General features: G+C 46.5%; 2 protein-coding genes and 1 pseudogene across 2 annotated transcripts; all 3 read right to left on the bottom strand.

Moving 5' to 3' along the window:
- Positions 1 to 15,384: 15,384 nt before the first annotated feature.
- Positions 15,385 to 26,732, bottom strand: LOC116995628 (annotated as a pseudogene).
- A 6,487-nt stretch (positions 26,733 to 33,219) lies between these two features.
- LOC116995629 (C-type lectin domain family 7 member A-like) lies at positions 33,220 to 43,973 on the bottom strand. The gene is made up of 9 exons (XM_033058485.1): positions 43,892 to 43,973; positions 42,373 to 42,480; positions 40,960 to 41,079; positions 39,309 to 39,402; positions 37,077 to 37,165; positions 35,644 to 35,775; positions 34,637 to 34,779; positions 33,891 to 34,000; positions 33,220 to 33,346 (listed from the first exon to the last, which is right to left on the bottom strand). The coding sequence occupies exons 1-9, from the start codon at positions 43,971 to 43,973 to the stop codon at positions 33,220 to 33,222; spliced, it is 1,005 nt and encodes a 334-aa protein (XP_032914376.1).
- Positions 43,974 to 61,380: 17,407 nt separating this feature from the next.
- On the bottom strand, positions 61,381 to 69,324 carry LOC116995521 (C-type lectin domain family 5 member A-like). The gene is made up of 7 exons (XM_033058315.1): positions 69,243 to 69,324; positions 67,440 to 67,514; positions 66,800 to 66,886; positions 64,329 to 64,389; positions 63,283 to 63,430; positions 62,537 to 62,646; positions 61,381 to 61,994 (listed from the first exon to the last, which is right to left on the bottom strand). The coding sequence occupies exons 1-7, from the start codon at positions 69,322 to 69,324 to the stop codon at positions 61,868 to 61,870; spliced, it is 690 nt and encodes a 229-aa protein (XP_032914206.1). The 3' UTR covers positions 61,381 to 61,867.
- Positions 69,325 to 71,041: the final 1,717 nt, after the last annotated feature.

The following is a 71,041-nucleotide window of genomic DNA, read 5'->3' on the forward strand; positions in this document are numbered from 1 at the left end:
TCTCTGGGAACATCAGTTTGCTGTCCTGAGCACACACCAGCAGAGTGGTTCAGGTTTGAATTCACCTTTTCACATCCCCAAGTCCAACTCCCTACTCAGGTGTTGGCCAGAGCAGGATGTGCAGGCCACAAAATAAGACATGGGATGTTCCATATTAATGTAACGCTCAAAACCATCCAGGTATCAAGCACTGAGCCCCTTGGTTCAATCTCCACAGAGAGAAAAGATTTTCTGTCAGTTTAAATGAATTCTGCTGGCTTGTGGAATTAACATCAGTGATGTTCAATTTGTGAACACTGCATTGGATTCACTGTCAAAGTAAAATAGAAAGTTAGAACAAGAATAGAGATGGTAAAGGGATGCCATGAGAAAAGAGAGGTCAGAGAGGCAATTGCAGGCACACAAATGCCTGTGTGCTCCTGCTCAGAATTGGCACCAGAGCACAGGGATCCCCCACAGGCTCTGCAGCTGATCCCAGCCCAAAATCACCAGGCAGGAGCCAGACAGGGAGCAGCACAGCAAACATGACCCAGCCTTTGCCATCCTTGCTCAGGCCAGACAGAGAAATGCTCAGGGCACAAAGCAGCTTCCCATTGCCAGAGTCTGCTTTGCCTGATGCACAATTGGGCAGCAGAGGTGCTGCTGAAAGCACCAACATTTGTGTGCATTGCCAGGCAGGGCAGCAGCAGGAGCAGAGAGGGGAGCAGGAAAGGGGGATGGCATTCAGGAGACAGGGCCTGCAGAAGACGCTTGGGGTGGGCATCCAGCAGCTCCTAAAAACCACATGGAATTGCACTGAGATCAAAGGCTGGCAATGGAGGGCCTTGGCAAAGCAGCACAGGCACATTGTCCATCTGCTCCCTGCAGGGCTGGCTACCAGAGGCATTGTTCCTCCTGTCCCTGCCCTGCCTCACACTGCTCTGCTCTGGCAGCACAGAGGCATCACTTTCTGCCCTGTGCAGCAGGAATGCAGAGCTGAGCCAGCCCTGCTTCCAAAGGAGGTGCAAATGCAAACCCTCCATGGGCTCCAGAGTTCTGACATGGCAGAGGGGTTGTTTGTTTTCCTTCTGAACAAAATCCTCACACAGTTCCTTTTCTGTCCCCTTAATAGTAAATCCCACAGGCTCCTGGCAACTCCCTTTGGAATGACAGAGGATTGCCTACTGGGCCTCTCCATGGCTGGGGGGTGACTTTGTTGAGTCCTCTTGGCTGGTGGGGGACAGTGGTGCTGAGACATTTTGGCTGGGGAGCTCAATGCTGTGGAGTCCTGTGGCTGCCTGCTGTTGGACCACCCAGAAATCAGAATACAGTTTGTACTTGCAAGGAATGACCCCTGTGGCACACAGTGTCAGAGCTCTGCTGCACCTCTTGGGCTCCCCCATCACCCAACACAAAATGCCAACTCCCCCTCTTTGCTCATTCCCTGCAAACAGCCCCCAGAGCTGCAGCACACACCAAGGTGTGGCCTTGGTTCCAAAGGGCCAAACTCTGGCACTGAGCCAGAACTGCTCCAGCCCTTCTCAGAGCAAAGTGGATGTGAGCACAGCACACACAGATCCACAGCAATGAGAGACAAATGACATCACTGCACATTTTGTGCTCTATTCAATGCAGCTAATTCCACCTCCTTAGGTTGTCCTATTTGTTTATTCTTTGTTTTTAATTTGCCCTTTCTCTGTATTGCCCATTTGACACACATCAGAGCACTATCAGATATGTTCCCTGTACTCTTTGCCTTGAAATACAAAAAGCAATTACCCCACCTAAGCCTGTGTTTTACACCAAACACATTAAAGGTTTTGACAATTGTCACCACTTCTGAGAAGCTGGGAGACTCTGGGATGTGAGTGGGGTTGGTTGTGGAAACCTTTCAGACTGACTCAATTGTCAAATATGGAATGAGACAACAAGCAATATCTGACATTTAAAACTTATCCCTTGACAACTTTCAACGAATATACACATGGCTCTAATATGTATAATGTTTTTCATGGAGATATAAATATTTTCTTTCTGTGGAATGAATGCATCTTTCTAGGTAGCTCAGATGTTGTTATGAGATCACTGATATCCATTCAGACACTGAGCACAAGGCCTTTTTTTCCGAAAGGAGACAAAACATCCTTTAAGGTGTAACTTGACATCTCTCTCAAATGAGCTTTTATTCAGAATTATTTTCAGAGTTTTGGTATCACACCTGGGTGCCATGATACAATATCATCAACTCAAAATATTCTCAAGGATTACAATCACAGTAAGGATAAGCATTATCTGATCTAGACTTGTTTCTTAAAACATTTCCATCGCCAATTCTGCAGTCTTTGAACATTGTCAGTTTTCAATTGGGTTTTGGATTTTTAGCTGATGGATTTTAAAACTTCAAACCACTTCCCTTTTTTTTTGTTTGTTGTTTTTTTTTCTCTTACAGCAATAGTTGGCTAAAAACTGCTGTCCTTTGCCTTCACACCAGACTTCCACTGCCCTGGCCTTGGATGTCCTGGCCTGCACCTCAGTCAGTGGCACAGACACACAAATTCCTGGCCAGGGTTACATTTTTAGCAGGACTTACCCCTGAGTGTCACATACAGGGCTATGACACTATGAGGATCATCACAGCCAGGACAGCAGCCAGTGCAGCAACTCTGGAACTCAGAGCTCTGGAGCAATGGCTTTTCCCTGGAGAGGAGCAGAAACACAGATCTGGGCAGCAGCTGCAATAAAGCCCCTTCCCTCTGCATCCCAAGGTGCCTTTTCAGGCTCCCACTGGCAATCTGGAGCCTTCCAGCTTTCCCTGCTGGAGCCAGGCTCAATGTCCTGCTGCTTCCCCACTGGCCCTGGAGCCCTGTGCTCAGGGAAACTGAACAGATCCCAGCCCAGCAATGGTTTGAGGAGAGGTGAAAAAGCAGGAGAGTCCTCCCAGCCTGGATTGCACAAGGACACACAGAGGGTGGGTGGGTGAGAGAGGGGATGCTGAAGGGGAGGGGGCTCAGTAAAGGGCAGCTGAAAAGGGCTGCTCTGAGAGATTGGCATCCAGGAAGGAAACCAGCTCTTTTCTGGAAGGTAGGGATAAGTATTGGATAAGATTTGTGCACAAAATAAGAAAGCAGCTGGCAGGCATTTCCTAGAAAGGCACAAGAGGAGATACATAAAAATGTTATTGAAACTGTGTAAAAACTTGAAATTATAAGGAAAGTGAACCTTTCAATCAGGTGACATCTACTGTGGTTCCCTGTCAAGTTAACTGTGAATTCACTTGTTGAAAGGGGTGATAAAACCCTGTTTCCTGGGGTGTTCATAACTCCACACGTCTGAAAAGCCATGCAGAGGGTTCAAATAAGAGCTGAAGACAATCACTGGATGGCAAGAAGTAATTTCTGTCTGAGTGAAAGGTGGAAAAGAAAGAAAGAAAAATGAGAATGAAATATAGGAACCCATTGTATGAAACCTGAATTTTTTGAGAAGCATTTTTATGAAGACATTGCAAAACAAGTGCAAACACACAATAATTTTAAACTCATTAAAAAAAATAAGTCCTCGGTTAGAATTTCACAAAGTGTTTGACCCTAAATCAGACTAAACCTGTCCATGAACCATTTCACACCTGTGCATTACACCAGCAGTTGGTACAGCCAGAGCAGCAGGAGGAGCCCTCAGGCAATGCCTGCTGTGCTCAGGGAGCAGGAACAGCTGTGCACCAGATGCTGCAAACTCCAGCAACAGCAGCCACTCCATCCTCAGCACTTTGCTGCAGGAATCTCAGTCTGCTGGGGGACACCAGGCCTGGGGCAGGAGCAATGGATGCTCAGCTCTGGAATAGTCTCCAAAATGGATAAAAACTGCTCCTCATATCACACCAGAGACACTGCCTCACACTTGCACCTTAGCAAGAGAAAAGTAGATCTGATAACAACTTGTCTTTGTAAATATAAACAACCCTATCTGGACACGGCACCTGCAGTTTTCCAGCACTGGCCCTCAAGCTTCCCTTGTGCTCCAAGGAACTCTCTCAACAGATGTGGGAGAGAGAAACTGGAGAATGCAAAGAAAGCTCAGTGCTCAGCACTGGACCTACCTTGGACATCAGGGACTGTCGGGATGCTGGGTCTGGTTGGTTCAGGCAAGTTCAAGTCAGAGTTCATGACATTTTCTGCCATTCTTGTTCCCCTCTGTTCTCCTCCTTCAGCTGTTCTGAGAGGGGTGCTCTGGGCTGGGTACAACTCAGAGCTCCCTCCCCTTCTCACCCTCAGCAGGAAGTTCTTGACCCTTCCGGTCATGCATAAACTTATAAAGAAAAGAGAAGTTTATTTCTACTTCATCCTTTGATGGCACAGGGTTTTATGTCACTAACATGAGAAAATACAATCTCCTGATCTCCCTGAAGTTTTGGGAAGTGGTTCTGGCATTGGAAGTGTCTTGAGTTCCCAAAGCTTCACACACCCCCACACAAGCACTGCTTTGTGTTTTGGAAAGAAAAGCTTTATTCCATGCAATGGAAAGGAGATGAACTGTACGGGGCCCAGCACTCAGCCCAGGCAGTTGAGTGGAGCTCTCTGGGGCACCCAGAGCACATCAATAGATCTGCCCTGTCCTGTGCTCAATCTCCAAGGAAAAGAGGGCAGAGCACGGTGTGGCCATTCCTGGGGGTCACTCTCACACTTCTCACCAGCTCCTTCACAGCTCACTGTGCCTTTCATTGTTCTGTTTTCTGTCCAGCTCAGCTTCTCTTGAGATTCAGTTCTTCAGGCCTTGCTGGCTCCTTTTTGGACATAAACCTCTGGTGTTTGGGGATTAATTCACCTGACAATATCATCCATTTCATCTGGTGGTTTGCACAGTAACTGCTGTACTTACAACAGATCCGGGCTGTGCTGTGTGTTCAAACAGCCTGAGGAGCACAGCCCTCTCCAAGTCATCATCTGGGCTCTGTGTGAGGCTGCTGAGGAATTCTGCACTGCTTTATCCACAATGAGCATCCTTCTGGACCTGGGCAGGAAACCTCAAACACAAAACCATGGGAATGGGGGTCACACTTTAAGCTTTCACTGCAGTCTCCAGTTGCCTTCATTGTCAAGGATTGTGAGCACTGGTGAGGTGCTGAAAATCATCTCCAGGTGTTATGGTTACAGCTTATAAAGAACCATGTAAACTTTATACTTCCATGAGTATAATTTGAATTGCAGTTGATTTTAGCCTTTGTCTGCTGCAGGAGTCATGTAAGCACTGAACTGGGAGAGATGGACTGGTAAAATTGCCAGGAAAGCACTGGGGAAGAAAATGAAAGATAATGGGATGAAGAAGAATCCCAAAGATATTTGTGACAAGGCTTAAGGCATGGTGGCTTCAGGGAGCTTAGGGAACTGAGGATCCCCAGGAGAGGGAAGAGGTGATGGCTCCAGAGAGCACAAGCTGGAGACTTTTCCAGAGGTTTGGCAAGCCATGAATCCAGAGGGGCAGAGGATGAGAGTGGGGTGTGGAATTAGGGCAGCAGGGAGGTTCAGTACCTGCTGCATATCGAGCATGTTGTACCTCCAAGGAGACAATGGAACATGGAGCTGTGCACAGCTGGCATTCTAGGAACAGCTCTTTCAGCATTTATTCACTTGAAGGAGTGGCTTGGGCTCCTGCCATTCAGTCCTGTCTGTCACTGAGCTCAAAAAGAGCACTGTGGCTTTTAACCACAGAGCATTCAGAAGGGAGTGCTCTCTTCATGCTCACCCACAAGTTCAGAAGGTAATTCTGAGAGCTGCAGGAGATTGTCCAGGCTGGCAAAAAGCCCTGAGAAATGCTGTCAACAATGCTGTGAATCATCTGATCCTCCAAACTACTGTTATTAACCCAGGTGCTTGGAACTGAGACACTCACCAGCACCTTCACATTCCTGATCAATTTGGCCAAGAAGACTCCAGAAAACTTCTAAAATGAAAGTTGATAAACAAGATAGGAATTTCTTCAAGGCTAAAGGCATAAATACCTTCCAAACTTTATCACTGGAAAATGACTTTAAAATATTACCATGCTACCATGATGAAAAATGCAAACATGTAAGAAAAAAGCCTGGCATTTCACAAGAGGGCTCTCATGGGACTGATTTGAAGAGGCAGAGTTGGATGCTGTCTGCTGCCTCCTGGCTGCAGCTACCCAAATGATCTTTGATTACCTTTTGTCACTCACTGATCATAGAATCATGGAATGGTTTGGACTGGAATGGACTTTATGTAATTCCAAACTCTCTGCCATGGGCAGGGACACCTTCCACTGTCCCAGGTTGCTCAGAGCCCCATCCAGCCTTGGACACTTGCAGGGATGGGGCAGCCCCAGCTTCTGTGGGAAACCTGTGCCAGGGTCTCACCAACCCTGAGTACAGAACTTTTTCCTAATATCTGCTCTAAATCTTTTCTGCTTCAAAACTGTTCACTCTTGTCCTGTCACTATCTGCTCATGTAAAAAGTCACTCCCTCTTTTTTTACAAGCTCCCTCCAGGCACTGGAAGGCCACAATGAGGGCACCCCAAAGCCTTCTCCTCTCCAGGCTGAACAATCCCAATTCCCTCAGCCTTTGCTCCCAGCAGAGCTGCTCCATCCTCTGATCCCTTGGTGTCCCTGCTCTGGCTCCAGCAGCTCCCTGTCCTTGCTGTGCTGGCCCAGGGCTGGGTGCAGCCCTGCAGGGGGGTCTCAGCAGAGCGGGGCAGAGGGCAGAATCCCCCCCCCCCTGCTGCCCTGGGGCTCTGGGTGCTGCCCAGCACAGGGGGGCTCTGGCTTGGGGCAGGGCCAGCTCTCACCCACAGCACCCCCAAGTCCTTCTGCCAGGGCTGCTCCCTCTGCTCATCCCCAGCCTGGATTGATGCCAGGGCTTGTCCTGACCCAGGGGCAGCACCAGCACCTGGTCCTGTTAAACCCCATGAGATTCCCATGGGCCACTTCCAAGAAAGAACAGAATTTCTTTACAGATAATTTGTGACTGACCACAGAGCAAACATCACACTCAGCACCTTGCAAAGTCACTCACCATTTGAAGCCTTTGCAGCAGCAAACCCAAACCAGCTCCAGAAAGTGCAGCCTGTGCTCAAAAGGAAACCAATCTGCCAGTGATGCTGGGAGCTCTGTAGCACTGTCAGTGCCACCTTTAAGGTGTTCTTTGTGTGTCCTGAGCCCTGCCTGCTGTTCTGACACCAAATCTGCAGTGGCAGTGCATCCTCCATGAAGTGCCCATTTGGCACTGAGGTCCTTTCCTTGCACTGGTACAATTCTCATTTAGAGTCAGATAAAATTATTTTCATGTGCAGTACAGCAGGTTCTTCTTTCCTTTAAATAAAATATCACTTGTGTCTGCAATGTCTATTCATGTCTGTCTCTGCTTGGTTACTTCTAGGCAAAAGCTTCTGGCTTTTTAATGGTTGCCTTCATTCATTGTTTTCTCCTGAAATAAAATCAAAATCCCTTGCTTGTGATTTTTGCCAAGATGCTCAGAGCATTTGTTCCACCAAGTGTATCCTGAATTCCACAGGTGGCTTGAGACACACTTGGGATACAGGTCCATAGAAACAGGACAAGCCCTGAGCATCAGCTCTTGGAGCTGTCCCTGTCACAGGTTCTCCTTGCTAAAGGTCACTGATGGAGCCAGTCCTGTGTCCAGGATGTGCCCTCTGGGGCTGCTGCTGCCAGCCTGGCCTGTCCCAGGCAGTGTCACTCATTGCCCAGCTGCAGCAAGAATTAAACCAGCCTGGCATTCTCTGAGGCACTGAGCACAGAAGCAGCGAGAGCTCAGGTTGGATTGCTAGGGATTGCCTGGCCTGGCATCAGCATTAGACCCTGACCCCATGTAAGGATCGGTCCGAAGATTGCCTGGTTCTGCCTCACAATAATCGTCACAGACTGAGAACTCGAGCCTTTGAGACCCCTGGACCCCACCTCTCACTCTGGGCAGGAGTTCTGCTCTGGCCAAGGTGGATGCTTGCCAAGGGACTGTGTAGAGGTGTGTGTGCTGTACTGTCTGGTACAATGGAATCGGGCAGGTACGGGGCTAGAACAGCCGAACTTTCTGCACCTGATTCTTGAATCCATGGTCCTCTGAACACAACAGTCCATAAATCTCCCCACCTTTTGGCCAGCAGCCCCTCGCCTTGAAATGGACTATAAAATTATTACTCTACGAAGAGATCATTGAGACTTCTTCTCCTCACGGATGGAAGAAATCGCTGGATGATCCGAGGACATCACATCTGTTGGTAGCTATTGTTCTCTATTCTGTCTCTCTGTCTTTCTGTCCCTCTGTCTCTCTCTCTCCCTCCCTCTCTTCATCGCCTTTTTATCTCTCTCCCTCTCCCCGTTACCCAAAACTGAATTGCTGGCCCTCAATAAATTGCTTTGCTGCTTGTTGCTGAACAAAACCTTAGTCTCTTGCTGCTGTCCTTTGCACCCGCGGTTGAATGAACCATCACGACCCCCACTCAGGTTGTGCGGACCGTGACATTAATTGGCGTAGTCAGACAGGATTTCTGACAGACAGAAGGGCTGCTGGCTGTGTGCAGTCTGTAACAGGGGAAGGACGTCTTGCTCCAGCCACACCTAGCTGGCCACCTCGAAAGGGGTGAGCCAACTAGAAAGCAAGGGGGGCATTTCAGATTTCCACAGACTGCACACACCTAGGTGAACAAAGCATCCCTACACTCGTTTGAGGGCTCTGTCTGCAGAAATTCACAAAAGACCTTGGTGCAAACGGCATGACTGTGTCATTCTCCCTCTCTGTTCTTGTTTGAATGTAATATTACCCCTCTTGCTAAATGTTAGTGGGGGAGTACTACGCAGGTTGTGTATGGATGTGTTTGTTTGTGTTGTCCATTGACCTTCCTTGAAGTCAGGAAGGTGCTGCACTAAACATTACACTCAGGGTGTTTGGTGGTGCCAGTTTTCAGATTTTGACCGTCCTTGAAGTCAGGAAGGGTGCTGTGCAGGCTATTCGACTCAGAGTGAGCATTTAGCTGTGTAAGACTTGTTTGTGTTGTCTTTTGACTGTTCCTGAAGTCAGGAAGGGTGCTGCACTAACTGTTCCACTCATGGTGAAGGTTTAAGTTGTGCAAATTTTTCCTGTTGTTATATGTGTTGTATTGACTTTGCTTGAAGAAAGTGTGCTTCCTGAGTAGCTTGTATGAGTGTGTAATTTCTGCTTCTTTCTTTTTCTCTGGGAATTAAGGGTCTAAACACAGTGAATGCTGTGTGTGTGATTTAAGTTACTAGTTTTCTATAGCAGTTCTACTTCTCTAACTCAAAAAAATGAGTGAAAATCATAGTACAGAAGATAAAGCTGCATTTTATGCTTTGCTAGCTAAATACAATTCCAAACCTTCTAAAGGCGGGGAAGAATGGGCACACGACAACTGGTTCAATTTCGAAAATGTGATGGATAGAATAAACTCTTTACAACATGATACAAAACTTAAACTGGGCAGGAATAAAAACCATCCTTTGCTCAGTTTTGGGGGCTTGTCTTACAGCTGCTGTTGAAACCCGCCTTAAGCAAAAAAGTCAGGAACAAACAGCTATTGACTCCTTACAAAATCTAGTGGAAATATTACAAAAACAATTAAATGAGGAGAGGAGCGAGAATCACATACTGAAGGATGAGATCCGTTCTCTAAAATCTGCTCTAAATAGGGAACACATCTGCACTATGAAACACAATGATTCACCTCAAGAAACAGAGGAGAAGGAAATCGTCCATATCAATCAAATCTATCCTCAAAGGAACTAACTTTTATGAAAAACTGTGGGGAATATTGCTGTCCTAGACTGAGACCTGTAATTAAAACACCCTACAATAATCTCAGCCATGACGACACTGACCCACCTATGCCCTCCAAATTAACCCTGTACACTGCCACTGAACTAGCTAAATTAAAAAAGGAGTACAGGCGACTCCCTCATGAGTCTGAGACTGAATACGTATTCCGAGTGTCTCTCTCAGGGGGAGATTATATTCAGCTATCAGAACAAGAAACCTGTGGGTACTGGGGTCATGGAGTTTCTTGACAACAGGAGATAAACGCTACCCATGGTCTTTAACTCAGCGTGCAGCCTATTGGGCAGGGGGACTTAGCCCCTTAGAAAGAGGAGACCCTATAGCCTTAACTGGCACCTCTGACCAACTTCTAGAAAATATCCAAAAAGCTGCCTGCTTGCAAATGATTCATGAAAGAAAATTAATGATTGGTTCTGAATCTCCTATGCAATTACCGGTAACATCTGGATTCATGCCCCTTAATCCGTGGTCTCCCCGAATCACTTAAACCCACAGCAATTCTTCTTCAAAAAATCATTGCAGCCATCTCCCGTGTTGAAAGACTTGAAATGTTTTTGAGTAATACAAGCGAACCACTCAGTTCTGTCGACTCTTCCCCATACAATATTTCTCCACAGCAGCTTCCTGGTTCACAATTGAATCTCCTAATAGTGAACGTTAGAGTGTGGACATGGAGTGAAGTTGCAGATGAACTACGGAATTATAGTAGAAAATATGGACCTGTAAAATTTCCTGAAGAGAAATTAGAAAAAATAAAGGGAGTCAGACTCTTTTCTCCTTCACACACTACATCAGAAAAAGTGAAACAACTCTCTTCCAGACAATATTGGTGAGGTGTGGAGATAAAGAAAGGGGTTCCCAAAGAAATCATGGATGGTTTAACTCTAGATAAACTTACGAAAATAGTTTCAAATTGGCCTTGCCCTAAGACTACTGTATCTGATCCAACTGTCCAGCCCAGTGCTCTCCCAGTTCTACAAAATTTTGCGGTGGAGCCTAAAAATTCTTTTCCACAGGTTCCAGGCGCTGAGCTAAAGCATTGTTCCCACAGATTGTGGGCAGGGAACCAAAGCATTCTTCACTTCAACCTGTGGGACTAGAGCCAAAACAACTCCCCAACCAGGGAAACTAAAATCTCCGTCTCTCTTAGGCGAGAGGGGCGGGGGTAATTGGTTGTTTCTAAGATCGCTCACCCAAAATCCTGAAAATGCAGATTTATTGATAACATCAATAGTTGGTCCTACGTGGGCACTTATTACTTTTGTAGTTGACACTGGAGCCCAAATTTCAGCATTAACAAATATTAATTCTTCTTTTGACTCTCCTATATGGCCAGTCCAAAAACCCAAACCTGACAACGTGGCTGTTTATCAATTTATTAATGGTTTTTCTGTGGGAGGAGGGGAAATAGAAGTAGTGGGGGATACTGAACAAAAAATAATCTCCCATTTGGAAAGCCTTAATTTGTGAATTTCCCCAGAGAAAACTCAAAAACCTTCTCAGAAACTGAAGGCATTGAAGACAACCACCACTGGGACCCTCTCCCCTGACAGGGTGGCCCAGAGCTCCTCAGTTAGGAAGTGGTATGACCTGATAGAGCATTGCTGTAACACCTTCTCAGGGACAGAAGGAGCTGTAAAAAATCTGACAATTCCAGAAACTGAGAGCTTGGCTAGCAGCCCAAACACACCTGCCTCAGTAATCACAATACCCTCTCCTTTTTCCCCCAAACAAACACCAAATTCGTGGTTTAAGAAAATAATGATAAGAGATGGGGAGCTAATAGTAGTTTGGAGTGTGCTGATTGCTGTTTGGGGTGTTTCCAACCTCTCTTGTTTGCATCTACACTGACTCTTGTGCTGTGTTTAAAGGGGGTACAGAGTGGCCTCACAGCCTCCAGAGAACAGAATTCCAGTCCACGTTACATTCTGAATAGTTCCATCATTTAACCCCTGCCTCTTTGTGGGATTTAACCCCCTCCTCTTTCACAGAACATGAAGATTAATTGCTGAATCCCTCATCGAACCTGTATACAGTTATGGCACAGGATCTCACAGTCGTGTTTTATATTGTGAAATCCAAAATCAGAGTTGTTAGTTAAACTTAACTGTTGTACAATTTTTCCCATAAAGTCATGTGCGGTAAAAATAATACAAAATACTGGGGATAACTTAATATTAATGTTGTAACACCTAACACCCAACCACCGGTTATGCTGAGCCTGAAAATTTTTGAAATTGGACCATATGTTATTAAAATTGTTTAATTTGGCATAGTTTTTAAAACAAGACAAATTGTCAATAATTCTTTCAAGAAATGAACAATAATAATAATAATAATAAGAGACATAACTGGTGTTTTGGGAACAAGATTGGGAATTTTGAATAGCAGTGATTCAGAAATACTGATGGATAAATTGGCTCTAACATTTCTTTAACTCTTAGTTGTGTCCAGGCTCAATTGTGGATGCAATCAGTTGCTGCCTGTATTATAAGAGAAGGCAAGGAAAGCCCTTTTCCTACTGAAATTTGGAGAATAATCTGGGATAGTGCCACTAACTTTGAAAGAGAATTCCAATCCTGGTGGAACCTGCTAAATTTTACCTACAACCCCAGCACAAACACAGCCACAGCCTTTGTACGGATGATACACAATGCTTCAGTGCATTCAATATTCCCTGTCATTGCTTTAGGGCTGAATCATGACGGAGCTGTTCTCTATCCTTTGAGCATAGAGAATGGGCCCGTCAAATTGGTGGGAAGTGGCAAACTGTTAATTTGGAAACTTGCATTGTCTGGGAACAATGAGAGTTTATCTGTGAAAGTAATGCAATCAGAGCTCAAGATTTGCTCAGACACAGAACAGAATGATTGTAACTTTGAAAATCATCCAAATGAAATTCCTTGAAACAGTACTGGTATATGTATTTAGGCAATAGGTGTGCATGCTTAAAAACTGCTTGTAATAGTTTTTTGTTCTTTGTTTTTCTTGTTTTAGTAGGGAGTACAGAAAATGATTTAAGTCTTTGTGTCTGTAAATTTACTAAAATTGCAAGGTGTGGTTTTGCTTTTGTAGAACCTGTTATTGATTAAAATTGCTTTTTTTGGTTTTGTTGCATTTTTGAATATTAATTAAAATTGATTATTGTTGATTTTCTTATATTTTTAATATTATTTAAAATTGCTTTGTTTCGTTGTATTATATTCTGAATATTGATTAAAATTGATTATTTTAGTTGCATTGTATTTTTTAATGAAATTGATTATTTTCTTTGTAATCTGAAATTAATTGTTTCAATGTAATGAAAAACAATTGAATAATTGAAAATTGATTATTTGTTTTGTTTTCACTTTTTTCTTTCCCTTACCTTTTCCTACTTTTCTATTCTGTCCATTTTTCTGTCTCTGTTTTTCCAGGATATGCTGCCAACTCGGACAAGTCCTGAAGACTTCGGACCAACACCCCGAAGGAGCGCTGCTGACAGTGATCGTGAGTCACGGGGTGGTGTAAGGGTCGGTCTGAAGATTGCCTGATCTGCCTCACAATCATTGTCAGAGACTGAGACCCTGAGACCCTTGAGACCCCTGGAGCCACCTCTCACTCTGGACAGGAGCTGCTGGGCCTGGCCAAGGTGGATGCTTGCCAAGGGACTGTGTTGGGTGTGTGCTGTGCTGTCAGGCTGCACTGCATTGGGGCAGGGACGGGCTGAAGGAACCGAAACTTCTGCACCTGAGCGATGGGCCTCACTCACAATGGTCCGTAAACCTCCCCACCTTTTGGCCACTGGCCCCTCACCTTGAAACAGACTGTAAAATTACTGTGTTCTGAAGAGACCTTTGAGACTTCTTTATCCCCACGGATGGAAGACATCGCCAGATGATCTGAGGACGTCCCATCTGTTGGTAGCTATTCCCCCATTTTCTTTCTGTCTCCCTGCCTCTCTGTCTTTCTGTCTCTCTGTTTCTGTCTTCCTCTCTCTCTCTCCCTCTCTTCACCACCTTTTCCTCTCTCCTTCTCACCATTTCCCAAAACTGAATTGTTGGCGCTCAATAAATTGCTTTGCTCCTTGTTGCTGAACAAAACCTTAGTCTCTTGCTGCTGTCCTTTGCACCCCGTGGTTGAACGAACCATCACGACCCTGCTAAGGTTACGCAGACCATGACACCCCACCACAGTGAAGAGGAAATGTTTCACCCTTCCCTGGCAGCAGGGATGCCAGAGGTAATCCAAGAATCACAAGCTCTAAAGGATAAGTTTATTGTAAAATGCAGATCACAAGATCAGAGAAGCGTGAACAAGAGCAGCACAGAGGCAGAGGAAACAAAGCACTTCCAATCAAACTTCTGCCCTTGCTAGGGATTTCCTTGCAAGCCAGAGCTGCTCCTAAGTCCTGAGACTTCCTGTGGCTTTCTGGGTTTGGTGGGGTTTGTGTAGTTCCACAGAGGCCCCAGGGTGGCTTCCCCTTCCCACCCCTCTGGTGCACAGCTGCTGCCTCTGCTGCCTGCTGAAGGCTCCCAGTGAGGGCCAGTGGCTCCCAGGGAAGAGGCTTTTCCCTGGCCCTGCCTTCAGGAGAGCCCACTTGAGCCCAGGGGGCACATTCCAGCAGCTGCAATATGAAAATAGAAGGGCAGAAATCTATAACACAACACAGAATGCTGTAACAACCTCTCCAGTAAAGTGATTGCAAGCAAAGAGCCCCTCCAGCTCAGCTTCCTTCTGGAATAACTCTGCACATCCTGGGCTCTGACACTGACATTGTTCTGCTACAGCTCCATTTTTCCTCTGCTCTTTGCAGATTGAAAGTCAGGGAAAGAAGTGCAAATCCATTTCCAAAGTATCTTGATGAGAGCAGTCAGTGAGGAGGAAGGCTGCTGTGAGGAACATCAAAAGGTGCTTTCAAGTCAGACAGAGACAGCTTTTCCTGTAGGATTCCATTTTCCCTTCCAATGGCCACAACATGCTGGGTAGAGATTGTTTGACAGAGCAAATGTTTTCCCAGTGGTAAACCAGGCCAGCAGTGTCACTTCCTCAAGGACTTCACAGAGCTTTCTCCATCCTGCAGCTGATGGAGAGAGCCATGAAAGGCACCAGTAAAGGAGGAATGATTCTGCCTCCAAGGACACACTAAGAAGGAAAATTCTTGGAGTCACAGAAGGCCCAGGCTCCCAAGAGCCACTGAAGCACATGGGGAGAGCATTGGTGACATTCCCTGTCTCCTGATCACAGCTCACTTTTCCTGGTGCTCCCTATTTCTGCTGTTGGCTTGAATTTTCTGAGCAGGAAAGCTCTCAGGAATCATTTCCTCCTGTGCTCAATCTCCAAGGAAAAGAGGGCAGAGCACGGTGTGGCCATTCCCTGGGGGTCACTCTCACACTTCTCACCAGCTCCTTCACAGCTCACTGTGCCTTTCATTGTTCTGTTTTCTGTCCAGCTCAGCTTCTCTTGGCACTCTGCTCTTCAGGCCTTCGTGGTCTCTGCTGCTCTCCATCCTGTGCCCTTTCCCAGCAGATCCCAAATCTGACACTCCTTCCCTTCCCCACACAGGACTGGGGCTGATTTTATGGCCAGAGCTGTGCTGTGGTAGGATCCTTTCCCTTCTGCTGATTCCCATTTCCCCCACAGGCTCTGGGATCCCATGTGCTCATGGAACAGTCTGGGACAGCAGAAGGTTTATCCACACCCACCCCTGACTTTGTCCTGTCCATCCTGGCAAGGACTGGCCTTGCCCTTCCCCACCAGATCCCAACCACAAATCTGTGCTGCCCTTCCCTTGTGGCTGCAGGCAAGGCCAGGCTGTGACCAGCTGGGGAAGGGTCTCCTTGGGCACAGGCAGGGCTGGGAACACTGGGCTGTGCATGGATGGGACTTGCAGAGCCAGGATCTGGTTGGGATCAGCCCTGGCCCCAGCCTGGACTCCTCTCCCCTGGCACTGCCTGCCTGCAGGTGCCACCTGTGGCATGAGACAGTCCCAGAGTGCTCCTGTGTGCCAGAGCCAGCTCTTCCAGAGGGGATCCAGCCAGGCTCACACAGCATCAGGGAAAGGCTGGGCTGAGCTTGGCCATGAGTCTGGAGGGGGCTGCAGGAGTCCCTGGGAGCAGAGATTGGGCAGGTGAAGAGAAATGAGACACATCCCATCCACGTTTCCTACGGGAAGCTGGGATAACATATCAGCCTGGAGCTCTTGTTTTTAGCTCTCCTTCTGATGCCTTTTTCAAATTGTTACAGTTTTTTCACACATGTTTTTGTTGTTTCGGGTTCCATACAAGGTGCAGTTGATACATTACCAATCCAATGACCGTGCAGTGATACCGCTAACAGGTCCGTGTACTGAATCTGTCGGGAAAAAAGTCAAATGTGATTCCATTCCTGACATGCAGTGAAAGGCAGAGTGGCACCTGCTCAGCTCAGTTACTCTCACTGCCATCAGGAACTGCCTTGCTGCAATCTCCCTCCCATTCCTCACTTTTGCCCCCACATCTCCACAAAAGTTTCTGGGCAATGCTTTCCCATGCAGAAACATTCCCCTGCTTTGCTCCCCTGCAGCCAATGGTGCTGCCATCACCCTCTCTCTTGTCCCTGCCTCCTGTCTCCTTCCTTTCCCCAGGGAACTGCATCCACTCCCATCCTTCCTTGCCCAGCACAACTACAGCTGTGTCCTCTCCTGCCATCCTGACAGGACAGCCCTGTGCTCCCTGGCACTGAAAGGCTCCCTGGCCTTGGCACAGCCATGTGCTCAAGCACCTGCATCTCCAGGAATCAGCTTCCCCCAAAGCACAGGCCCTGATCTCCCTTGGGCTCTCTGCTCTTTGCTCTGCCTTTGGCATTTTCCCTTCCCAGACACTGCATGGCAGGGACTTGCTGGAATGAGCTCACATGGCTGGGTCATGCTCCACGTTGTTGATCCACTTCCACTTCTGCTCCTCTGGAGAGTATCTGAGACCAAGTAAGTAGTACCCATATCGTGATTGTGTGAGAAGGTAACTCTGGAAAGGAAGCCAACAATGGGAATACAATGAAACAATGAAAATGACATTTTCTTCAGCAGAGGCACAGAAGTCTCAGTGCTAAACAGCCAGCACAGAGAGTGCAGTGTGCACCCAGCTACAGCCACTCTGCCCAAGGCTCCAGAGCATGCATTTCTCCATTTTAGCAGCCCCTTATGAGTATAAAAATGTAAAAATACACCTGTGCTGCCATTATAGCTGTATTTTTTTCAAGAGGTGTGACTCGATACCGGGGTACACTTTTCCCTTCTGATGAGGGTGGCAAAGCCTTCTCAGGTTTGTCACAGCCATGGCTCTCACAAGGAGTGTCTGTTCAACCTCCTTGGCCTGTGAGTAAATCCCTGTAGAACCCCAGCCAGCTGGGCAGGGAGTTTGCTCCTTCCCATGGCATCAGGCCTGGCCACAGAAGCTCCCAGGGCCAGCACTCCAAGGCCCAGGAGGCCTCTCCCTGGGCAGGGCTTGGCTCCCACTGCCAGCACTGGGGTGTCCATGGCTGGCAGCACGGCCCAGAGCCCAAGGACATGTGGCAGGAGCTGGCACAAGTGTCACTGCTCAGCCCTTGGCCAGGCAGCTCCAGCCCCTGAGCAGCTGCCCCAGCACTTGGATCTCACCAGCTCTTCCCTGCTCTCAATTGATCACCAGGTCTGAGCCCATGGCAGCGCATTCTGCACGGGAAGGAATTCCAGTCCTTCTTTCTCTGCTCTGTAGAAAAGAAGTAGCATTTTCTCCCATGTTTTTTCCATGGTGGGGAACAGCCTGCAGAAGGGAAGAAGAGGTGTGGAAAAATCCATGTTCACACTGACCAAAGGATTGCCATGACAAAAGAGAGGTCAGAGAGGCAATTGCAGCACACACAATACCTGTGTACTCCTGCTCAGAATTGGCACCAGAGCACCAGGGATCCCCCACAGGCTCTGCAGCTGATCCCAGCCCAAAATCACCAGGCAGGAGGCAGACAGGGAGCAGCACAGCAACACGATCCAGCCTTTGCCATCCTTGCTCAGGCCAGACAGAGAAATGCTCAGGGCACAAAAGCAGCTCTCCCATTGCCAGAGTCTGCTTTGCCTGATGCACAATTGGGCAGCAGAGGTGCTGCTGAAAAGCACCAACATTTGTGTGGCATTGCCAGGCAGGGCAGCAGCAGGAGCAGAGAGGGGGAGCAGGAAAGGGGGATTGGCATTCAGGGAGACAGGGCCTGCAGGAGACACTTGGGTTGGGCATCCAGCAGCTCCTAAAAACCACATGAATTGCACTGAGATCAAAGGCTGGCAATGGAGGGGCCTTGGCAAGCAGCACAGGCACATTGTCCATCCTGCTCCCTGCAGGGCTGGCTACCAGAGGCATTTGTTCCTCCTGTCCCTGCCCTGCCTCACACTGCTCTGCTCTGGCAGCACAGAGGCATCACTTCTGCCTGTGCAGCAGGAATGCAGAGCTGAGCCAGCCACTGCTTCCAAAGGAGGTGCAAATGCAAAACCCTCCATGGGCTCCAGAGCTTCTGACATGGCAGAGGGGTTGTTTGTTTTCCTTCTGAACAAAATCCTCACACAGTTCCTTTGCTGTTCCCCTTAACAAGTCAATCCAACAGGCTCCTGACAACTCCCTTTGGAATGACAGAGGATTGCCTACCTGGTGCCTCTCCCTGCCTGTGTGGTGACTTTGTTGAGCCCTCTTGTCTGGTGGGGGGTCATTTGTGTTGTGTCCTGTTTGCTGGTGGGGTACCACGTTGTTGATTCCTGTTGACTGTTTGCAACTGGACCATCTGGAAATAAGAACACAATTTCTACTTGCAAGGAATGACCACTATACCATGAACTATCAGAGCTCTGCTGGACCTCTCTGACCCCCCATCACCCAACACAGAATGTAAACTCTGCCTGTTTGCTCGTGATACTGCTATAAAAATTATAAAATAATCAGGTCAGGTTCCACTGAGAAAAGGTTCATTTATACAAGTTGTATCTCAATAATGATTTAGTTTCTCAAGTTCCATCTGCATGGAAGGTTCTTTGTCTATTTATATTTCTGGTCACCAAGGCCATACTGAACCCACAAAGGAACTGTAACTAAAGCCGGACCTGGATTCAAGTCTAAGGACTCCTCTCTCATGGTAAAGTTAAAGCTGCATTAAATGCTAATTAAACGTGGTTACTTTGTGCTGGTTTAGAAGCTGATTTTAATTTCTCCCATTCCCTGGTGTTTGACACTTTTTAATGTCAGGGTAATGTCACATATCAAACCTGAACACTTTGCCTTGAACAAGAACAATGAATTGCCTCCCCAGCCCTATTTCTAAAGTTCCAAGGGCCAAGGCTTTGCCATGTCTTCCCCATGTGCTTCTCTGAGCAGGGGATAAACTCTGGCACTTGAGAGTGATTGGTTGTGGAAGCTTCTTAAGTGTTCTCTGCTATCAAAGGAGGGAAAGAAGAAATGGCATCTGAAATTTAAAATTGGATGTCTTGAAAACATTCAGAGAAATTTTCAAATGAATTTTTTTTCTGGTGGCGATAAAAATAATTTTTCATCAAAATATTATTTAACGATTCATGAAACATAACAAGAGTAATGAACTCAATGCAGAGACTGAGGAGAAGGTTTTTACTAAAATAAGAAGCAAATAAATTCCTTTAAGTTCTGACTTTGATGCTTCCTTCAAGTGAGTTGTAATTCATAAATTTTGTAAGATTTTTGATGTCATATCTTGGCGCCATGAGACAACATCATCACCTTGAAAGATTCTCAAATATTGCAATCCACAAGACCAACAGGTATTATTTGATCTTGACTGGTTTCCTCAAAACAGTTGTACCATAATTCCTCAGTGTCTGCACATTGTCGTTTTCTCTTTTGACGCACCATTTATTCTTTTGGAATTTGAACATTCAAACCCATCGACTTTTCTGCAGATTTCCCCCTACAGCCATGGGCAGCTAAAAGCTGCTGTCCTTGACCTTCCCACCAGACTTCTGCTCCTCTGGCTTGGGATGTCATGGCCTGGCCACCAGGCAGTGGCAGAGAGACACAAATGAATGTCCAGGCTTCCATTTTCAGCAGGGCTTACCTGGGACTGTCCAAGACAGAGTGAGGGCCAGCACAGCCAGAACCAGGACAACAACCAGCACAGCAATGTGTGCTCTGGAACAAGGCCTTCTACCTGCAAGGGACAGAAAAAGAAAGGTGTGGGCAACAGCTGGACAGAAAGAACCTTCCCTCTGCATTCCAAGCTGCCCTTTTCAGGCTCACACTGGGACTCTGGAGATTTCCAGATTTCCATGCTGGAGCCAGGCTCAATGTCCTGGTGCTTCCCCACTGGCTCTGGAGCCCTGTGCTCAGGGAGCTGAACAGATCCCAACCTAACAATGGATTCAGGAGAGGTGAAAAGCTGGAGAGTCATCATTCAGGAAGGGGGATTGGTCCAGCCTGTTTCAGGAAGTACAGAAGGTTCTCCAGATGCAAAGATTTCAGTGGGATAGTTCAGGCTAAATAAGCCCTTGGCTTTGCAGGTTTGTCATTCCTGCAGGATTAAAGCTTTCCTAGAGCAGGACGGTGGCAGCTGTGAGGACATTGTGCTGGCAGTAACTGAGGGAGGACACATCCTATGTGTCAGCAGCAATTCCCAGCTGAAGATGGCAGATTCCTTTGGCTTTGGTTGCCCAGGGCAGATGGAATGTGGCAGGAGCAGTGCCATGCCCAGCCTGATGTGCTGGTGAGGCCCCAGACTCAGGGGAGCCAGCAGTGCCCTGGCAGCCCAGAGGGCAAAGCCTGTCCTGGCCATCAAACACAGCCTCAGCAGCCCCTGGGAGAGGGGATCATCCTGCTGTGCTCAGGATCCCCTCTATGGGATCTCCTGGAGCCCCAGGGGCACCTCTGGGCCTCTTGGCATTGGACACCAGCTGGGAAACAATCCCCATAAAGCCACTGGCTCCTGCCCCTGCATGGCAGAGAGCAGAAGGGAGATGGGCAAGGGGAAAAGTGGGAAAACTCCTGGGCTGGGATAAAGACAGTTTACTAGAAAAAGAGAAACCTGCATGCAAGCAAAGCAAAGCAGGGAATTCATTCCCCACTTCCCATGGGCAGGCAGGGTTCCAGGCAGGCCCAGGAGAGCAGGGCTCCAGCACAAGTGACAGTGACTTGGGAAGACTGAATTGACTGGAAAACTGCCAGGCTGTGTCACTGAGGTGACTCTGGCACTCAGTATTTTGTCTGGATGGGAGTAAGATGCACCATCCATCACAGCTGGGTGCTATTTAAAGAGCACTGGCTTGTGACCTGGAAGGCTCCTCTGGGATCCCTGATGCCAACACATTGCATTTTCATCCTATCTGGTGAAATTAAAGGGCACTAATTAGACTGAGTTTAAACAGTAAGGAAACATTTAGGACTCAAGAAAATTAATTCAAATTTAATTCTCAATTATTATTCATGCTCCAAACCTGTCTCCCAGATCCAAGGGAATTGGGTTGCTATTCTCTCCCAGTGAAGCTGCACTGAGAACATTTTCCTGGTCTCCCAAGATTCTTGGTGTCATTTGGTATCAGAAGTGTTTTCTGCAGAGTTTTTGTGTAAGGCCATTTGTGTCATTGAGTTTCTAAACTTAATTTGCATGATTTACTCAGAATCTGGGATTGATCATGGAAGGGTCTCAAGTTTGATCAAGTATCAAAGGATGGAAATTAACAAACACAATAATCTGAAATTTCAAAATGATTCCTTGAAAATTTTCAAAAGAAGTGCCACATTGCTTTGATTTTGATTTCTTTTATTCTTAATTTTTAAAATGCAGATGGTGATGTTTACTTTCTCTAAAATATTAGGTGTTGTTATAAAGTGAGTATGCATATAGAAATTGAGCACAAGGCTTTGATTTGAAGAAGGTGACAACAACTCCATTTAAAATGTCACCTTGAAATTTGCTGTCTTTATCAAGTTAGCTTTTATACTTAATTATTTTAGGATTGAAATATTCACCCATATCCCAATTAAAAGTGCAATAGGCATTATCTGATTTTGTTTCTTTCAAACATTTCCATAATAAATTCTTCAGTGTTTGAACACTGTCAGTTTTCTATCAGGTTTTGGCTTCTCAAAAAATTTTTATTTTTTAATATGACCCTTCAAACACTTCATTCTCAGATACATTTCTTCTTACAGCCATGGTTGGCTGAAAATTGCCATCCTTTACCTTCAAACCAAACCTCTGCTCCTCCTGGCCTTGGATGCCATGGCCTGCACCTCAGTCAGTGGGACAGAGACACAAATTAATTGTTGTTATTACATTTAGAGCACTTACATGGGAGCATCTGAAACACAGCAGTGAGGAGGAGCAGGATATCTCAGTAACCAGGACAGCAACTCGTGTTGTGGAACAGCAGCTTTTGCCTAGAGAGAGACAGAAAAAAGGAAAGATTAGGGGAGCAGCTGCAATAAAGCCCCTTCCCTCTGCATCCCAAGGTGCCTTTTCAGGCTCCCACTGGCAATCTGGAGCCTTCCAGCTTTCCCTGCTGGAAGCCAGGCTCAATGTCCTGCTGCTTCCCCACTGGCCCTGGAGCCCTGTGCTCAGGGAACTGAACAGATCCCAGCCCAGCAATGGATTGAGGAGAGGTGAAAAGCAGGAGAGTCCTCCCAGCCTGGATTGCACAAGGACACACAGAGGGTGGGTGGGTGAGAGAGGGGCTGCCTGAAGGGGAGGGGGCTCAGTAAGGGGCAGCTAAAAAGGGCTGCTCTGAGAGATTGGCATCCAGGCAGGATGGGTGGCTCTGCAGGAAGCATTCAGCAGAGAAGGGCATGGTAGGGAAGATGAATTAATCCCTTGTGTCAGAATTGACTGAGTAAGAACTGGGCAGATCTGTCAGTTCAAGGCAGCTCCTTGTGAGAGCCTCAAGAACTGTAAGATGTATGGCCTAAATACAACATGGATATACTGACAAATCCCAAGGGATATCTGCGGGGAGATAATGCTAATGCTGTTTTTTCACCCCACTCTTAGAGCTCTCTTTTCATCCAGGCACTAGCAGGTAACAGATCTGATGTGAATTCACAATAAGAAAATAAAAAGAAAGTTCTAGAGGATCTCTGGGAACATCAGCTCTGCTGTCCTGAGCACACACCAGCAGAGTGGTTCAGGCTTGAATTGACCTTTTTACATCCCCAAGTCCAACTCCCTACTCAGGTATTGGCCAGAGCAGGATGTCCAAGACCACAAAATAAGACACAGAATGCTCCATATTTATGTAATGCTCAAAACCATCCAGGTATCAAGCACTGAGCCCCCTGGGTTCAATCTCCACACAGAGAAAAGATTTTCTGTCAGTTTAAATGAATTCTGCTGGCTTGTGGAATTAACATCAGTGATGTTCAATTTGTGAACACTGCATTGGATTAACTGTCAAAGTAAAAATAGAAAATTAGAACAAGAATAGAGATGGTAAATGGATGCCATGACAAAAGAGAGGTCAGAGAGGCAATTGCAGGCACACAAATGCCTGTGTGCTCCTGCTCAGAATTGGCACCAGAGCACCAGGGATCCCCCACAGGCTCTGCAGCTGATCCCAGCCCAAAATCACCAGGCAGGAGCCAGACAGGGAGCAGCACAGCAAACATGACCCAGCCTTTGCCATCCTTGCTCAGGCCAGACAGAGAAATGCTCAGGGCACAAAAGCAGCTCTCCCATTGCCAGAGTCTGCTTTGCCTGATGCACAATTGGGCAGCAGAGGTGCTGCTGAAAGCACCAACATTTGTGTGCATTGCCAGGCAGGGCAGCAGCAGGAGCAGAGAGGGGGAGCTGGAAAGGGGGATGGCATTCAGGGAGACAGGGCCTGCAGGAGACACTTGGGTTGGGCATCCAGCAGCTCCTAAAAACCACATGGAATTGCACTGAGATCAAAGGCTGGCAATGGAGGGGCCTTGGCAAAGCAGCACAGGCACATTGGATTGCCTACCTGGAGCCTCTCCATGGCTGGGGGGTGACTTTGTTGAGTCCTCTTGGCTGGTGGGGGACAGTGGTGCTGAGACATTTGGCTGGGGGAGGTCAATGCTGTGGAGTCCTGTTGGCTGCCTGCTGTTGGACCACCCAGAAATCAGAATACAGTTTGTACTTGCAAGGAATGACCCCTGTGGCACACAGTGTCAGAGCTCCTGCTGCACCTCTTGGGCTCCCCCATCACCCAACACAAAATGCCAACTCCCCTCTTTGCTCATTCCTTGCAAACAGCCCCCAGAGCTGCAGCACACACCAAGGTGTGGCCTTGGTTCCAAAGGGCCAAACTCTGGCACTGAGCCAGAACTGCTGCAGCCCTTCTCAGAGCAAAGTGGATGTGAGCACAGCACACACAGATCCACAGCAATGAGAGACAAATGACATAACTGCACATTTTGTGCTCTATTCAATGCAGCTAATTCCACCTCCTTAGGTTGTCCTATTTGTTTATTCTTTGTTTTTAATTTGCCCTGTCTCTGGTATTGCCCATTTGACACACATCAGAGCACTATCAGATATGTTCCCTGTACTCTTTGCCTTGAAATACAAAAAGCAATTACCCCACCTAAGCCTGTGTTTTACACCAAACACATTAAAGGTTTTGACAATTGTTCACCACTTCTGAGAAGCTGGGAGACTCTGGGATGTGAGTGGGGTTGGTTGTGGAAACCTTTCAGACTGACTCAATTATCAAAATATGGAATGAGACAACAAGCAATATCTGACATTTAAAACTTATCCCTTGACAACTTTCAAAGAATGTACCACATGGCTCTAATACTAATTATGTTTTTCATGGAGATATAAATATTTTTTTTCTGTGGAATGAATGCATCTTTCTAGGTGGCTCAGATATTGTTCTGAGATCAGTGATATCCATTCAGACACTGAGCACAAGGCTTTTCTTTCAGAAAGGTGACAAAAATTCCTTTAAGGTGTAACTTTGCCATCTCTCTCAAATGAGCTTTTATTCAGAATTATTTTCAGAGTTTTGGTATCATACCTGGGTGCCATGATACAATATCATCAACTCAAAATATTCTCAAGGATTTACAATCACATTAAGGATAAGCATTATCTGATCTTGACTTGTTTCTTTAAAACATTTGCATCGCCAGTTCTGCAGTGTTTGAACATTGTCAGTTTTCAAGTGGGTTTTGGATTTTTATCTGATGGATTTTAAAACTTTCAAACCACTTCCCTTTTTTTGTTTGTTTTTTTTTTTCCTCTTCCAGCAATGGTTGGCTAAAAACTGCTGTCCTTTGCCTTCACAACACACTTCCACTGCCCTGGCCTTGGATGTCCTGGCCTGCACCTCAGTCAGTGGCACAGACACAAATTCCTGGCCAGGGTTACATTTTTAGCAGGACTTACCCCTGAGTGTCACATACAGGGCTATGACCACTACGAGGATCATCACAGCCAGGACAGCAGCCAGTGCAGCAACTCTGGAACTCAGAGCTCTGGAGCAATGGCTTTTACCTGGAGAGGAGCAGAAACACAGATCTGGGCAGCAGCTGCAATAAAGCCCCTTCCCTCTGCATCCCAAGGTGCCTTTTCAGGCTCCCACTGGCAATCTGGAGCCTTCCAGCTTTCCCTGCTGGAGCCAGGCTCAATGTCCCTGCTGCTTCCCCACTGGCCCTGGAGCCCTGTGCTCAGGGAACTGAACAGATCCCAGCCCAGCAATGGATTGAGGAGAGGTGAAAAGCAGGAGAGTCCTCCCAGCCTGGATTGCACAAGGACACACAGAGGGTGGGTGGGTGAGAGAGGGGCTGCCTGAAGGGAGGGGGCTCAGTAAAGGGGAGCTAAAAAGGGCTGCTCTGAGAGATTGGCATCCAGGAAGGAAACCAGCTCTTTTCTGGAAGGTAGGGATAAGTATTGGATAAGATTTGTGCACAAAATAAGAAAGCAGCTGGCAGCCATTTCCTAGAAAGGCACAAGAAGAGATACATAAAAATGTTATTGAAACTGTATAAAAACTTGAAATTATAAGGAAAGTGAACAATTCAATCAGGTGACATCTACTGTGGTTCTCTGTCAAGTTAACTGTGAATTCACTTGTTGAAAGGGGTGATAAAACCCTGTTTCCTGGGGTGTTCATAACTCCACACGTCTGAAAAGCCATGCAGAGGGTTCACAATATGAACTGAAGACAATCACTGGGTGGCAAGAAGTAATTTCTGTCTGAGTGAAAGGTGGAAAAGAAAGACAGAAAAATGAAAATGAAATATAGGAACACATTGTATGAAACCTGAATTTTTTGAGAAGCATTTTTATGAAGACATTGCAAAACAAGTGCAAACACGCAATAATTTTAAACTCAGTAAAAAAAATAAGTCCTCGGTTAGAGTTTCGCAAAGTGTTTGACCCTAAATCAGACTAAACCTGTCCATGAACCATTTCACACCTGTGCATTACACCAGCAGTTGGTACAGCCAGAGCAGCAGGAGGAGCCCTCAGGCAATGCCTGCTGTGCTCAGGGAGCAGGAACAGCTGTGCACCAGGTGCTGCAAACTCCAGCAACAGCAGCCACTCCATCCTCAGCACTTTGCTGCAGGAATCTCAGTCTGCTGGGGGACACCAGGCCTGGGGCAGGAGCAATGGATGCTCAGCTCTGGAATAGTCTCCAAAATGGATAAAAACTGCTCCTCATATCACACCAGAGACACTGCCTCACACTTGCACCTTAGCAAGAGAAAAGTAGATCTGATAACAACTTGTCTTTGTAAATATAAATAACCCTATCTGGACACTGCACCTGCAGTTTTCCAGCACTGGCCCTCATGCTTCCCTTGTGCTCCAAGGAACTCTCTCAGCAGATATGGGAGAGAGAATCTGGAGAATGCAAAGAAAGCTCAGTGCTCAGCACTGGACCTACCTTGGACATCAGGGACCGTCTGGATTCTGGGCCTGGTTAATTCAGGCAAGTTCAAGTAAGAGTTCATGACATTTTCTGCCATTCTTGTTCCCCTCTGTTCTCTCCTCCTTCAGCTGTTCTGAGAGTGATGCTCTGGGCTGGGTACAACTCGGAGCTCCCTCCTATTTCTAAACTTAAGCAGGAAGTGCTTCACTCTTCCGGTCATGCATAAACTTCTAATGAAAAGAGAAGTCTATTTCTGCTTCATCTTTTGATGGCACAGCATTTTCTGCCAGTGACATGAGGAAATATAAGCTCATGATCTCCCTGAAGTCACTTCTGTTGGGAAGTGCTTCTGGCAGTGGACGTGTCTTGAGTTCCCAAAGCTTCACACACCCCCACACAAGCAGTGCTTTGTGTTTTGGAAAGAAAAGCTTTATTCCATGCAATGGAAAGGAGATGAACTGTACAGGGGCCCAGCACTCAGCCCAGGCAGTTGAGTGGAGCTCTCTGGGGCACCCAGAGCACATCAATAGATCTACCCTGTCCTGTGCTCAATCTCCAAGGAAAAGAGGGCAGAGCACGGTGTGGCCATTCCCTGGGGGTCACTCTCACACTTCTCACCAGCTCCTTCACTGCTCACTGTGCCTTTCATTGTTCTGATTTCTGTCCAGCTCAGCTTCTCTTGGGATTCAGTTCTTCAGGCCTTGCTGGCTCCTTTTTTGGACATAAACCTCTGGTGTTTGGGGATTAATTCACCTGACAATATCATCCATTTCATCTGGTGGTTTGCACAGTAACTGCTGTACTTACAACAGATCCGGGCTGTGCTGTGTGTTCAAACAGCCTGAGGAGCACAGCCCTCTCCAAGTCATCATCTGGGCTCTGTGTGAGGCTGCTGAGGAATTCTGCACTGCTTTATCCACAATAAGCATCCTTCTGGACATGGGCAGGAAACCTCAAACACAAAACCATGGGAATGGGGGTCACACTTTAAGCTTTCACTGCAGTCTCCAGTTGCCTTCATTGCCAAGGATTGTGAGCACTGGTGAGGTGCTGAAAATCATCTCCAGGTGTTTATGGTTACAGTTTATAAAGAACCATGTAAACTTTATACTTCCATGAGTATAATTTGAATTGCAGTTGATTTTAGCCTTTGTCTGCTGCAGGAGTTCATGTAAGCACTGAACTGGGAGAGATGGACTGGGCAGAATTCCCAGGAAGGCACTGGGGAAGAAAATGAAAGATAATAGGATGAAGAAGAATCCCAAAGATATTTGTGACAAGGCTTAAGGCATGGTGGCTTCAGGGAGCTTAGGGAACTGAGGATCCCCAGGAGAGGGAAGAGGTGATGGCTCCAGAGAGCACAAGCTGGAGACTTTTCCAGAGGTTTGGCAAGCCATGAATGCAGAGGGGCAGAGGATGAGAGTGGGGTGTGGAATTAGGGCAGCAGGGAGGTTCAGTACCTGCTGCATATCGAGCATGTTGTACCTCCAAGGAGACAATGGAACATGGGGCTGTGCACAGCTGGCATTCTAGGAACAGCTCTTCAGCATTTATTCACTCTGAAGGAGTGGCTTGGGCTCCTGCCATTTAGTCCTGTCTGTCACTGAGCTCAAAAATAGCACTGTGGCTTTAAACCACAGAGCATTCAGAAGGGAGGGCTCTCTTCATGCTCACCCACAAGTTCAGAAGGTAATTCTGAGAGCTGCAGGAGATTCTCCAGGCTGAGAAATGCTATCAACAATGCTGTGAATCATCTGATCCTCCAGAACTACTGTTATTAACCCCAAGTGCTTGGAACTGAGACACTCACCAGCACCTTCACATTCCCTGATCAATTTGGCCAAGAAGACTCCAGAAAACTTCTAAAATGAGAGTTGATACACAAGACAGGAATTTCTTCAAGGCTAAAGTCACAAATACCCTGCAAACTTTATCACTGGAAAATGACTTTAAAATATTACCATGCTACCATGATGAAAAATGCAAACATGTAAGAAAAAAGCCTGGCATTTCACAAGAGGGCTCTCATGGGACTGATTTGAAGAGGCAGGCTTGGATGCTGTCTGCTGCCATGTGGCTGCGGATATCCCAAATTATCTTTGGTTACAGTAATTTCAAGACCATAATGTGCATCGGACTATATGGCGCACCCCCCCGGGAGTCGGCAAATTTTACAACTTTGTAGATAATATAAGGTGCACCAGACTATAAGGCGCACTTTTTTTTTGCAGAGAGGAGCCGTGAGGCGTGCAATAAAGTAATGAACTACTGGCAGGTGCTCAATTTGCAAACATTTTTCAAAGATTGGTGTAGGTTTAAACACAGCCCCAGGCGCCCTCCCCGGACAGCGGGCCCTGGCACTCCCGAGCGCATCCAGCACCTGCTGGCACAGCTCACGGCCCCAGGTTCCCACCGCTCAGGCACGCTGCGTCCTGGTTTCCCCCCGGTCGGTGGCGGCAGCACTTCTCGCCCATTCCCCGTGGCCACAGGGGCTGCACCGCCGCTTTCCAATGGCTGCCCAGGCCACGCCACCGCTGCCCTGATGCTGCCGCTGGGCAGGCTCTGCTCGGCTCGGGGCTGTTGCGGGTGCGCAATTCTTGTTTCCCCTGCGCCTGGGCCGGAGCCGGCAGCAGCTCCCTCCCTCACCGCGCAGCTCCTGCCGGCCGTGGCTGCCCCCTCCCACCCCCCCTCGCAACTCGGTGCTCCTGTGGTACCGCCCCCCTATTGCAGCTCACACTTCCAGTTTGGTAAATTTCACAACTTTGTCCATTATATAAGGTGCACTAGACTATAAGGCGCACTTCCGGGTTCGGGGGAAATTTCAGTCAAAAGGGTGCACCTTATAGTCATGAAATTACCGTACCTTTTGTCACTCACTGATCATAGAATCATGGAATGGTTTGCACTGGAATGGACTTTATGTAATTCCAACCTCTCTGCCATGGGCAGGGACACCTTCCACTATCCCAGGTTGCTCAGAGCCCCATCCAGCCTTGGACACTTGCAGGGATGGGGCAGCCCCAGCTTCTGTGGGAAACCTGTGCCAGGGTCTCACCAACCCCTGAGTACAGAACTTTAAATCTTTTCTGCTTCAAAACTGTTCACTCTTGTCCTGTCACTATCTGCTCATGTAAAAACTCACTCTCCCTCTTTTTTATAAGCTCCCTCCAGGCACTGGAAGGCCACAATGAGGGCACCCCAAAGCCTTCTCCTCTCCAGGCTGAACAATCCCAATTCCCTCAGCCTTTGCTCCCAGCAGAGCTGCTCCATCCCTGTGATCCCTTGGTGTCCCTGCTCTGGCTCCAGCAGCTCCCTGTCCTTGCTGTGCTGGCCCAGGGCTGGGTGCAGCCCTGCAGGGGGGTCTCAGCAGAGTGGGGCAGAGGGGCAGAATCCCCCCTCCCCTGCTGCCCTGGGGCTCTGGGTGCAGCCCAGCACAGGGGGGCTCTGGCTTGGGGCAGGGCCAGCTCTCACCCACAGCACCCCCAGGTCCTTCTGCCAGGGCTGCTCCCTCTGCTCATCCCCAGCCTGGATTGATGCCAGGGCTTGTCCTGACCCAGGGGCAGCACCAGCACCTGGTTCTGTTAAACCCCATGAGATTCCCATGGGCCACTTCCAAGAAAAAACTGAATTTCTTTACAGATAATTTGTGACTCACCACAGAGCAAACATCACACTCAGCACCTTGCAAAGTCACTCACCATTTGAAGCCTTTGCAGCAGCAAACCCAAACCAGCTCCAGAAAGTGCAGCCTGTGCTCAAAAGGAAACCAATCTGCCAGTGATGCTGGGAGCTCTGTAGCACTGTCAGTGCCACCTTTAAGGTGTTCTCTGTGTGTCCTGAACCCTGCCTGCTCTTCTGACACCAAATCTGCAGTGGCAGTGCATCCTCCATGAAGTGCCCATTTGGCACTGAGGTCCTTTTCTTGTACTGGTACAACTCTCATTTAGAGTCAGATAAAATTGTTTCCATGTGCAGTACAGCAGGAACTTCTTTAGTTTACATAAAATATCACTTGTGTCTGCAATGTCTATTCATGTCAGCCTCTGCTTGGTCACTTCTAGGCAACAGCTTCTGGCTATTTAATGGTTTGGGGTGGTTTCTTTTAAGAACCTTGCCTTCATTCATTGTTTTCTCCTGAAATAAAATCAAAATCCCTTGGTTGTGATTTTTGCTAAGATGCTCAGAGGATTTGTTCCACCAAGTGTATCCTGAATTCCACAGGTGGTTTGAAACACACTTGGGATACAGGTCCATAGAAACAGGACAAGCCCTGAGCATCAGCTCTTGGAGCTGTCCCTGTCACAGGTTCTCCTTGCTAAAGGTCATTGATGGAGCCAGTCCTGTGTCCAGGATGTGCCCTCTGGGGCTGCTGCTGCCAGCCTGGCCTGTCCCAGGCAGTGTCACTCATTGCCCAGCTGCAGCAAGAATTAAACCAGCCTGGCATTCTCTGAGGCACTGAGCACAGAAGCAGCGAGAGCTCAGGCTGGGATTGCTTAGGGATTGCCTGGCCTTGGCATCAGTATTAGACCCTGACCCCACCAGAGTGAGGAGGAAATGTTTCACCCTTCCCTGGCAGTAGGGATGCCAGAGGTAATCCAAGAATCACAAGCTCTAAAGGATAAGTTTATTGTAAAATGCAGATCACAAGATCAGAGAAGCGTGAACAAGAGCAGCACAGAGGCAGAGGAAACAAAGCACTTCCAATCCAACTTCTGCCCTTGCTAGGGATTTCCTTGCAAGCCAGAGCTGCTCCTAAGTCCTGAGACTTGCTGTGGCTTTCTGGGTTTGATGGGGTTTGTGTAGTTCCACAGAGGCCCCAGGGTGGCTTCCCCTTCCCACCCCTCTGGTGCACAGCTGCTGCCTCTGCTGCCTGCTGAAGGCTCCCAGTGAGGGCCAGTGGCTCCCAGGGAAGAGGCTTTTCCCTGGCCCTGCCTTCAGGAGAGCCCACTTGAGACCAGGGGGCGCATTTCAGCAGCTGCAATATGAAAACAGAAGGGCAGAAATCTATAACACAACACAGAATGCTCTCCCAGCCTCTCCAGTAGAGTGATTGCAAGCAAAGAGCCCCTCCAGCTCAGCTTCCTTCTGGAATAACTCTGCACATCCTGGGCTCTGACACTGACATTGTTCTGCTACAGCTCCATGTTCTGCCTCTGCTCTTTGCAGATTGAAAGTCAGGGAAAGAAGTGCAAATCCATTTCCAAAGCATCTTGATGAGAGCAGTCAGTGAGGAGGAAGGCTGCTGTGAGGAACATCAAAAGGTGCTTTCAAGTCAGACAGAGACAGCTTTCCCTGTAGGATTCCATTTTCCCTTCCAATGGCCACAACATGCTGGGTAGAGATTGTTTGACAGAGCAAATGTTTTCCCAGTGGTAAACCAGGCCAGCAGTGTCACTTCCTCAAGGACTTCACAGAGCTTTCTCCATCCTGCAGCTGATGGAGAGAGCCATGAAAGGCACCAGTAAAGGAGGAATGATTCTGCCTCCAAGGACACACTAAGAAGGAAAATTCTTGGAGTCACAAAAGGCCCAGGGTCCCAAGAGCCACTGAAGCACATGGGGAGAGCATTGGTGACATTCCCTGTCACCTGATCACAGCTCAGTTTTCCTGGTGCTCCCTATTTCTGCTGTTGGCTTGAATTTTTCTGAGCAGGAAAAGCTCTCAGGAATCATTTCCTCCTGTGCACAATCTCCAAGGAAAAGAGGGCAGAGCACGGTGTGGCCATTCCCTGGGGGTCACTCTCACACTTCTCACCAGCTCCTTCACAGCTCACTGTGCCTTTCATTGTTCTGTTTTCTGCCCAGCTCAGCTTCTCTTGGGACTCTGCTCTTCAGGCCTTCGTGGTCTCTGCTGCTCTCCATCCTGTGCCCTTTGCCAGCAGATCCCAAATCTGATACTCCTTCCCTTCCCCACACAGGACTGGGGCTGAATTTATGCCCAGAGCTGTGCTGCTGTAGGATCCTTTCCCTTCTGATGATTCCCATTTCCCCCACAGGCTCTGGGATCCCATGTGCTCATGGAACAGTCTGGGACAGCAGAAGGTTTATCCACACCCACCCCTGACTTTGTCCTGTCCATCCTGGCAAGGACTGGCCTTGCCCTTCCCCACCAGATCCCAACCACAAATCTGTGCTGCCCTTCCCTTGTGGCTGCAGGCAAGGCCAGGCTGTGACCAGCTGGGGAAGGGTCTCCTTGGGCACAGGCAGGGCTGGGAACACTGGGCTGTGCATGGATGGGACTTGCAGAGCCAGGATCTGGTTGGGATCAGCCCTGGCCCCAGCCTGGACTCCTCTCCCCTGGCACTGCCTGCCTGCAGGTGCCACCTGTGGCATGAGACAGTCCCAGAGTGCTCCTGTGTGCCAGAGCCAGCTCTTCCAGAGGGGATCCAGCCAGGCTCACACAGCATCAGGGAAAGGCTGGGCTGAGCTTGGCCGTGAGTCTGGAGGGGGCTGCAGGAGTCCCTGGGAGCAGAGATTGGGCAGGTGAAGAGAAATGAGACACATCCCATCCACGTTTCCTACGGGAAGCTGGGAGAACAGATCAGCATGGAGCTCTTGTTTTTAGCTCTCCTTCTGATGCCTTTTTCACATTGTTACAGTTTTTTCACACATGTTTTGTGTTATTCGGGTTCCACTACAAGGTACAGCTCCTATATTACCAAATCCAATGGTCACGCAGTCACAGTTGCTGTAATATCTGTGTATAGGGAACCTGATCAGGAGAGAAAAGCCAAACGTGATTCCATTCCTGACATGCAGGGAAAGGCAGAGTGGCACCTGCTCAGCTCAGTTACTCTCACTGCCATCAGGAACTGCCTTGCTGCAATCTCCCTCCCAGCCTGCCCTTTTGCCCCCCACATCTCCACTAAAGTTTCTGGACAATGCTTTCCCCTGCAGAAACATTCCCCTGCTTTGCTCCCCTGCAGCCAATGGTGCTGCCATCACCCTCTCTCTTGTCCCTGCCTCCTGTCTCCTTCCTTTCCCCAGGGAACTGCATCCACTCCCATCCTTCCTTGCCCAGCACAACTACAGCTGTGTCCTCTCCTGCCATCCTGACAGGACAGCCCTGTGCTCCCTGGCACTGAAAGGCTCCCTGCCCTTGGCACAGCCATGTGCTCAAGCACCTGCATCTCCAGGAATCAGCTTCCCCCAAAGCACAGGCCCTGATCTCCCTTGGGCTCTCTGCTCTTTGCTCTGCCTTTGGCATTTTCCCTTCCCAGACACTGCATGGCAGGGACTTGCTGGAATGAGCTCACATGGCTGGGTTATGCTCCACGTTGTTGATCCACTTCCACTTCTGCTCCTCTGGCGAGTATCTGAGACCAAGTAAGTAGTACTCATATCGTGATTGTGTGTGAAGGTAATTCTGGAAAGAAAGCCAACAATGGGAATATAATGAAACAATGGAAATGACATTTTCTTCAGCAAAGGCACAGAAGTCTCAGTGCTAAACTCGCAGCCCATTTTGTGTAGCATGTATCCAGGTACAGCCACTCTGTCCAATGATCCAGAGGATGAATTTCTCCATTTTAGAGGCCCCTTATGAATGAAACAGAAATAAGTATACACGTGTGCTGCCATTTTAGCTGTATTTCTTTTCAAGAGGTGAGACTCGATACCTGGGGACACTTTTCCCTTCTCATGGGGAGTACAAACCCTTCTCAGGATTTGTCACAGCCATGGCTCACACAAAGGAGTGTCTGTTCAGCCTCCTTGGCCTGTGAGTAAATCCCTGTAGAACCCCAGCCAGCTGGGCAGGGAGTTTGCTCCTTCCCATGGCATCAGGCCTGGCCACAGAAGCTCCCAGGGCCAGCACTCCAAGGCCCAGGAGGCCTCTCCCTGGGCAGGGCTTTGCTCCCACTGCCAGCACTGGGGTGTCCATGGCTGGCAGCACGGCCCAGAGCCCAAGGACATGTGGCAGGAGCTGGCACAAGTGTCACTGCTCAGCCCTTGGCCAGGCAGCTCCAGCCCCTGAGCAGCTGCCCCAGCACTTGGATCTCACCAGCTCTTCCCTGCTCTCAATGATCACCAGGTCTGAGCCCTTGGCAGCGCATTCTGCACGGGAGGAATTCCAGTCCTTCTTTCTCTTCTCTGGAGAAAAGAAGTAGCATTTTCTCCCATGTTTTTTCCATGGTGGGGGACAGCCTGCAGAAGGGAAGAAGAGGTGTGGAAAATCCATGTTCACACTGACCAAAGGATGCCATGACAAAAGAGAGGTCAGAGAGGCAATTGCAGCCACACAAATGCCTGTGTGCTCCTGCTCAGAATTGTCACCAGAGCACCAGGGATCCCCCACAGGCTCTGCAGCTGATCCCAGCCCAAAATCACCAGGCAGGAGCCAGACAGGGAGCAGCACAGCAAACATGATCCAGCCTTTGCCATCCTTGCTCAGGGCACACAGAGAAATGCTCAGGGCACAAAAGCAGCTCTCCCACTGCCAGAGTCTGCTTTGCCTGATGCACAATTGGGCAGCAGAGGTGCTGCTGAAAGCACCAACATTTGTGTGCATTGCCAGGCAGGGCAGCAGCAGGAGCAGAGAGGGGGAGCTGGAAAGGGGGATGGCATTCAGGGAGACAGGGCCTGCAGGAGACACTTGGGTTGGGCATCCAGCAGCTCCTAAAAACCACATGGAATTGCACTGAGATCAAAGGCTGGCAATGGAGGGGCCTTGGCAAAGCAGCACAGGCACATTGTCCATCCTGCTCCCTGCAGGGCTGGCTACCAGAGGCATTGTTCCTCCTGTCCCTGCCCTGCCTCACACTGCTCTGCTCTGGCAGCACAGAGGCATCACTTCTGCCCTGTGCAGCAGGAATGCAGAGCTGAGCCAGCCCTGCTTCCAAAGGAGGTGCAAATGCAAACCCTCCATGGGCTCCAGAGTTCTCACATGGCAGAGGGGTTGTTTGTTTTCCTTCTAAACAAAATCCTCACACAGTTCCTTTGCTGTCCCCCTTAACAGTCAATCCAAAATGTTTCTAAATGCTCCCTTTGGAATGACAGAGGATTGCCTACCTGGTGCCTCTCCCTGACTGCGTGGTGACTTTGTTGAGCCCTCTTGTCTGGTGGGGGTCATTTGTGTTGTGTCCTGTTTGCTGGTGGGGTACCACGTTGTTGAATCCTGTTGACTGTTTGCAACTGGACCATCTGGAAATAAGAACACAATTTCTACTTGCAAGGAATGACCACTATACCATGAACTATCAGAGCTCTGCTGGACCTCTCTGACCCCCCATCACCCAACACAGAATGCAAACTCTGACTGTTTGCTCGTGATACTGCTATAAAAATTATAAAATGGTCAGGTCAGGTTCCACTGAGAAAAGGTTCATTTACACAAGTCGTATCTTAATAATGATTTAGTTTCTCGAGTTCCATCTGCATGGAAGGTTCTTTGTCTCTTTATATTTCTGGTCACCAAGGCCATACTGAACCCACAAAGGAACTGTAACTAAAGCCACACCTGGATTCAAGTTTAAGGACTCCTCTCTCATGGTAAAGTTAAAGCTGCATTAAATGCTAATTAAACGTGGTTACTTTGTGCTGGTTTAGAAGTTGATTTTAATTTCTCCCATCCCCTGGTGTTTGACACTTTATAAATGTCAGGGTAATGTCACATATCAAACCTGAACACTTTGCCTTGAACAAGAACAATGAATTGCCTCCCCAGCCCTATTTCTAAAGTTCCAAGGGCCAAGGCTTTGCCATGTCACCCCATGTGCTTCTCTGAGCAGGGGGCAAACTCTGGCACTTGAGAGTGATTGGTTGTGGAAGCTTCTTAAGTGTTCTCTGCTATCAAAGGATGGAAAGAAGAAATGGCATCTGAAATTTAAAATTGATGTCTTGAAAACATTCAGAGAAATTTTCAAATGGATTTTATTTTCAGGTGGCGATAACAATAATTTTTCGTCAAAATATTATTTAACTATTTATGTAACTTAACAAGAGTAATGAACTCAATGCAGAGATTGAGGAGAAGGTTTTTACTAAAATAAATTGCAAATAAATTCCTTTAAGTTCTGACTTTGATGCTTCCTTCAAGTGAGTTGTAATTCATAAGCTTGGTAAGATTTTTGCTGTCACATCTTGGCATCATAAAACAACATCATCACCTTGAAATACTCTCAAGGATGGCAATCACAAGACCAACAGGCATTATTTGATCTTGACTGGTTTCCTCAAAACATTTGTACCATAAATTCCTCGGTGTCTGCACATTGTCGTTTTCTCTTTTGACGCACCATTTATTCTTTTGGAATTTTGAACATTCAAACCCATTGACTTTTCTGCAGATTTCCCCTTACATCCATGGGTGGCTAAAAGCTGCTGTCCTTGACCTTCCCACCAGACTTCTGCCCCTCCTGGCTTGGGATGTCATGGCCTGGCCACCAGGCAGTGGCAGAGAGACACAAATGAATTGCCAGGCTTCCATTTTCAGCAGGGCTTACCTGGGACTGTCCAAGACAGAGTGAGGGCCAGCACAGCCAGAACCAGGACAACAACCAGCACAGCAATGTGTGCTCTGGAACAAGGCCTTCTACCTGCAGAGGGACAGAAAAAGAAAGGTGTGGGCAACAGCTGGACAGAAGAACCTTCCCTCTGCATTCCAAGCTGCCCTTTTCAGGCTCACACTGGGACTCTGGAGATTTCCAGATTTCCATGCTGGAGCCTGGCTCAATGTCCTGGTGCTTCCCCACTGGCTCTGGAGCCCTGTGCTCAGGGAGCTGAACAGATCCCAACCTAACAATGGATTCAGGAGAGGTGAAAAGCTGGAGAGTCATCAATCAGGAAGGGGGATTGGTCCAGCCTGTTTCAGGAAGCACAGAAGGTGCTCCAGATGCAAAGATTTCAGCAGGAATAGTTCAGGCTAAATAAGCCCTTGGCTTTGCAGGTTTGTCATTCCTGCAGGATTAAAGCTTTCCTAGAGCAGGAGGTGGCAGCTGTGAGGACATTGTGCTGGCAGTAACTGAGGGAGGACACATCCTATGTGTCAGCAGCAATTCCCAGCTGAAGATGGCAGATTCCTTTGGCTTTGGTGCCCAGGGCAGATGGAATGTGGCAGGAGCAGTGCCATGCCCAGCCTGATGTGCTGGTGAGCCCCAGACTCAGGGGGAGCCAGCAGTGCCCTGGCAGCCCAGAGGGCAAAGCCTGTCCTGGCCATCAAACACAGCCTCAGCAGCCCCTGGGAGAGGGGATCATCCTGCTGTGCTCAGGATCCCCTCTATGGGATCTCCTGGAGCCCCAGGGGCACCTCTGGGCCTCTTGGCATTGGACACCAGCTGGAAACAACCCCCATAAAGCCACTGGCTCCTGCCCCTGCATGGCAGAGAGCAGAAGGGAGATGGGCAAGGGGAAAAGTGGGAAAACTCCTGGGCTGGGATAAAGACAGTTTACTAGAAAAAGAGAAACCTGCATGCAAGCAAAGCAAAGCAGGGAATTCATTCCCCACTTCCCATGGGCAGGCAGGGTTCCAGGCAGGCCCAGGAGAGCAGGGCTCCAGCACAAGTGACAGTGACTTGGGAAGACTGAATTGACTGGAAAACTGCCAGGCTGTGTCACTGAGGTGACTCTGGCACTCAGAATTTTGTCTGGATGGGAGTAAGATGCACCATCCATCACAGCTGGGTGCTATTTAAAGAGCACTGGCTTGTGACCTGGAAGGCTCCTCTGGGATCCCTGATGCCAACACATTGCATTTTCATCCTATCTGGTGAAATTAAAGGGCACTAATTAGACTGAGTTTAACAGTAGGGAAACATTTAGGACTCATGAAAATTAATTCAAATCTAAATATCAATGAATATTCATGCTCCAAACCTGTCTCCCAGATCCAAGGGAATTGGTTGCTATTCTCTCCCAGTGAAGCTGCACTGAGAACATTTTCTTGGTCTTCCAAGATTTTTGGTGTCATTTGGTATCACAAGTGTTTTCTGCAGAGTTTTTTGTGTAAGGCCATTAGTGTCATTGAGTTTCTAAACTTATTTTGCATTATTCACTCAGAATCTGGGATTGATCATGGAAGGGTCTCAAGTTTGCTCAATTATGAAATGATGGAGAGTAAATTACAAAACTATCCAAAATTTCAAAATGATTCCTTGAAATTTTTCAAAGGAAGTGCCACATTGCTCTGATTTTGATTTCTTTTATTTTTAATTGTTTTTCATGCAGATGGTGAGGTTTACTTTCTCTAAAATATCAGGTGTTGTTATAAAGTGAGTATGCATATAGAAATTGAGCACAAGGCTTTGATTTGAAGAAGGTGACAACAACTCCATTTAAAATTGCACCTCGAAATTCGCTGACTTTATCAAGTTAGCTTTTATTCTTAATTATTTTAAGATTGAAATATTCACCCATATACCAATTAAAAGTGCAATAGGCATTATCTGATTTTGTTTCTTTCAAACATTTCCATAATAAATTCTTAAATGTTTCAACACTGTCAGTTTCCTATCAGGTTTTGTCTCTTTTTTTGTTTTTCTTTTTTTAATTTTTAAATATAACCCTTCAAACCACTTGATTCTCTGACACATTTCCTCTTACAGCCATGGTTGGCTGAAAACTGCCATCCTTTACCTTCAAACCAAACCTCTGTTCCTCCTGGCCTTGGATGCCATGGCCTGCACCTCAGTCAGTGGGACAGAGACACAAATTAATTGTTGCTATTACATTTGGAGCACTTACATGGGAGCATCTGAAACACAGCAGTGAGGAGGAGCAGGATTATCTCAGTAACCAGGACAGCAACTCGTGTTGTGGAACAGCAGCTTTTTCCTAGAGAGAGACAGAAAAAAGGAAAGATTAGGGGAGCAGCTGCAATAAAGCCCCTTCCCTCTGCATCCCAAGGTGCCTTTTCAGGCTCCCACTGGCAATCTGGAGCCTTCCAGCTTTCCCTGCTGGAGCCAGGCTCAATGTCCTGCTGCTTCCCGACTGGCCCTGGAGCCCTGTGCTCAGGGAACTGAACAGATCCCAGCCCAGCAATGGTTTGAGGAGAGGTGAAAAGCAGGAGAGTCCTCCCAGCCTGGATTGCACAAGGACACACAGAGGGTGGGTGGGTGAGAGAGGGGCTGCCTGAAGGGGAGGGGGCTCAGTAAAGGGGAGCTAAAAAGGGCTGCTCTGAGAGATTGGCATCCAGGCAGGATGGGTGGCTCTGCAGGAAACATTCAGCAGAGAAGGGCATGGGAGGGAAGATGAATTAATCCCTTGTGCCAGGATTGACTGAGTAAGAACTGGGCAGATCTGTCAGTTCAAGGCAGCTCCTTGTGAGAGCCTCAAGAACTGTAAGATGTATGGCCTAGATACAGCATGGATATACTGACAAATCCCAAGGGATATCTGCTGGGAGACAATGCTAATGCTGTTTTTTCACCCCACTCTTAGAGCTCTCTTTCCATCCAGGCACTAGCAGGCAACAGATCTGATGTGAATTCACAATAAGAAATAAAAAGAAAGTTCTAGAGGATCTCTGGGAACATCAGCTCTGCTGTCCTGAGCACACATCAGCAGAGTGGTTCAGGTTTGAATTGACATTTTCACATCCCCAAGTCCAACTCCCTACTCAGGTGTTGGCCAGAGCAGGATGTCCAAGACCACAAAATAAGACACAGAATGTTCCATATTAATGTAACGCTCAAAACCATCCAGGTATCAAGCACTGAGCCCCCTTGGTTCAATCTACACGCAGAGATAAGGTTTTCTGTCAGTTTAAATGAATTCTGCTGGCTTGTGGAATTAACATCAGTGATGTTCAATTTGTGAACACTGCATTGGATTCACTGTCAAAGTAAAAAGAGCCAATTAGAACAAGAAGAGAGAGGGTAAAAGGATGCCATGACAAAAGAGAGGTCAGAGAGGCAATTGCAGCCACACAAATGTCTGTGTGCTCCTGCTCAGAATTGTCACCAGAGCACCAGGGATCCCCCACAGGCTCTGCAGCTGATCCCAGCCCAAAATCACCAGGCAGGAGCCAGACAGGGAGCAGCACAGCAAACATGACCCAGCCTTTGCCATCCTTGCTCAGGCCAGACAGAGAAATGCTCAGGGCACAAAAGCAGCTCTCCCACTGCCAGAGTCTGCTTTGCCTGATGCACAATTGGGCAGCAGAGGTGCTGCTGAAAGCACCAACATTTGTGTGCATTGCCAGGCAGGGCAGCAGCAGGAGCAGAGAGGGGGAGCAGGAAAGGGGGATGGCATTCAGGGAGACAGGGCCTGCAGGAGACACTTGGGTTGGAGATCCAGCAGCTCCTAAAAACCACATGGAATTGCACTGAGATCAAAGGCTGGCAATGGAGGGGCCTTGGCAAAGCAGCACAGGTACATTGGATTGCCTACCTGGAGCCTCTCCATGGCTGGGGGGTGACTTTGTTGAGTCCTCTTGGATGGTGGGGGACAGTGGTGCTGAGACATTTTGGCTGGGGGAGCTCAATGCTGTGGAGTCCTGTTGGCTGCCTGCTGTTGGACCACCCAGAAATCAGAATACAGTTTGTACTTGCAAGGAATGACCCCTGTGGCACACAGTGTCAGAGCTCTGCTGCACCTCTTGGGCTCCCCCATCACCCAACACAAAATGCCAACTCCCCCTCTTTGCTCATTCCCTGCAAACAGCCCCCAGAGCTGCAGCACACACCAAGGTGTGGCCTTGGTTCCAAAGGGCCAAACTCTGGAACTGACCCAGAACTGCTCCAGCCCCTCTCAGAGCAAAGTGGATGTGAGCACAGCACACACAGATCCACAGCAATGAGAGACAAATGACATCACTGCACATTTTGTGCTCTATTCAATGCAGCTAATTCCACCTCCTTAGGTTGTCCTATTTGTTTATTATTTGTGTTTAATTTGCCCTGTCTCTGGTATTGTCCATTTGACACACATCAGAGCACTATCAGATATGTTCCCTGTACTCTTTGCCTTGAAATACAAAAAGCAATTACCCCACCTAAGCCTGTGTTTTACACCAAACACATTAAAGGTTTTGACAATTGTTCACCACTTCTGAGAAGCTGGGAGACTCTGGGATGTGAGTGGGGTTGGTTGTGGAAACCTTTCAGACTGACTCAATTATCAAAATATGGAATGAGTCAACAAGCAATATCTGACATTTAAAACTTATCAATTGACAACTTTCAAAGAATATACCACATGGCTCTAATATTTCTTATGTTTTTCAGGGAGATATAATTTTTTTTTTCTGTGGAACGAATGTATCTTTCTAGGTAGCTCAGATACTGTTGTGAGATCAGTGATATCCATTCAGACACTGAGTACGAGGCTTTTCGTTCAGAAAGGTGACAAAATTTCCTTTAAGGTGTAACTTTGCCATCTCTCTCAAATAAGCTTTTATTCAGAATTATTTTCAGACTTTTGGTATCATACCTGGGTGCCATGATACAATATCATCAACTCAAAATATTCTCAAGGATTACAATCACAGTAAGGATAAGCATTATCTGATCTAGACTTGTTTCTTTAAAACATTTGTATCGTCAATTCTGCAGTCTTTGAACATTGTCAGTTTTCAATTGGGTTTTGGATTTTTAGCTGATGGATTTTAAAACTTTCAAACCACTTCCCTTTTTTTTGTTTGTTTTTTTTTTCCTCTTCCAGCAATGGTTGGCTAAAAACTGCTGTCCTTTGCCTTAACACCACACTTCCACTGCCCTGTCTTTGGATGTCCTGGCCTGCACCTCAGTCAGTGGCACAGAGACACAAATTCCTGGCCAGGGTTACATTTTTAGCAGGACTTACCCCTGAGTGTCACATACAGGGCTATGAGCACTACGAGGATCATCACAGCCAGGACAGCAGCCAGTGCAGCAACTCTGGAACTCAGAGCTCTGGAGCAATGGCTTTTACCTGGAGAGGAGCAGAAACACAGATCTGGGCAGCAGCTGCAATAAAGCCCCTTCCCTCTGCATCCCAAGGTGCCTTTTCAGGCTCCCACTGGCAATCTGGAGCCTTCCAGCTTTCCCTGCTGGAGCCAGGCTCAATGTCCTGCTGCTTCCCCACTGGCCCTGGAGCCCTGTGCTCAGGGAACTGAACAGATCCCAGCCCAGCAATGGTTTGGGGAGAGGTGAAAAGCAGGAGAGTCCTCCCAGCCTGGATTGCACAAGGACACACAGAGGGTGGGTGGGTGAGAGAGGGGCTGCCTGAAGGGGAGGGGGCTCAGTAAAGGGGAGCTGAAAAGGGCTGCTCTGAGAGATTGGCATCCAGGAAGGAAACCAGCTCTTTTCTGGAAGGTAGGGATAAGTATTGGATAAGATTTGTGCACAAAATAAGAAAGCAGCTGGCAGGCATTTCCTAGAAAGTCACAAGAAGAGAAATTTTAAAATGTTATTGAAGCTATATAAAAACTTGAAATTATAAGGAAAGTGAACAATTCAATCAGGTGACATCTACTGTGGTTCCCTGTCAAGTTAACTGTGAATTCACTTGTTGAAAAGGGTGATTAACCCCTGTTTTCTGGGATGTTCATAACTCCACACATCTGAAAAGCCATGCAGAAGGTCACAATGTGAACTGAAGACAATCACTGGGTGGCAAGAAGTAATTTCTGTCTGAGTGAAAGGAGTAATAGAAAGAAAGAAAAATGAAAAATCAAATACAGAAACCCATTGTATGAAACCAGATTTTTGAGAGGTATTTTTATGTAGACATTACAAAATCAGTGCAAACATTTATGCAATAATATTAAACTCAGTAAAAAACTCAGTAAAAAAAGATAAATCTTCGGTTAGAATTTTGCAAAGTGTTTGATCCCAAATCAGACTAAACCTGTCCATGAACCATTTCACACCTGTGCATTACACCAGCAGTTGGTACAGCCAGAGCAGCAGGAGGAGCCCTCAGGCAATGCCTGCTGTGCTCAGGGAGCAGGAACAGCTGTGCACCAGATGCTGCAAACTCCAGCAACAGCAGCCACTCCATCCTCAGCACTTTGCTGCAGGAATCTCAGTCTGCTGGGGGACACCAGGCCTGGGGCAGGAGCAATGGATGCTCAGCTCTGGAATAGTCTCCAAAATGGATAAAAACTGCTCCTCATATCACACCAGAGACACTGCCTCACACTTGCACCTTAGCAAGAGAAAAGTAAATCTGATAACAACTTGTCTTTGTAAATATAAACAACCCTATCTGGACACTGCACCTGCAGTTTTCCAGCACTGGCCCTCATGCTTCCCTTGTGCTCCAAGGAACTCTCTCAACAGATGTGGGAGAGAGAGACTGGAGAATGCAAAGAAAGCTCAGTGCTCAGCACTGGACCTACCTTGGACATCAGGGACCGTCTGGATTCCGGGTCTGGTTAATTCAGGCAAGTTCAAGTACGAGTTCATGACATTTTCTGCCATTCTTGTTCCCCTCTGTTCTCTCCTCCTTCAGCTGTTCTGAGAGTGATGCTCTGGGCTGGGTACAACTCAGAGCTCCCTCCTCTTTCTAAACTTCAGCAGGAAGTTCTTGACTCTTCCAGTCACGCATAAACTTATAAAGAAAAGAGAAGTCTATTTCTGCTTCATCTTTTGATGGCACAGGGTTTTATGTCAGTAACGTGAGAAAACATAAGCTCATGATCTCCCTGAAGTTTTGGGAAGTGGTTCTGGCATTGGAAGTGTCTTGAGTTCCCACAGCTTCACACACCCACACACAAGCAGTGCTTTGTGTTTTGGAAAGAAAAGCTTTATTCCATGCAATGGAAAGGAGATGAACTGTACAGGGGCCCAGCACTCAGCCCAGGCAGTTGAGTGGAGCTCTCTGGGGCACCCAGAGCACATCAATAGATCTGCCCTGTCCTGTGCACAATCTCCAAGGAAAAGAGGGCAGAGCACGGTGTGGCCATTCCCTGGGGGTCACTCTCACACTTCTCACCAGCTCCTTCACAGCTCACTGTGCCTTTCATTGTTCTGTTTTCTACCCATCTAAGCCACTGTTGGGAGTCTGTTTTTCATGCCTCCTTAATCTCAGCTAGAGTCTGTCCTGTGCTTCTTCACAGCAGATGCAGATTTACCAAAATATGAGTATTGGTCTAATACCGATACTCAACTGTGACGGACAAAAGACTCTCTAACAATTTAAAGTTAGAAAGGGTGTGTTTATTCAGCTCTGGGCAGCAGTATTGAGTAGCCCCTAATATGTCTGGTTGTTTGGATGCATTTCAAAGTGGCAAATGCTTTGTTTTGTGTTCAGGCATATATTTTGTCATATTCTAAATTCCATCACATATATATCCCAACTGTTTTCTCATAGAACAGGGCTCTAGGTTAATGGTTTGCCACTTCCCCTCAATTTCTCATGCCCTGAACATTCTATATTCAGAAGCGTACCATACAGTCTCTTCATGATTTAGTCTTAGAGCGACTATTGGACGTATCAAGTTCACAGATGCATTGTGTATAGTTAAATCAAAGTCTGCTATCATATTTGTTACAGGGTCATAAGTAAAATTGACCAAGACCTACCAAGATTGAAGCTCTTTTTTCATTTCAGAGGCATTATCCCAAACAATTTTGTAAATTTTATCAGGGAATGCTCTTTTCTTACCTTCCTTGATAACTGTGGCAGCAAATGACTGCATCCACATTTGTGCTTGAGTATGTTTAAGAGCTAGAGAAATGTTCACACTAGCTGTGCTTAGTGCTTTAATTATTACTTCTTGGTCTCACTCTCCTATATTTTCCTATTCTGGTAATATTTTGGTTAATTTTAATAATTGTTACTTAATGCTAACAAAAAAGATGGCAAAGGCTGCTATAATATAATCAAATCACTTTCCATCACAGTCAATTTGTTCATTAACACTTTTGAATCTATTGTATTTCAAACTCTCAGTTTCATTCTTAATATCTCAGTGAAATCTCTCTTTCTTAAAACTAGAGGGCCTACAGCTTTGAAGGCAAGCAGTCTAATCCATAAAAAGACTTTTGAGAAATGGGGCACATTCTGGCCAAATGGCAGAAGCACTTACTTGCACTCTCATTTCTGGCTCAATTTTTGTTCTTTTTCTTTTGAAATAATTGGAGTTTACATTGTTACAGCCCTCTTTGACACTGGTGGAGTTGTTTGGCTTTGATTTGTGAAACTCAATTCAGTGATGTTAAAATCAACATTAAACCCTTCTGCTGCTTACCCCATGATTTTAAGTCTAAATTTATGACACGTGGTCAAGCATTTGTCACAAGATCTAAGACCAACTTGGATGAGTCCCATAGGTGGATGGTGAGCTCATGGAACCCATTTTTTTATGAATGCAAATTCACATACTTTAAACATTTTTCCTTTCCCACATACTTGCATTTGTGACCCTTAACATTCTGCTAAAAGCCCTAGGAGAGTGGGGATTGCAGTTATAGCAGTGACCACTGGGGTCACAACTGTTCACATTATGTCCATGATAACTTAAGTCCATTACTCGCTGTTCCTAGTGAATTTCAGCTTCAGGTCTCTGTTACCTGGTGCAGTCTTCTAAATTTCTTCAGGAGCTTTCTTCAATCAGGAGTGATGGATCCAAGCTCTCTGTTCTTTCATCTTGACTGCTGTGAAGGTGGTGAGGAGTACCTGGAATAGTCCTTTCCACTGTGGTTCTAAAGTTTTCTCTGCAAAAGGCTTAACATATATTTAATCCCCAGGTTGTACATCATGAACTGGCCCAGCTAATTATCTGCTTTGGACCCCAGGTACATAGTTTCCAATTTCTTTAAGTTGATTATTTAGAGTCACCATATATTTATGTGAGTTTTTTTCTCTACTTGAATGGGTGTTATTCCTTCTTGGACTGCCATATAATATTTCAAAAGCCTTAATTTCCCTTTTCCTCTTGGTTATGTTCTAATCCCTACTAATGCCAGTGGAAGAGCCTGGGGCCAAGGCAAATTTGCCTCTTGCCCCAGCCTAACAATTTATTGTTTGATTAAATGGTTCATTTTTTCCACTTGGCCACTGGATTGAGGGTGATATGGAGCATGCAATTCCCAATCTATTCTGACGTGGCGACTAATTTGCTGTACAATTTTCAAGATAAAATGTGGCCCTCTATCAGAAGATATAGTGACTGGGACTCCAAAGCATGGTGTTATTTCTTGTAACAATGCCTTGGTCACTTTTCTTGCCTTACCTGTCTGGGTAGGGAAGGCTTCTGGCCATCCTGAAAGGGTATTTGTTAACAATAATAGGTAGCATTACCGCCCTTTCCTGGGCAATTTCGTAAAATCAATTTGCCATTGCTGCCCAGGTCCACAGCCTTTCCCAATTTGTCCAACTTGAGGCTTTGGAAAGTTTTTAGGATTAGTTTGGTGGCAAAAACCACACTGATGAGATACTTGTGCTACTGTGCCTTATAATTTTCTAGCTAGAATTCTATCTTTTAAATAATTGCATAGGGCATCTATCTCCTAATGTGTTTTCTCATATTCTTTTAGCACTAATGGCCACAACAAGTAGAAAGGTACTACAATTTTCCTTTCTTGTTACAGCTCACCCCTCCTGGTTATAAATTGCTTCCTTTTTCTTAATAAGTTTCTTATCTTTTTTGTTATATACTGGCTTACCTTCAATACAGATCTTTCCATTTGGTATTAATGCTAACTCGACCATTTCATTGGGTACCTCACCTTTGGCTGCATCTTTTGCCTCTCTGTCCGCCAGCATATTTCCTTCTTCCAATTCTAAGCTCACTTTTTGGTGTGCCTTGATGTACATAATAGCTACCTTTTCAGGTAATTGAACTGCACCTAATAGTTGTAGTATTTCTTGTGCGTGTTTAATATTTTTCCCTTGTGAGTTCAGCAGTCTTTTTTTTTTTTCCTCAAAAAGTTTTGTGTGCATGGACCGCTCTAAATGCATACCTTGAGTCTATATAAATGTTGCTTTCTTTTCCTTTGCCAGCTCTAAGGCCCGGGTTTGGTACAGTAATTTCACAATTATAAGCCGCACCTGAATATAAGCCACAAGTTACAATACAGAGTGTGATAAAAGATATCTGTTCTATCATCATCTGTTTAGGGTGGGGGCAGTGATCCTTATCTCCATGGCAGACATTCTGCTAATGGCCCATCCACTGAAACCAGGCAGGGCATTGTTCTTTATCTTTTCACAACCCATCCTTCCTCCAGCCAGTCATTTTCTGCTCATGGCCATTGAGTCCCACTGTGGGACTGATAAAATTACTGCATCCCATTGGAAGTTGCTCCAGCCAGGGGGAAGAGCCCAACATTCCTTACCAAGATAAAAACAGAGGTTTTGGGACACTAAGGGAGCCCCTTTCTCCACTGGACTCCAGAGGAAATCCGGATTTCTCCACATCACCACTGGACCTCCGGAGGCAAACTGCACCTTGTACAGGAGCACTGCTCCAACTGAATCACATCTGTCACTGCAGGAGGATGCAGCCACCATTTAATGGGACTGCTGCCAACACCCTGCCTGACAGGGTGTCAGGTTGTACTCTGACTGTGTCAGGGTTTGGAGTTTGTTTCTTTGTAGTACTGTATTTCTATTTTAATTTCCCTAGAAAAGAAATGTTATTCCTAATTCCCATATTCCTGAAAGCCCCTTGATTTCAAAATTATAATAATTTGGAGGGAGGGGGTTTACATTCTCCATTTCAAAGAGAAGCTCCTGCCTTTCTCAGCAGACACCTGTCCTCCAAACTAAAACAGCAACTTTTCATTCTTTGTCCATATATAAGCCGCACCTGATCATAAGCCGCACTTTGGGTTCAGACCAAAATTTTAGTCAAAAGGGTGCGGCTTATAATTGTGAAATTACTGTAATTATTTCAGCTTTTTGCACAGAGGTGTTTGTTGGCAATGGTCTGCATGTGATAACCACATACCCAGCGTGTCCTTTTCTACTGATGATCAGTGAACCAGCTCTCAGCGTCTTCAAGAGGGGTGTTCCTCAGATCCAGGAGACTGGAGTAGGTGGCTTCAATGGTCTCCAGGCAGTCGTGGATCACTGGTTCTCCCTCACTCTCACTGAGGAAAGAAGCTGGGTTCACAATGTTAGTTACCACAATTCAACATCATTTTGTTCTACCAGTATGGCCTGGTACTTTAGAAATCTTTGTGGGGAAAGCCAATGTTCCCCTTTTGCCTCCAGGACTGCAGGCACTGTGTGGAATACTGGCACGCTCATCTTCTGGCCTAGGGTGGACTTCCATGCGTATGGATGTACACTGCTACTGCTACAACAGCTCTGAGGCACCCTGGGCACCCCTTGGCTGCCATATCCAGCTGTTTGGAGAGGTTGGCAACTGCCCTCTGGTATGGTCCCAGGTCTTGTGCCAGTACTCCCAGAGCAATCTCTTGTTTTTTGCGAGGAAACAGAAAAATGGTTTACTTACGTCTGGAAGTTCCAGGGCTGGAGCTGACATAAGAGCCTTCTTTAGTTGGTCAAAAGCTCGTGTTGCTTCTGTTGTCCACTGAAGATCCCTGCTTCCTTCCATGATTAAGGCACACAGGGGTTTAACGAACAATCCACAGTTATAAATCCACAGTCTGCACCACCCTGTCATGCCCTGTCACGCCTAGAAAGGTTCTCAGTTCTCTTACTCTCTAGGGTTTTGGGGTTTGGCATATTGCTTCCTTGCAGGCTTGCTTCAAGGTCCTTTGTCCAGCACTCACTTCATAGCCCAGGTAAATAACTGTTTGTTTCACCATCTGGGCTTTCTTTTGGGATACCCGATACCCCTGCAGGCCCAAAAGTTTAGGAGGCTTACTGTCCAATCCACACAAGCCTCCTGGGTCTGGGTGGCTATTAAGAGGTCATCCATGTACTGAAGCAGTTGTCCTTCTCCTGGTGGGAGTTCCCAAGACTTCAAATCCTTTGCCAGCTGTTCTCCAAATATGGTAGGGGAGTTCTTGAACTCCTGGGGTAGTACACATCATGTGAGCTGAGTTTTACATCTAGTTTTGGGATTCTCCCATTCAAATGCAAAAATTTTCTGTCTGGCTTCATGGAGAGGAAGGCAAGACAAAGCATCCTTCAAATCTAAAACAGTAAACTAGGTTAATTAAGGTGTCAGATGAGTTAACAAAATGTCAGTTATTATATTAACATCTCTTAAATCTTGTACTAACCTGTTTGAATTCCATTTCTGTCTTCCCTTTTCAAGGGATATTGTTTAACCCTCACCAATTGCTTTCCATCTTTAAGCCAGATTTGTGCTAGTAGAGCATTCTTTGCTCTCCCTGGTATATTAGAGGCTCACACTCTAAGGAACACCTCATTCATATTTTCTTAATAATTTTTCTTTATTTTCAGCTTCAATTTCTTTGGTTATTAACCTTAGGCTTAACAATTTTGCATATTGTTGATCTTTTACCTCCAAACTAATTTCCCTATCTTTAAATATTATTTTGCTTCCAGCTGCTCTAGCAGATCCCTGCGCAAAAGTGCAGCTGGAGCTTTAGGCATATGCAAAAATTGATGAATTCTCTACTGTTTCCCCAATTTATACTTTAGTGGTTTGTAAAAATATGCTTTTTCAAACTGGTCAGTAGCCCCCTTTATTATAACATAACTATTTATTACAGGTATCAGGGCTTTATTTAACATCAAATATGTTGTTTTTGTGTTTACTATCAATTCAATTTTTAGGTATCTTTGACTTGTATATTTATTAAACTTACAATTTTCAACAAACTGCACAACAAAACACAACACTTGGGTTAAAGTCACAGCTCCTTCTTGGACAGGGAAGTTCCTTTAGCTTGGGATCATTCTCTGAACTTTTTATTCTTTGACATATAATTATACCATCAAAGAGAAAAGGAAAGAAATTAAAACAACCAACAAAAGAGGGGTTAACGTGAAAAAACAGTGAACCAACTCACTTAAAATAACTCTTTTAAAGCTCAGGTAACCGACCAAGACAACTGGTTATTTTTTTTCAACACAAATTGGCAATAGATTTTGTTTCAAAATGTTCACTACACACACTGCACAACTAAAGAGAAACTCTTTTATTCACCTCTAAGCGAACTCATATCACAACCACTCTCAAACACTTTGCTTACAAAACTTACATGAAATAACAGAGCAAAGATTTATTTTTTCTTTCCTTTAAATTGCTCATTACAGGTTGCTAGTAAACCAAACATTTCTCGTTATACCTTGGGTTAAATATTTGTAAAGCCAGGCCAAAAATCTGTCCAATTTTGGCCAAGACACAGTTTCTCTGTGGTGGAGGGGGGCAGCAGCTTTGGACTCATGTCGCTGCCTCACCCCTCTACACTCAGAAACTAACTCTTTACACCAGCAATTCTAAAACCTCACAAATAACTAGCTATATTTTTCACAGTTAAAACAAACAGCCAGAATGAAAACTTTTCAAGGTTGAGCAGAAACAGAGACATTGCCTACGCAAAAACTCGGATCACCCCACCAATGTCTGTTGCCGGGATGTTGCTGGACTATGCTGGGCATAATTTTCAGACTGTCTCACACTGCTCACTTCTTTTAAACACAAAACAAACAGCTCAATCACACACAACTGCTGCTCTCACTCAGTAATATGCTGTCCACAATTCTGCTGCTTACACACACACAGCCTAGCTCATGCAATTCACATAGTGCAAGTGCTCCAAATTCCTCCACTTTTTAGGTGTCTACGACTCAGGTGTAAATTTCAAAATTTTTTCACAACTTACACATACAAAACTTTTGCCAACACACCCTCCAAACCAATACCAAATTCCACAGAGAGTTACAAACAAATCCACTTTAGGCCTTTCCACTGTGCGCATGATGTCTCGCAGTGTCTTATGAGTTTGGTTCTCATAAAGGCACCTATCTTTAATTTCTAAACATACCTTTTTGTCCATGTCTCCAGCAGTTCTAGTTCTGCTCCCTGGGGTGCTAGCGAGGAAAAGGAGCCCTCCTCCTAGGAAGATCCCAGGTGGGTGCCCTAGAGGGGTCCTGAACCCCTTCGCCAGAGAGAAGTGTCCCACCAGAATCGCCAAATAATTTACTAAAATATGAGTATTGGTCTAATACCGATACTCAGCTGTGACAGACAAAAGAATCTCTAACAATTTAAAGTTAGAAAGGGTGTGTTTATTCAGCGCTGGGCAGCACCGTGGGGTAGCCCCCTAATACACACTGCGAAATTACAGGTGGTCACAGAGTCTATTTATTGACAAAAGGTTCAAACAAATACATATTCATAATACCAGCCCCTCCCATCTCTGCTTCCTATGGTAATTAGCTTGAATGGCTACTAAGCATGCGTGGATGGCTTCTTGAATTAAGTCTGGGGTCGTTTTAGCGGGGAGGGGTCTTAAAAAGAGGAAGAAAGGCGAGTCTTCCTCACCCTGACATTTTCTGTTAATGACAATACAAATGGCTTTTGGGGCAACTCCAGTTTTGCAAAGAATGAGTGTCTGGTTGCAATTGTTCTGTTCTTTGGACCTAACTACTAATTTCATCCTTTCCCATTGCAAGCACAGCTAAGCAAGCATAAATTGACAGGCAATCAATTATTTAAGTTTCAGGTAACTATCTCAAGACCAGTTTCTTTTAACTTTTAACTTTTAACTTTTAACTTTTAACTTTTAACTTTTAACTTTTAACTTTTAACTTTTAACTTTTAACTTTTAACTTTTAACTTTTAACTTTTAACTTTTTTTAACTAAAATCCAAATTTCTTTAAGATTAGTGTTTCATTCCCCACTTCTCCTTTGAAATGAGTAAATTCTTTTATTCAATATGGGGATTTCTCCTCTTCTATTCAAGACGCATGGCGGCAATTTTTTGAGACCCAAATATACACTTTCAATAGCTATGCTGAGTTTGCTACTTGTAATAGTATCCTCCAGTTCCAAACAAGTAAACAGGTTGTGGTTGGTGACCATCCAAATAGCATATCCCACCAATGATGAGACAGGTGTTTTTGAATAAAAACCTGTTGTATGGTCTCTGGGTCATGATGTATCGTGATCAAAGTCTTTTTCCTGCATTAAAATTTCCTTAATTTCTGATGTTTTAGTAGCTGAGCAATTAGGGTTCCTTTGATACGATTTGATCCTCTATCATTACGGTGGGACATGCTGTTCTGAGACAGACACAACCTTGTCTTATATACACAAGGGAAGCTGTCTGGTTGGTTGGATACATTTCAAAGTTGCAAATGCTTTGTTTTGTGTTCAGACAAATATTTTGTCATATTCTAAAGTTCCATCACATATATATACCAATTGTTTTCTCATAGAACAGGGTTCTAGGTTAATGGTTTGCCACTTTCCCTCAATTTCTCATGCACTGAACAGTCTATGTTCAGAAGCATACAATACAGTCCCTTCATGATTTAGTCTTAGAGCGACTATTGGATGTATCAAGTTCAAATGCATTGTGTATAGTTAAATCAAAGTCTGCTATCATATTTGTTACAGGGTCATAAGTAAAATTGACCAAGACCTACCAAGATTGAAGCTCTTTTTTCATTTCAGAGGCATTATCCCAAACAATTTTGCAAATTTTATCAGGGAATGCTCTTTTCTTACCTTCCTTGATAACTGTGGCAGCAAATGACTGCATCCACATTTGTGCTTGAGTACATTTAAGAGCTTAGAGAAATGTCCACACTAGCTGTGCTTAGTGCTTTAATTATTACTTCTTGGTCTCACTCTTCTATATTTTCCTATTCTGGTAATATTTTGGTAATTTTAATAATTGTTACTTAATGCTAACAAAAAGGATTGCAAATAATATAATATAACCCTATATTATATATAATATATATAATATAACCAAATCACTTTGTCACAGTCAGTTTGTTCATTAACACTTTTGAATCTATTGTATTTAAAACTCTCCATTTCATTCTTAATATCTCAGTGAAATCTCTGTTTTTCTTAAAACTAGAGGGCCTACAGCTTTGAAGACAAGCAGTCTAATCCATGAAAAGAGTTTTGAGAAACGGGGCACATTCTGGCCAAATGGCAGAAGCACTTACTTGCACTCTCATTTCTGGTTCAATTTTTGTTCTTTTTCTTTTGAAATAATTGGAGTTTACATTGTTACAGCCCTCTTTGACACTGGTGGAGTTGTTTGGCTTTGATTTGTGAAACTCAATTCAGTGATGTTAAAATCAACATTAAACCCTTCTGCTGCTTACCCCATGATTTTAAGTCTACATTTATGACACGTGGTCAAGCATTTGTCACAGCATCTAGGACCAACTGGATGAGTTCCCATAGGTGGATGGTGAGCTCATGGAACCCATTTTTTTATGAATGCAAATTCACATACCTTAAACATTTTTCCCTTTCCACATACTTGCATTTGTGACCCTTAACATTCTGCTAAAAGCCCTACGAGAGTAGGGATTGTAGTTATAGCAATGACCACAAGGGTCACAACTGTTCACATTATGTCCTTGAAAACTTAAGTCCATTACTCGCTGTTCCTGGTGAATTTCAGCCTCAGGTCTCTGTCACCTGGTGCAATCTTCTAAATTTCTTCAGGAGCTTTCTTCACTCAGGAGTGATGGATGCAAGTTTTTTGTTCTTTCATCTTAACTACTGTGAAGGTGGTGAGGAGTGCTTGGAATAGTCCTTCTCACTGTGGTTCTAAAGTTTTCTCTGCAAAAGACTTAACACATACTTAATCCCCAGGTTGTACATCATGTACCATCTCATCTAGCTATCTGCTTTGGGCCCCAGCCACATATTTTACAATTTCTTTAAGTTGTTTATTTAGGGCCACCATGTATTTGTGTAGAGTTTCTTCCTCTACTTGAATGGGTGTTATTCCTTCTTGGACTGCATATGGTCTCCCATACAAAATTTCAAAAGGGGTTAATTTCCTTTTTGGTCTTGGTTTTGTTCTAATCCCTACTAATGCCAGTGGAAGAGCCAGGGGCCAAGGCAAATTTGCCTCTTGCCCCAGCCTAACAATTTATTGTTTGATTAAATGTTTCATTTTTTCCACTTGGCCACTGGATTGAGGGTGATATGGAGCATGCAATTCCCAATCTATTCTGACGTGGCGACTAATTTGCTGTACAATTTTCAAGATAAAATGTGGCCCTCTATCTGAAGATATAGTGACTGGGACTCCAAAATGTGGTGTTATTTCTTGTAACAATGCCTTGGTCACTTCTCATGCCTTACCTGTCTGGGTAGGGAAGGCTTCTGGCCATCCTGAAAGGGTATTTGTTAACAATAATAGGTAGTATTACCGCCCTTTCCCGGGCAATTTCGTAAAATCAATTTGCCATTGCTGCCCAGGTCCACAACCTTTCCCAATTTGTCCAACTTGAGGCTTTGGAAAGTTTTTAGGATTAGTTTGGTGGCAAAAACCACACTGATGAGATACTTGTGCTACTGTGCCTTATAATTTTCTAGCTAGAATTCTATCTTTTAAATAATTGCATAGGGCATCTATCTCCTAATGTGTTTTCTCATATTCTTTTAGCACTAATGGCCACAACAAGTAGAAAGTACTACAATTTTCCTTTCTTGTTACAGCTCACCCCTCCTGGTTATAAATTGCTTCCTTTTTCTTAATAAGTTTCTTATCTTTTTTGTTATATACTGGCTTACCTTCAATACAGATCTTTCCATTTGGTATTAATGCTAACTCGACCATTTCATTGGGTACCTCACCTTTGGCTGCATCTTTTGCCTCTCTGTCCGCCAGCATATTTCCTTCTTCCAATTCTAAGCTCACTTTTTGGTGTGCCTTGATGTACATAATAGCTACCTTTTCAGGTAATTGAACTGCACCTAATAGTTGTAGTATTTCTTGTGCGTGTTTAATATTTTTCCCTTGTGAGTTCAGCAGTCTTTTTTTTTTCCTCAAAAAGTTTTGTGTGCATGGACCGCTCTAAATGCATACCTTGAGTCTATATAAATGTTGCTTTCTTTTCCTTTGCCAGCTCTAAGGCCTGGGTTTGGTACAGTAATTTCACAATTATAAGCCGCACCTGATTATAAGCCACAAGTTACAATACAGAGTGTGATAAATGATATCTGTTCTATCACCATCTGTTTAGGGCGGGGGCAGTGATCCTTATCTCCACGGGAGATATTCTGCTAATGGGCCATCCATTGAAACCAGGCAGGGCATTGTTCTTTATCTTTTCACAACCCATCCTTCCTCCAGCCAGTCATTTTCTGCTAATGGCCATTGAGTCCCACTGTGGGACTGATAAAATTACTGCATCCCATTGGAAGTTGCTCCAGCCAGGGGGAAGAGCCCAACACTCCTTACCAAGATAAAAACAGAGGGAGCCCCTTTCTCCACTGGACTCCAGAGGAAAACCGGATTTCTCCACATCACCACTGGACCTCCGGAGGGAAACTGCACCTTGTACAGGAGCACTGCTCCAACTGAGCCACATCTGTCACTGCAGGAGGATGCAGCCACCATTTAATGGGACTGCTACCAACACCCTGCCTGATGGGGTGTCAGGTTGTACTCTGACTTTGTTAGGGTTTGGGGTTTGTTTCTTTGTAGTACAGTACTTTGTAGTACTGTATTTCTATTTTAATGTCCCTAGAAAAGAACTGTTATTCCTAAATCCCATATTTTTGCCTGAAAGCCCCTTGATTTCAAAATTATAATAATTTGGAGGGAGGGCGTTTACATTCTCCATTTCAAAGAGAAGCTCCTGCCTTTCTCAGCAGGCACCTGTCCTCCAAACTAAAACAGCAACTTTTCGTTCTTTGTCCAAATATAAGCTGCACCTGGTTATAAGTCACACTTTGGGTTCAGACCAAAATTTTAGTCAAAATGGTGCGGCTTATAATGATGAAATTACTGTAATTAAGGCGCATCCTTTTGACTAAAATTTCAGCCCGAACCCAGAAGTGCGCCTTATAGTCCGGCGCGCCTTATATGATCTACAAAGTTGTGACACTTGCCAACCCGGAATTAGGAGCCGCATTGGGGGCCGATGCCGCGGGAGCGCCGAGTCCTGAGGGGAGCAGGCGGGTGCGGCCAGCCACTGCGCGGGGAAGGAGGGAGCCACCGGCCCGGCACAGGCGGTGCAGAGGAGGAGGCAGGGACCAGTTGCCATTGCCGCCACGGCGCGGGCGGTGTGGAGGAGGAGGCAGGGAGCAGCCGCCACCGTCGACATGGTGCGGGCGGTGTGGAGAAGAAGGCAGAGAGCAGCCACTGCTTGCCAACATGGTGTGGGCGGTGCGGAGGAGGAGCTGCACCAGCCAGCGCTGGGCGGTAGTACCTGGGCCCGCAGCAGCTGCGGCCACTGGGCAGGGGAAGCCAGGACCCGCTGCCATGCGGTGGTAGCCAGGAGCTGTGAGCCGCACCAGCTGGTGCCGTGGGCGGGTGGGAGTGTGGGGGCCCATGGCACGGGGAGGGCACCTGGGGCTGCGTTTAAAGGCTATGCCAGTCTGTGAAAAGTGTTTGCAAACTGCCAGTAATTCATTACTTTGTTGCACGCGGCTCAGCTCCTCACTGCAAAAATGAAGTGCGAGCTGTGAGCCCAGCCACGAGGGGGGCAGGAGTGGCCAGCCCCCAGCCAGCGGCAGCCGCACAGGGAGAGAGGGAGCAGGCAGCGCCGTGCCGCCCTGAGCTGTGGACAATCCCGAGCCGCCCTGAACCGCGGCAGCTGCGAGCCCCGCCTCGCAAGATGGGGGCAGACGGGAGTGCCAGGCCCCGCGCATGGGGAGAGCACTTGGGGCTGCGTTTAAAGGCTACACCAATCTGTTAAAATGTTTCCAATTTGAGCACATGCCAGTAAACTCCAGGATCATGGGGTTCCGTTACTAATTTGTTACTTTGTTGCACGTGTCACGGATCTTCGCGGCAAAAAAAGAGTGCGCCTTATAGTCCAGTGCGCCTTATATGATCTGCAAAGCTGAGAAATTTGCCGACTCCTGGGGGTTGCGCCTTATAGTCCAGTGCGCCTTATGGTCGTGAAATTACTGTATTTCAGCTTTTTGCACAAAGGTGTTTGTTGGCAATGGTCTGCATGTGGTAACCACATACCCAGCATTTCCTTTTCTACTGATGATCAGTGAACCAGGTCTCAACATCTTCAAGAGGGGTGTTCCTCAGATCCAGGAGACTGGATTAGGTGGTTTCAATGGTCTCCAGGCAGTCGTGGATCACTGGTTCTCCCTCACTCTCACTGAGGAAAGAAGCTGGGTTCACAATGTTAGTTACCACAATTCAACATCATTTTGTTCTACCAGTATGGTCTGGTACTTTAGAAATCTTTGTGGGGAAAGCCAATGTTCCCCTTTTGCCTCCAGGACTGCAGGCACAGTGTGGGATACTGGCACGCTCATCTTCTGGCCTAGGGTGAACTTGCATGCCTCTTGGATGTTCACTGCTACAACAGCTCTGAGGCACCCTGGCCGCCCCTTGGCTGCCATATCCAGCTGTTTGGAGAGGTTGGCAACTGCCCTCTAGTACGGCCCCAGGTCTTGTGCTAGTACTCCCAGAGCAATCTCTTGTTTTTTCGCGAGGAACAGAAAAAAGGTTTACTTACGTGTGGAAGTTCCAGGGCTGGAGCTGACATAAGAGTCTTGTTTAGTTGGTCAAAGGCTTGTGCTGCTTCTGTTGTCCACTGGAGATCTCTGCTCCCTTCTGTGATTAAGGCATACAGGGGTTTAATGAACAATCCACAGTTACAAATCCACAGTCTGCACTACCCATCATGCCTAGAAAGGTTCTCAGTTCTCTTACTGTCTGGGGTTTTGGGGTTTGGCATATTGCTTCCTTGCAGGTTTGCCTCAAGGTCCTTTGTCCAGCACTCACTTCATAGCCCAGGTAAATAACTGTTTGTTTCACCATCTGGGCTTTCTTTTGGGATACCCGATACCTCTGCAGGCCCAAAAGTTTAGGAGGCTTACCGTCCAATCCACACAAGCCTCCTGGGTCCGGGTGGCTATTAAGAGGTCATCCACGTACTGAAGCAGTTGTCCTTCTCTTGGTGGGGTTCCCAAGACTTCAAATCCTTTGCCAGCATGTTCTTCCAAATACGGTAGGGGAGTTCTTGAACTCCTGGGGTAGTACACATCATGTGAGCTGAGTTTTACATCTAGTTTTGGGATTCTCCCATTCAAATGCAAAAATTTTCTGTCTGGCTTCATGGAGAAGAAGGCAAGACAAAGCATCCTTCAAATCTAAAACAGTAAACTAGGTTAATTAAGGTGTCAGATGAGTTAACAAAATGTCAGTTATTTTATTAACATCTCTTAAATCTTGTACTAACCTGTTTGAATTCCATTTCTGTCTTTTCAAGGGATATTGTTTAACCCTTACCAATTGTTTTCCTTCTTTAAGCCAGATTTGTGCTAGTAAAGCATTCTTTGCTCTCCCCGGTATATTAGAGGCTCACACTCTAAGGAACACCTCATTCATATTTTCTTAATAATTTTTCTTTATTTTCAGCTTCAATTTCTTTGCTTATTAACCTTAGGCTTAACAATTTTGCATATTGTTGATTCTCTACTGTTTTCCCAATTTATACTTTAGTGGTTTGTAAAAATATGCTTTTTCAAACTGGTCAGTAGCCCCCTTTATTATAACGTAAGTATTTATTATAGGTATCAGGGCTTTATTTAACATCAAATATGTTGTTTTTGTGTTTACTATAAATTCAATTTTTAGGTATCTTTGACTTGTATATTTATTAAACTTACAATTTTCAACAAACTGCACAACAAAACACAACTCTTGGGTTAAAGTCACAGCTCCTTCTTGGACAGGGAAGTTCCTTTAGCTTGGGATCATTCTCTGAACTTTTTATGCTTTGACATATAATTATACTATCAAAGAGAAAAGGAAAGAAATTAAAACAACCAACAAAAGAGGGGTTAACGTGAAAAAACAGTGAACCAACTCACTTAAAATAACTCTTTTAAAGCTCAGGTAACTGACCAAGACAAATGGTTATTTTTTTTCAACACAAATTGGCAATAGATTTTGTTTCAAAATGTTCACTACACACACTGCACAACTCAAGAGAAACTCTTTTATTCACCTCTAAGCGAACTCATATCACAACCAACCACTCTCAAACACTTTGCTTACAAAACTTACATGAAATAACAGAGCAAAGATTTATTTTTTCTTTCCTTTAAATTGCTCGTTACAGGTTGCTAGTAAACCAAACCTTTCTTGTTACACCTTGGGTTAAATATTCATAAAGCTATGCCAAAAATCTGTCCAATTTTGGCCAAGACACAGTTTCTCTGTGGTGGAGGGGGAGCCAGCAGCTTTGGACTCATGTCGCTGCCTCACCCCTCTGCACTTAGAGATTAACTCTTTACACCAGCAATTCTAAAACCTCACAAATAACTAGCTGTATTTTTCATAGTTAAAACAAACAGCCAGAATGAAAACTTTCCAAGGTTGAGCAGAAACAGAGACATTGCCTATGCAAAAAATCGGATCACCCCACCAATGTCTGTTGCCGGGATGTTGCTGGACTATGTTGGGCATAATTTTCAGACTGTCTCACACTGCTCACTTCTTTTAAACACAAAACAAACAGCTCAATCACACACAACTGCTGCTCTCACTCAGTAATACGCTGTCCACAATTCTGCTGCTTACACACACACAGCCTAGCTCATGCAATTCTCATAATGCAAGTGCTCCAAATTCCTCCACTTTTTAGGTGTCTACTACTCAGGTGTAAATTTCAAAATTTTTTCACAACTTACACATACAAAACTTTTGCCAACATACCCTCCAAACCAATACCAAATTCCACAGAGAATTACAAACAAATCCACTTTAGGCCTTTCCACTGTGCGCATGATGTCTCACAGTGTCTTATGAGTTTGGTTCTCTTAAAGGTACCTATCTTTAATTTCTAAACATACCTTTTTGTCCGTGTCTCCAGCAGTTCTAGTTCTGCTCCCTGGGGTGCTAGCGAGGAAAAGGAGCCCTCCTCCTAGGAAGATCCCAGGTGGGCGCCCTAGAGGGGTCCTGAACCCCTTCGCCAGAGAGAAGTGTCCCACCAGAATCGCCAAATGATTTACTAAAATATGAGTATTGGTCTAACACCGATACTCAGCTGTGACAGACAAAAGAATCTCTAACAATTTAAAGTTAGAAAGGGTGTGTTTATTCAGCGCTGGGCAGCACCGTGGGGTAGCCCCCTAATATGCACTGTAAAATTACAGGTGGTCACAGAGTCTATTTATTGACAAAAGGTTCAAACAAATACATATTCATAATACCAGCCCCTCCCATCCCTGCTTCCTATGGTAATTAGCTTGAATGGCTATTAAGCATGCGTGGTTGGCTTCTTGAATTAAGTCTGGGGTCGTTTTTGTGGGGAGGGGTCTTAAAAGGAGGAAGAAAGGCGAGTCTTCCTCGCCCTGACCTTTTCTATTAATGACAACACAAATGGCTTTTGGGGCAACTCCAGTTTTGCAAAGAATGAGTTTCTGGTTGCAATTGTTTGTGTTCTTTGGACCTAACTACTAATTTCATCCTTTCCCATTGCAAGCATAGCTAAGCAAGCATAAATTGACAGGCAATCAATAATTTAAGTGTCAGGTAACTATCTCAAGCCCAGTTTCTTTTAACTTAAATCCTAATTTCTTTAAGATAACTGTTTCAAGGCTAAATCTGACACTCCTTCCCTTCCCCACACAGGATTGGGGCTGATTTCATGCCCAGAGCTGTCCTGCTGTAGGATCCTTTCCCTTCTGCTGATTCCCATTTCCCCCACAGGCTCAGGGATCCCATGTGCTCATGGAACAGTCTAGGACAGCAGAAGGTTTATCCACACCCACCCCTGCCTTTGTCCTGTCCATCCTGGCAAGGACTGGCCTTGCCCTTCCCCACCAGATCCCAACCACAAATCTGTGCTGCCCTTCCCTTGTGGCTGCAGTCAAAGCCAGGCTGTGACCAGCTGGGGAAGGGTCTCCTTGGGCACAGGCAGGGCTGGGAGCACTGGGCTGTGCATGGATGTGACTTGCAGAGCCAGGATCTGGTTGGGATCAGCCCTGGCCCCAGCCTGGACTCCTCTCCCCTGGCACTGCCTGCCTGCAGGTGCCACCTGTGGCATGAGACAGTCCCAGAGTGCTCCTGTGTGCCAGAGCCAGCTCTTCCAGAGGGGATCCAGCCAGGCTCACACAGCATCAGGGAAAGGCTGGGCTGAGCTTGGCCATGAGTCTGGAGGGGGCTGCAGGAGTCCCTGGGAGCAGAGATTGGGCAGGTGAAGAGAAATGAGACACATCCCATCCACGTTTCCTACAGCAAGCTGGGATAACAGATCAGCCTGGAGCTCTTGGTTTTAGTTCTCCTTCTGATGCCTTTTTCACAATGTTACAGTTTTTTCACACATGTTCTGTGCTGTTTCGGTTCCATGACAAGGTGCAGTTGATACCTTACCATATCCAATGACCGTGCAGTGATACCCGCTAAGAGGTCCGTGTATACTGAATCTGATTGGGGAAAAAAGTCAAATGTGATTCCATTCCTGACATGCAGGGAAAGGCAGAGTGGCACCTGCTCAGCTCAGTTACTCTCACTGCCATCAGGAACTGCCTTGATGCAATCTCCCTCCCATTCCTCACTTTTGCCGCCAAATCTCCACAAAAGTTTCTGGACAATGCTTTCCCATGCAGAAACATTCCCCTGCTTTGCTCCCCTGCAGCCAATGGTGCTGCCATCACCCTCTCTCTTGTCCCTGCCTCCTGTCTCCTTCCTTTCCCCAGGGAACTGCATCCACTCCCATCCTTCCTTGCCCAGCACAACTACAGCTGTGTCCTCTCCTGCCATCCTGACAGGACAGCCCTGTGCTCCCTGGCACTGAAAGGCTCCCTGGCCTTGGCACAGCCATGTGCTCAAGTACCTGCATCTCCAGGAATCAGCTTCCCCCAAAGCACAGGCCCTGATCTCCCTTGGGTTCTCTGCTCTTTGCTCTGCCTTTGGCATTTTCCCTTCCCAGACACTGCATGGCAGGGACTTGCTGGAATGAGCTCACATGGCTGGGTCATGCTCCACCTTGTTGATCCACTTCCACTTCTGTTCCTCTGGAGAGTATCTGAGACCAAGTAAGTAGTACTCATATTGTGATTGGGTGTGAAGGTAATTCTGGAAAGGAAGCCAACAATGGAAATACAATGAAACAATGAAAATGACATTTTCTTCAGCAGAGGCACAGAAGTCTCAGTGCTAAACAGCCAGCACAGAGAGTGCAGTGTGCACCCAGCTACAGCCACTCTGCCCAAGGCTCCAGAGCATGCATTTCTCCATTTTAGAGGCTTCTTATGAGTGTAATAAATGTAAAAATAAACCTGTACTGCCATTATAGCTGTATTTTTGGTTCAAGAGGTGTGACTCTATACCTGGGGAGATTTTCCCTTCTGATGAGGGTGGCAAAGCCTTCTCAGGTTTTGTCACAGCCATGGCTCACACAAAGGAGTGTCTGTTCAACCTCCTTGGCCTGTGAGTAAATCCCTGTAGAACCCCAGCCAGCTGGGCAGGGAGTTTGCTCCTTCCCATGGCATCAGGCCTGGCCACAGAAGCTCCCAGGGCCAGCACTCCAAGGCCCAGGAGGCCTCTCCCTGGGCAGGGCTTGGCTCCCACTGCCAGCACTGGGGTGTCCATGGCTGGCAGCACGGCCCAGAGCCCAAGGACATGTGGCAGGAGCTGGCACAAGTGTCACTGCTCAGCCCTTGGCCAGGCAGCTCCAGCCCCTGAGCAGCTGCCCCAGCACTTGGATCTCACCAGCTCTTCCCTGCTCTCAATGATCACCAGGTCTGAGCCCTTGGCAGCGCATTCTGCACGGGAGGAATTCCAGTCCTTCTTTCTCTTCTCTGGAGAAAAGAAGTAGCATTTTCTCCCATGTTTTTTCCATGGTGGGGGACAGCCTGCAGAAGGGAAGAAGAGGTGTGGAAAATCCATGTTCACACTGACCAAAGGATGCCATGACAAAAGAGAGGCCAGAGAGGCAATTGCAGCCACACAAATGCCTGTGTGCTCCTGCTCAGAATTGTCACCAGAGCACCAGGGATCCCCCACAGGCTCTGCAGCTGATCCCAGCCCAAAATCACCAGGCAGGAGCCAGACAGGGAGCAGCACAGCAAACATGATCCAGCCTTTGCCATCCTTGCTCAGGGCACACAGAGAAATGCTCAGGGCACAAAAGCAGCTCTCCCATTGCCAGAGTCTGCTTTGCCTGATGCACAATTGGGCAGCAGAGGTGCTGCTGAAAGCACCAACATTTGTGCGCATTGCCAGACAGGGCAGCAGCAGGAGCAGAGAGGGGGAGCTGGAAAGGGGGATGGCATTCAGGGAGACAGGGCCTGCAGGAGACACTTGGGTTGGGCATCCAGCAGCTCCTAAAAACCACATGGAATTGCACTGAGATCAAAGGCTGGCAATGGAGGGGCCTTGGCAAAGCAGCACAGGCACATTGTCCATCCTGCTCCCTGCAGGGCTGGCTACCAGAGGCATTGTTCCTCCTGTCCCTGCCCTGCCTCACACTGCTCTGCTCTGGCAGCACAGAGGCATCACTTCTGCCCTGTGCAGCAGGAATGCAGAGCTGAGCCAGCCCTGCTTCCAAAGGAGGTGCAAATGCAAACCCTCCATGGGCTCCAGAGTTCTGACATGGCAGAGGGGTTGTTTGTTTTCCTTCTGAACAAAATCCTCACACAGTTCCTTTTCTGATTCCCCTCATCAGACATTCCAAAAGGTGTCTAGAAACTCCCTTTGGAATGACAGAGGATTGCCTACCTGGTGCCTCTCCCTGGCTGGAGGGTGACTTTGTTGAGTCCTCTTGGCTGTTGGGGGACAATGGTGTTGAGCTGTTTTGGCTGCCTGCAGTTGGATCATCTGGAAATAAAACCAGAATTTCTGCTTTCAAGCAATGACCACTCTGCTGTGTGCTGTCAGAACTCTGCTGGAGCTCTCTGACCCCCCCATCACCCAACACAGAATGCAAACTCTGCCTCTTTGCTTATGATTCTAGCATAAAATATATTAAATGGTCAGGGCAGGTTCCACTGAGTATAAGGTAACACTTCAGTTCATTTACACAATTTATACCTTAATAACTGTGTATTTGGCATAATGGAAAATTCATACAATACTAAACTTAGAATACAGTAGTTTCACGAATACAAGCCGCACGGATTATAAGCCGCACCCCCGGTGCCTCGACAATGTTGCTGTCTTTGTCAATAGATAAGCCGCACCCCGAATATTAGCCGCACTTTCGTTCGTCGCGAGAATCCGTGCGCAGCTTTCACAAATTGGCCAATTAGTAACAGGATCGCGGCATAGCGGGCTTTACTGGCTCGGGGCGGGGCCAGGAAGGCTCGGCCCGCTCATGGTTGCCGACGGGGCCGGGTGGCCCAGCTCAGCGCCACGGCTCGGCGGGGCTGGCCGGGTGGTGCTGCCGCCGCCGCCGGGCTCGCTGGCCCCCCTCTCCCGTCAGCACCGCCCCGCTGCCGCGTTCACTCGCCCGGCTGGCAGGGCTGCCGCCGCCGGGCTCGCCGCCCGCCCCGCTGCCGCTTTCGCTCGCCCCGCTGCCGCTTTCGCTCGCCCTGCGCCGCGCCTCGCGAGCGCCGCTTTCGCTCGCCCCGCCGGCAGGGCTGCCGCCGCCGCCGCCAGGCTCGCCGGCCGCCCCCTCCCGTCTGCACCGCCGCCGCGTTTCCTCGCCCTGGCCGGCACTGCAGGCCCCCGCACCGCCGGGCTCCCCCACGCTGCTGGCCCCGATTCTGCTGGGCTTCCCCCGCTGCCAGGCAGCCCCACCCGCCGACCTTCCTGCTTCTGCCATGCTCCCCTGCACTGCTAGCCCCAGTTCTCCCGGGCTCCCCCGCCATGCTGGCTCAGGTTCTGCTGCCCCCCCTGCCCCGCCCTGCTGGCTCAGGCTCTGCCGCCCGCCCCCGACACTGCTGGCCCCGCCTCTGCCAGGCTTTCCCACCTCTGCCGGGGCCGGCCGGGCTCCAGCTTGGCTTGGGGCTGCCGCGGGCTCTCACTTCCGTGTTGGCAGCTTTTAGAATTTTGTTAATAGATTAGCCGCCCCGGAATATTGGCCGCACTTCTGGGTTTCCACCAAAATTTTGGTCAAATTGGTGCGGCTTGTATTCGTGAAATTACTGTAAATTCAAAATGCAACAATTTTTATTTGGAGCACAAGTGAAACCTGCGTGCTCTTTAAAAACGACTGTGATTTCATTTCTCAAGTTTAGATTTCAAGTTTCTGAGGAGTGTTTCTCCAGGTCTGCAGGTGTTCTTAGGCAGTACTGAGCTCCACAAAGGAATGAAAACTAAAGCCATACTTGGATCTAAGTCAAACATTCCTTTCCATGTTATGGTTAAAGATGTATTAAATTCAAATTACCCCTTTTATTTTCTGTTGGTTAATTATTTGTTTTTAATTTGCCCCACCCTTTGCTATTTGACATTTTATAAATGTCAGGGTACTGTCAGATATCAATCATGAAAACTTTGCCTTGAAAAAAGAGAATGAATTGCCTCTCCCAGCCCCATTTTTAAGGTTTCAAAGAACAAAGTCTTTGCCATGTCTTCCCCATGTGCATCGCTGAATTAGTGGGAAACTCTGGGACTTGAGATTGGAAGTGTCTCAGGATGACACAGCCACTAAAGGATGGAAAGAAAAAAGCAAAACCATCTGAAATTTAAAAATGATTCCGTGAAAACATTTAAAGGAAATACCAAATAGATTATATCTTTTTGTCTACAGAACTGTTTCTTGTATAATTTTTTACCATTTTTTTCTACAAAATATTATTTATCTTTTCATGTCGGTCAAAATATCTTATGATCTTAAGCAAATTCATTTAACATGTGATTTAGTTGCCCCCTTCAAATGAACTTGAATTGAGAATTATTTTAACATTTTTGGTGTAAGGTACATTTGGTCTCATGATACAACCTCATCACCTTGTGGGATTCTCACAGTTAACAATGATATTACAGGTAGGAATTAACAAATCTTTCCTTCTTTCTTCAAAACATATGTATAAGAAATTATTTGTAATTGGAATGTTGCCAGCTTTTCATTGGATTCTGGATTTTGATCTGTTGGAATATCAAACTTTCAAACCACTTGACTTTCCCACAGATTTTCTCTTACAGATGGTTGGCTAAAAATTGCTGTCCTTTACCTTCAATTGTAACTTCTGTTCCTGCTGGCTTTGTGTGTCATGGCCTGGACATCAGTCAGTGGGACAGAGACACAAATTAATGCTGTTACGACACTAACAAAAGAACTTACATGTGATTATTAAATACACTGCCAGGACCAGCACAAGGATTGTCACCACACATACAGCAACACGTTTTCTGGAACAACAGCTTTTACCTACAGAGGGACAGAAAAATAAAGATTAGGGGCAGAGCTGGACAGAAGCCCCATCCCTCTGCATTCCAAGGCGCCTTTTCAGGCTCACACTGGGAATCTGGGGCATTCCTGATCTGCAGGCTGGAGCCAGGCTCAATGTCCTGGTGCTTCCCCACTGGCTCTGCAGCCCTGTGCTCAGGGAACTGAACAGATCCCAACCTGCCATGGGTGTAAGGAGAGGTGAAAAGGAGGAGAGTCCCCCTAGAAATCAATGCCCACCTCTGCTTCCTCATCTCCTTTGGTCACTTTTCACTGCTGCTGGGGACAGGGGCTGGGCTTGGGGTGTCTGGGTGTCACCCATCATATTTTTACATTCCTTGGCCAGAACAGCCAACAAGTGTTTAGGGACACAGAGCACAACACCTCAGCTGCCCCTGCTCTGAGTGGGGAAAGCAGACAATTGTATCCTCCTGCCTCCTCATGGTTTTGTGTCACTGCATGTTTGGGCACCAGGATCAGCCCCTCTCCCCTTCTTGGTTAAATGCCCAGCACTTCATCACACAGTTCAACTCACCAGATGATTTGCACTTTGCTGCAGCATTTGTGTCTTGGCATTTCACTTTCACTTCTGCATAGGTACAACCTGACTCTGGGAACAAGAGCAGAGCACAGAGAGAGCTGAGAATCCACTTCAATGAAACAAAAATGACTGGAATTGTGAGAAATGCTGAACACAAGACAGCAACTGGTTGATGTGACTGTTGTTAACCAAGCACAAATTAAATTTTTCTCCATTAGAGGCACTGATCTGTTCTCTGTGTGACCAGGGACAGGACCCAGGGAAGGGCTGGAGCTGTGTCAGGGCAGGGTTAGGGTGGATATCAGGAAAAGGTTCTTCCCCCAGAGGGTGCTGGGACACTGAACAGGCTTCCCAGGGAATGGTCACAGCCCCAAGGCTGCCAGAGCTCCAGGAGTGTTTGGACAGTGCTCTCAGGGATGCACAGGGTGGGATTATTGGGGTATCTGTGCTGGGCCAGGAGCTGGACTGGATGATCCTTGTGGGTCCCTTCCAGCTCAGGATACTCTCATTCCATGTTCCAGGATGACACTTCCACCCCTGGAGCACTTGCTATAGGCAGGAACAGATCTGGTTTCTCTTCAATGCAGACAATACCAGAGGGGACAGGGGCACACACCCACATGGTCAATCTTGACAAAAGGGGATCAAAGTGCCAAGGTTATCCTAAGGTTGTTCTTCCACACAGGAATGGTGAGATTGACTAAAACATCAAAGCCTGAAAGGTGCAGATTGTGCTAAATTTGGAAGGGTTTTAGATCTTATCAAAATTAACAAGATAACCCAGAGAACATTGAAATCTAGTCTATCATTTGCAGGTAATAAATACAAACCAGCAGGGAAGAAATCATACAGAGGGGAAAGAAAGGTCAGAGGGAGATAAAAAGTGGGTAGGAAGTCAAAAAGAGGATGTTGCAATATTATAAAACTCTCAAAGTCATCGTGATACACAACACTGAGCCCCCTGGGTTCTCTCACTGTACAGAGCTAAGATAGAAGCCAGGGTGTGAGATCTTTTCAGCAAATGAAAACAATATCTGGGAAATCTTGGCATATATTCAGTGTACACCTAGAATTGTTGGTAGGCTTTTCCCCTGAAGGACACAGGCATAGAGACACAAACATATTACAGCGAATCTATTGAAATTTTATAGGAATACCTAGGTTAAATTATAAGGAAAATGAAACTTGTAATCAGGTGGAATCTACTGGGATCAACTGAGCCCTGAATTCATCTGTTGAAAGGGGAGCTAAAACCCTGTTTCCTGGGGTATTCAAAACCCCACCCATCTGAAAAGACATGTGGAGGTTTCACAATTTGTGCAGGAGACAAGCATTACAAACCGAAAAGTAATTTCTGACAGAGGGAAATCAGGGTTAGAAAAAAACCAAAGAAAAATGAAAATTAAAACCAGAAACATATTACATATTACATTACAAGTATGTTCATTTTTATGATCTACATTTAAGCAAATGTTGCAAAACCAGTGCAAACATTTACGCAATAATTTTAAACTCATTACAGAAAGATAAATCCTCGGCTAGAATTCTGCCAAGTGTTTGATCCTAAATCAGACTAAACCTGTCCATGAACCATTTCACACCTGTGCATTACACCAGCAGTTGGTACAGCCAGAGCTTCTCATTGTAAATATAAACAACCCTATCAGGACATTCCACCAGCAGTTTTGCAGCACTGGCCCTCATGCTTCCCTTGTGCTCCAAGGAACTCTCTCAACAGATGTGGGAGAGAGAGACTGGAGAATGCAAAGAAAGCTCAGTGCTCAGCACTGGACCTACCTTGGACATCAGGGACCGTCTGGATTCTGGGTCTGGTTGGTTCAGACAAGTTCAAGTCAGCATAAAGGACATTTTCTGCCATTCTACCACTCTCTTCTTTCCTCTCTCAGCTATTCTAAGAGTGATGCTCTGGGCTGGATACAACTCAGAGCTCCCTCCTCTTTCTAGCCCTCAGCAGGAAGTTCTTGACCCTTGTGGTGATGCATAAACTTCTAATGAAAAGAGAAGTTTATTTCTTCATCATATTTGGATGGCACGGGATTTTATGTCACTAACATGAGAAAATACAATCTCCTGATCTCCCTGAACTTTTGGGAAGTGCTTCTGCCATTGGAAGTGTCTTGAGTTCCCAAAGCTTCACACACCCCCACACAAGCACTGCTTTGTGTTTTGGAAAGAAAAGCTTTATTCCATGCAATGGAAAGGAGATGAACTGTACAGGGGCCCAGCACTCAGCCCAGGCAGTTGAGTGGAGTTCTCTGGGGCACCCAGGGCACATCAATAGATCTGCCCTGTCCTGTGCTCAATCTCCAAGGAAAAGAGGGCAGAGCACGGTGTGGCCATTCCCTGGGGGTCACTCTCACACTTCTCACCAGCTCCTTCACAGCTCACTGTGCCTTTCATTGTTCTGTTTTCTGTCCAGCTCAGCTTCTCTTGGGATTCAGTTCTTCAGATCTTGCTGGCTCCTTTTTTGGACATAAACCCCTGCTGTTTGGGGATTAATTCACCTGACAATATCATCCATTTCATCTGGTGGTTTGCACAGTAACTGCTGTACTTACAACAGATCCGGGCTGTGCTGTGTGTTCAAACAGCCTGAGGAGCACAGCCCTCTCCAAGTCATCATCTGGGCTCTGTGTGAGGCTGCTGAGGAATTCTGCAGTGCTTTATCCACAATGAGCATCCTTCTGGACCTGGGCAGGAAACCTCAAACACAAAACCATGGGAATGGGGGTCACACTTTAAGCTTTCACTGCAGTCTCCAGTTGCCTTCATTGTCAAGGATTGTGAGCACTGGTGAGGTGCTGAAAATCATCTGCAGGTGTTTATGGTTACAGCTTATAAAGAACCATGTAAACTTTATACTTCCATGAGTATAATTTGAATTGCAGTTGATTTTAGCCTTTGTCTGCTGCAGGAGTTCATGTAAGCACTGAACTGGGAGAGATGGACTGGTTAAAATTGCCAGGAAGGCACTGGGGAAGAAAATGAAAGATAATCGGATGAAGAGGAATCCCAAAGATATTTGTGACAAGGCTTAAGGCATGGTGGCTTCAGGGAGCTTAGGGAACTGAGGATCCCCAGGAGAGGGAAGAGGTGATGGCTCCAGAGAGCACAAGCTGGAGACTTTTCCAGAGGTTTGGCAAGCCATGAATCCAGAGGGGCACAGGATGAGAGTGGGGTGTGGAATTAGGGCAGCAGGGAGGTTCAGTACCTGCTGCATATCGAGCATGTTGTACCTCCAAGGAGACAATGGAACATGGGGTGTGCACAGCTGGCATTCTAGGAACAGCTCTTTCAGCATTTATTCACTCTGAAGGAGTGGCTTGGGCTCCTGCCATTTAGTCCTGTCTGTCACTGAGCTCAAAAAGAGCACTGTGGCTTTTAACCTCAGAGCATTCAGAAGGGAGGGCTCTCTTCATGCTCACCCACAAGTTCAGAAGGTAATTCTGAGAGCTGCAGGAGATTGTCCAGGCTGGCAAAAAGCCCTGAGAAATGCTGTCAACAATGCTGTGAATCATCTGATCCTCCAGAACTACTGTTATTAACCCCAGGTGCTTGGAACTGAGACACTCACC

The sequence above is a fragment of the Catharus ustulatus genome, chromosome 4, assembly GCF_009819885.2.
Source record: "Catharus ustulatus isolate bCatUst1 chromosome 4, bCatUst1.pri.v2, whole genome shotgun sequence".
Taxonomy (NCBI): domain Eukaryota; kingdom Metazoa; phylum Chordata; class Aves; order Passeriformes; family Turdidae; genus Catharus; species Catharus ustulatus.

Bases quoted from the DNA above. Each gene is read 5' to 3' on its own strand.
- LOC116995629 (XM_033058485.1), bottom strand. From the start codon at position 43,973: ATGGCAGAAAATGTCATGAACTCGTACTTGAACTTGCCTGAATTAACC. The intron at 39,403-40,959 runs GTAGGCAATCCA...GTCTCTCTCTAG, and splicing joins CAGCCATGGAGAGGCTCCAG to GAAAAAGCTGCTGTTCCACA. The intron at 37,166-39,308 runs GTGCTCCAAATG...CTCTGCAGGTAG, and splicing joins TTTCAGATGCTCCCATGTAA to AAGGCCTTGTTCCAGAGCAC.
- LOC116995521 (XM_033058315.1), bottom strand. From the start codon at position 69,324: ATGGCAGAAAATGTCCTTTATGCTGACTTGAACTTGTCTGAACCAACC. The intron at 66,887-67,439 runs GTGAGTTGAACT...GTCCCTCTGTAG, and splicing joins AGCAAAGTGCAAATCATCTG to GTAAAAGCTGTTGTTCCAGA. The intron at 61,995-62,536 runs GTGAGCTCATTC...TTCCCCAATCAG, and splicing joins GTGGAGCATGACCCAGCCAT to ATTCAGTATACACGGACCTC.